Raw genomic sequence first — 72,089 nt, forward strand, 5'->3', positions numbered from 1 at the left:
GGCTCGTAGGGCCTGACACCAACCCCCTACTTTCCGGAGGACCATAGTGCACAGTTGAGCTTAGAGTCCTTCCATGGCACTCGGACGTAGATCAGCCGCCCCTAACATGGGGATCAGACGCTGTTGTGAGCCGCTCCTCCTGGAGAACAGACGCTCAGGTTTGCCGAAGCAAACCCCCCTTCCCTGTCAGCCTACGACCAAAGTTCCCACCGGGGTTGGTTACCCGATCTTCCCTAAGGTTGCTCATAGTTTCCGGCCGGTACCACGAGGAGGTAGGGATAGGAGTTGCTGGGCAGAGGCTAGTGGATCACAATGGGATCTGATTTGCGCAGAATACCCAGTCTTTACCGTGATGTGTCGCATAGATGGGTTTAGTTCATTTTTACATTTCACCAATTCCGGAGGAGCTCCGGGAACCGGTTCGGAACACTGCCGGTTCAGATATGGTTCGAGACTATTTTCTTGCTTACCGTTCATCAGGTTATCGAAAAAGCCACGATTTGATGTGTCGCATGCATGGGTTTGGTTCATTTTAATATTTGGTCACTTCTAGCGGGACACCCGGAACCAGTTCCGGTATACTTCCGGTTTAGATATGGTCTGAGACTATTTTCCTGTCTACCGTTCATCAGGTTATACAAAACGCTGCAATTTGATGTGTCGCATGCACGGGTTTGATTCACTTTTATATTTGGCCACTTTCGGCGGGACCCCCGGAATTGGTTCCGGAACACTAACGGTTCAGATATGGTCTGAGAATATTTTCATGCTTACCGTCTATCAAGTTATCGAAAAAGCCGCGATTTGAGGTGTCGCGTGCAAGGGTTTAGTGACGGCCATGCTTCCGGTTCAATTAGCGTACGAGAAAGGCAAAACCCATATTAATCCACCTAGTGGTGATAGTGCCTCTTTCGACGAATATGTACTTAGGATTTTTCCATCGACGTAAGCGGAGGCATTCCTTAATCCTGAGATTACTCTAGAACGGAAAGAATTTCATTTTCTTCTTTTGTCACAGAGCTCGTTAACTCGTCCTTATTGATAGGTAGGTGATAAATAATACATGTATTTGATGAAAAAATACCCAAACAATTTAGCAAAATCGCTGCACAGTGGTCCACGAACCAAATTTACGAGGAAAGATGCAATCAACGCCTTCAAATGAGTTTTTAGGCAAATATGGTCTTCTATAAAGTTGTTTCTAATGATATGGCCCACTTTTCAATGGGCATGAAAATTAGGGTGGTCCATATTTTCAAAAAAGTTGGTAATCAAACTTTTTTATTTGCAAGAATAACTGTTTACATTCTTCGGAAAGTTGTAGATCCATCAATTTTGAGCAAGTTTGCTGAAGACACTTTTTATGTAGCTTTAAAATTGACCGGTCTAGAGGTATTTTTCTGAATAAGCTTAGGGTGGTTCAAGAAAAACCGGTTTTCTGGCGTTAACTTTTTCAGTTTCGATTTTTCATTTAAGTCGCCTAAGAAACACTTGTGGAGCATTTGAAGACGCGTCGTTTCGTGCGCTGAGATGGTCGCTATCTCTTTTGGTTCAAAAGTTACAGGCGTTTTTCTTTAAAAATCAAAGTTTTTTAAAAAGGTGTTATGATGGGTTGGGGCAAACATAAAACAATATCTTTTGCCCGCATTCAAAAGAAGAAATGTTGTTATAAAACATATCATAAAATTAGAGGGATGTTATTTTTGTAACTCAAGGGGCCCATATAGCCGAGGCGGTAAACGCACGGGTATTCAGCATGACCATGCTGAGGGTGACGGGTTCGATTCCCGGTCGGTCCAGGATCTTTTCGTAAAGAAAATTTCCTTGACTTCCTTGGGCATAGAGTATCTTCGTGCCTGCCACACGATATACACATGCAAAACGGTCATTGGCAGAGGAAGCTCTCAGTTAATAACTGTGGAAGTGCACATAGAACACTAAGCTGAGAAGCAGGCTTTGTCCCAGGAGGACGTTACACCAAGAAGAAGAAGAAGAAGAAGTAAAAAATACTTGAAAAGTGCCTATTTTTTCTAGAAAATCAACAATATCTTTTGAACGGAATGACGTAGCAACATTCTCAGCGCACGGAAATGTGCGTTTTTTAGAGCTCTAAAAATGGTTCTTAGACAACTTTGATGAGGAATTTGAAACAAAAAAGATAAAGAGTTTAAAATGTTTTGACCAAATTTGGAACATTTTCCCATAGTTTTCATGGGGTGACGCTAGAACAAATCGTTTTATTGCTTTATCTTTTTTGTTTCAAATTTCTCGTGAAAGTCGCTAAGAACCACTTTTAGAGCTTTCAAAAACGCGCATTTCCGTGCGCTGAGAATGTTGTTACGTCATTCCGTTCAAAAGATATTGATGATTTTCTAGAAAAAATAGGCACTTTTCAAGTATTTTTCACTTGAGTTACAAAAATAACACCCCTCTAATTTTTTTGATATGTGTTATAACAACATTTCTTCTTTTGAATGCGGGCAAAAGATATTTTTCATGTTTGCCCCAACCCGTCATAACACCTTTTTAAAAAAAACTATGATTTTTAAAGAAAAACGCCTGTAACTTTTGAACCAAAAGAGATAACGACCATCTCAGCGCCCGAAACGACGCGTCTTCAAATGCTCTACAAGTGTTTTTTGGGCGACTTTGATGAAAAATTGAAACTGAAAAAGTTAACGATAGAAAACCGGTTTTTATTGAACCACCCTAAGCTTATTCAGAAAAATACCTCTAGATCGGTCAATTTTAAAGCTACATAAAAAGTGTCTTCAGCAAACTTGCTCAGAATTGATAGATCCGCAACTTTCCCGAAGAGGGTATATCTTGGGGTATATAGTTATTCTTGCAAATAAAAAAGTTTGGTTCCCAATTTCTTTGAAAATATGGACCACCCCAAGGACCACCCTAATTTTCATGTTTCTTGAAAAGAGGGTCTAATTTTCAGGAACAACTTTGTAGAGAACCATATTAATCTGGAAAATCATTTAAAGGCGCTGAATGCATCTTTCCTCGTAAATTTGTTTCGAGGACCATTGTGCGCTGGGGACCTCTTATTTCACCATAAAATTAAAAAAAAATCTTGATTTTTTTTATTTATGCCCTTCCTCAGAATGTTCGAAATTTGTGTCAGCCTTATTCAGAAAGCAAGAATTTTATCAAAGCCAAAATCGAATTTGGAAACTTATCGATGGCTTATATTCTGACGTTATGTTAAAAAACGTACATATAGGCAGAGCTGAATAATATCGAAACTCCCAGTTGACTGCTTGAAAACCTTCACTAGCACTAGATGCCGATGAGTATCAAGACAATTAGACAAAAAAATTTCTGCGCACTTCAGCCTATGTTTTATTAACCCTAAAAGGGATACCTGGGGTCCATTGGACCCCAGGCGCTTTTCAGAGCTCGTCTTTGATGGAACACACTCAGCGAGGTGACGAAACTGAGGCCATGAAGGTATCCCTTTTAGGGTTAACATTGGGTATAACTATAGTGAGTCCCCACATTCACTTTGTTAGCATTAGGCGCTTATTTTTTATTGACTATAAAATATTTAAAGAAGCAACTGTTTGTTTCATTTTGCATTTGCATTTAAAGGCAGACTTGTTAGAATCCCAAAATGGCCGCCACAATGGCCGATTTTGACACCTACTCACGAGGCACGAGGGCACAAATCTCTTCGTAAACAAAACCAGCGCACTTGAGCGTCTTATTTTAAGCTTATTACAAGTGAGCAAGAAAAGAATAATAAAATGCACTGTTGTTTGAAACTTGCTTCGAGAGATTTGTGCGTTTTAAGTTCGGATGCCCTGTTGAAACGGGATTTCATGACGTTTGTCCTTAAAACTGGATTACTGTTAATTGGCATGAGCCAAATTGCACTATAAATACAACTATTGACCTGTACAATAAAAGCTCCACTCTTCGCCGGAAGGATCCCTTAAGCAATGGTAAGTAAAATGAATGTCACTTTTCTGTAACAATTCCAGTGATACTTTGTTTAGTCTACGTTGTATGTGTATTAGCAATGAATATTGTACCTAGATGTAGCAAAACTGATCCACCTTTCTTTTATGTGTATTACTTTTAGATTATTTCCTTGCTAACGACTGTTATTCTTAATAAACCACAACCGCAACTATTTGTTGGCTTTTCAATTGGAACCAAATGTCCATCAATAAGCATTATTTAGCACAATGGGCTGTGAAATATGTTCATAAATGTTAAAATCAACACTATTTTCTATAATTCACAATGCCACTTTGTAAGCTATTTTTTTAAGTTTTCTATCATCCAAGATGTGCTACAAAAACTGAAGTACTAATTTTTCATCATAAGTTATGTCAAGATGCTAATTATTCCCTCACCTAATTCTTCCCAGATCCAATTTGAACTTCAAAATTTAAAATTTCAGCACTTCCATCCAAAGCTTTTTGTTTGTCCTAACTGATTTTGTTTATGTCTACTCAAGTCGCTTGCTGTACATTCTACCGCCCAAAAAAGGTAAGAAACTTACAAAAATATAATCAATTCGTACATATTTAGTCAAAACTTTTTCAAAACATTCAAAACAAAAACTCTTGACTAATTCAGAACACTTCGCTTCTTTTCAGTCGAACGTGAAATCCGAAGGCTGGGAGGCCTTCAAACACTGTCTCAAACAGGAAATGAAACAAAACGTTTAAGTATCTTGCTTCCTCGTGTTCCTCTCTGCGTAACCGTTTTTCCCCAGGAAGCTTCCCCCGCTGTTAGTTGTTTCTTCCGCCGTCCGTGTTCCTTCCTTAATATGTGTGCAATATTTTGGAAACGAAAAAAAAACTTACAGTAGCACAACTAGATATTACTAGATGTCCAAAACCCAGTTATGGAATGAATAGCTATCACTCAGTTTGTAAAACTGTTTTTGTTAAACTAGGAAAAATTGGCTTTGTAATTTATTTAGATCAAATCATATTTATTCGACTGTTGCTTGTTTCGAAAACTAGTCAAATTGTTATGTTTTAAACATACCCCTTATTGAAATAAAATTCACTCGAACGTCATATGAAAATTATCGTTACAAAAGTGTTAGATGTTATTACAGAGCACATCTTTTGAAACCATTGATCAAATCAACTTAATTTAAAAAGGCTTTTAACCGAAAACAAAATCTCAAAGTTTTACCCAATGCCAAACATTTTAAATTGCATTTAAAAAAAATACTTCATCAAATGCACTTTCAACTGGCGTTGAAAGCTCGCACAAAACCCCCGGGAATGTTAAATAAATCGTTTTCCAACTCTAGAACAAAAAGTCCGAATGGCTGTCATCACGGCTCGTCGCATCACTCTAAAGAAAACAGTAGAGAAATCCATCAAAATCTGTAAGAAAAAGCACAAATTTATCGTATATATTATTTTTGGGTTTACCTTACAGGTTACACTTGCTCAATAAATCAGTAAAATCCTTAAAAATATTGTTTTTGAATTTCGCATTCCGCGTACAGCTCGAACTCGAACGCATATCTTTGCTTTGGTTTGGATTCGTTTTTGACTCGTATTTCTCGCTCTCATTTGCGCTGCGCCTTTCGTGTGACGTTTTTCTTGCTTTCGTAACGTTCTCTGAAACATCTTCGTTTTATTCGGATTCGATCATGTTGCGCTTTTCTCATAAATTTTTATAACCCCCTCAGGGTTGGTATCGTCGACTCGTACCGCTAATGTAACGTTCGTTCCTCCGCGTTCCTTAAGTAAGCTAAATAAGTACAAAAATCAATACAGTCGAACAATCAGATAATAAAATGCCTTTCGATCTTTCTACTATATTATGCGCCGATAGCTCCCTCCGCTCTCTTGTGCTCTTCAGTCGAACTCCCGCTCTCGTCGTGTTGCCACTACAATATACTTACAAAATATACGCGATAAAGTATAGATATTTGTATAAAAATATATGTATAATATATTGTATTGTACGCTTACTTCCGCTCTAGAATACTGCATTACTTTCGTGTCTTGTTTGATCTGCTGTCTTTGTATTGAATTCCTTTCGTTTTTGCTTTAAAACTTTCTGCTTACTAGATCTTCTATTTTGGAGTCTTAGAGTCGTCGTAAAGACCTTCATTTACACATGCCGTTCCAATAAATTAAACTAGCTTTATCAATATCCGTCAATAGAAAAATACATATACACAACAATTTGACTTTTTACATGCACACAAAATTTGAAAAATAAATAGTTCGCAATCAAATTTTAAAAGATATCTTTTATTATTCATTGGAAATGGATTAGTTGATTTGAAATTGATGAAGAAATCGGAACATAAAGTAGTATGAAGAGCCAAACCAGTGCCGCAAATCATCACCGTACTAGTCACATAACGCTGACAAAAACCAAACTTGTATTACCCAGTCTTTGCGTTTTCAGATTCGCTCTCTCTTAAAAAACGCTAAAACCCGAACAGACTGAATCATTACTCAGAAAAATCGATTCTCTCGCAACCCACTTGAAGCAACGAGTGCCATCGCTGTAAATATGCGAAGGGTGAAATCCACTAAATGCTTCTCATACCGTGACCTGCTAGCAGGTGGTACGTATCACTTAAGAAGGGTGATTCCAGAAATCATGCACCATTTTCTCAAAAACTGGTTGTATGAATGGTACACTAAATAAACGTGGACGTGGAGTGCACCTGGTGTGATGGTTAGAACACTTGACTATCACGCCGAGGACCTGGGATCGAATCCCACTCCCAACAAAACTCACAAAATGTGAGTTCTTCCTTCGGAAGGGAAGTAAAGCGTTGGTTCCGAGATGAACTACACAGATCGAAAAAAGAGTGTAAAATTCTGTGACATATAATGCACATAATTGGAGCGTGGAATATCATAGAAATTTACATGACATATCATGTAAAGTTCAAGAAATATCATGTAAACTTCCATTATATGTCATGTAGTTCAGCATGACTCTGAGAGTTTACATGACATATAACACAAATTTACATGATATATCATGTAAACCATCATAACACTAAGTTTACATGACTAAAATGAAGTTTACATGACGTGTAAATCTCATTATTTTTATCTGTGTAGCCTAGGGCTAAAAATCTCGTTAATACAGATAAAAAAATAAAAAATAAACGTGGACGCCGTGTTGAGCTAATTGGAGCAAATGCACTTCTTAATCAGAGAAAAAAATGAAGCAAATAATTTCAAGACCTATTTGACAACCAAGAACATCCTAAACATGAGGATGTTCAGGCTTACGCCTATGACAGTACCCATGTAACCAAAAGTTCGGATAAGAGGGTACTTCAGAAGTTAAGCAGCGCCAGCGTTAGCTTGTAGGAGGTTGCTCTGTTTCATATTGCTGAAGTTCTGATACACTGTTGAAGCGCGATTTCAAGACGTTTATTCTTAAGAACTTAAAAGTTGTGATGACCAACTTCAGCAGCTTTCAAGCTACTTATGAGGCCAACAATGAGTATTGCAAGCACTTTTGTGAGATGCGTCACCACGAAGACGAGGGTTGCATATTTGACGTCTTATGTAAAACAACATTGAGCCATTTCCTCTACGACGCCCTCCTCGTCGGAGTTGTCGTAGAAGATGACTTTCTATCTATTATCATCCGGCATTGTTTCCACGATTGGATCGCCTTGAAAGCGACAATGAGAGAATGTAGCGACAAGTTCGCTGCCACTCTGCAGGGTTACCACTGAAAAAAAGGGCATCGAACTCCATCTCCCGAAGACATCCCTTCCAAAGATCGATCAGTGCCTGATATATCCAGAATCGGTAGTCCGTTAGCACGCTTGGGCATATTTAGGAACGGGAAAGCGATATTCCTATTCAGAGTTCAAAAGCTCTTTGTCCTCGTTCTTGCCTTCATTCTTGCCAAGTGCCAAGGTCATATTCTATGTAACCCAAATCTTTGACTAGCTGGAGCTAGTGGAATTTACTGTCACTAAGACAAAACTGTTCATGCAACGCTTGTAGACGTTGAAAACTCTCAACAACGAACACAACCCATTGATCTTCTCCGTGTAGGCTGAGTTCCACAATTTGATTCCGTCACTTTTTTGGTGATGCGTCCGATAACACCTACGGGACGTGTTGTTGCGTCCGTACAAACGAACCGTCCACCCTTTCTTCACAATAATGTCCTGGCTGGGCTCTTCTTGCCGCAAACTCTCCGAATGAGTACAAGAAATCCGTAAGATTTCAGTAGTCATCATTACAGTCATCCAAATTACGTTCGCCAAAGAATTATTCTTCAAGTTTTGCAGGTGTTCTTAACTCATCGTACCATCACATAGTGACATGGTTGTCGACAAGACCCAGCGAGTCTGGATGACCTCCAAAAGCAATCAGCACGATCTCTGTCACTCAACTTCAACAGACTCCATTCCACTGATCGAATCGTTGTACATTTGGCACAAAGTTTTACCTAGGAGCACTTCGGTCGTCTTTCCACTGACTGGCGTGCTCGTCTTCAAGACGAAGGCCTTTGTCGACAAATTTGGATTGATCCGCGCTGTTGTACATCTCAGCAATACCGTAACGCTCCAAAACGCCAAGCATCCCATCTTCGGTTGCCTAGATAAATCACCGTTCAATGCGCCAGAACGTTGCTTTATGAACCCGAGACATGGGCCATACTCGAGGATGATCTGCAAGCACTTGTTACCGAACTATGTAACAATTGCAAAAGAATGACGCTTGATCGTCACAAGAAGCAAACGTATGGCAACTCCTGCGATTGATTAAAACAGTAATGCCTTGAAGCCGAATATTTGGGTCGAGTCCCTGGAATCCCTATTGGCCGTTAGTTAGCGAGCACCGAATGTGCAAGTGTCCCACTGTAAGGGCCGCAGCAGACCACGACCACCAAAGAATTCACGGAAATGCGTTCCTCGACCACCACCGGCCACGAGTAGGTCGCATACCATACCATGGAGTGGTCCACGTGGAAGTGAAATCTAAGTCGGGACAGCAGTCAATTATATAGACCATTTATTCCCCTTGGAAAAACTATCACTACACCGGACGCCAGGATTTCGTGAAGTGCTCAAGACCACTGCTACGAATTGATCCCGGTAGGATCTTTTCTATCGGTGCGACGGAAACCCCACGGATCGTTGCTGTAGCCGGAACCCCATGTCGATCACCGTAGGAAGACGGCCACCACCCGTCGAAATCGCCTCTAGATTACGAACGAAGTCAAACCCAGGTTCCGACCACTGTTCCGCTTGTGACAAGCCTCTGGTTCTTCATCAGTCATCAGACGAAGATTGACGTGCCCTGCATAGCCCGGACGGAACCGTGTCACGGCAGCAGCCCACGGGTGATTCCGCCGGTGTTCCGACATCCTCACCGACTGTGTCGTCGATCCCAAGCATTGTGGCCTACCCACGGCCAAATAATCCAGCGTTAGCAGCGTTAATGTATGTGTCCTGGAGCACCAGCTCTTCCTAAGTTTTTCAGTGGCGAGTGCTAATAAGGACAATCTTCGGCGGTGTGCAGGAGAACAGTGTGTAGTGGAGAAGGAGGAACCACTATCTCGTTGTACTCTACATCGAATCGAGCGTCCAGAAAGTGACCATAGCTGTAAGGATACGATGGGCAGGACATGTTGCAAGAGTATCGGACAACAACCCTGCAGTTCGCTACTGATCTGGTTGGCACAAGAAGGGTTGGAGCACAAAGATGGGCAGACCAGATGGAGCGGGATATGGTTAGCATTGAGCGTAACCTAAGATGGAGAGCAGCAGCCACAGACCCATTATTGCGGTGTACTGTTATTGATTACATGTGTTATCTTAATTGTGATGCTGTGCAAATTAATGTACTGCAATAAATGTGCTAACGGCGATCTTCGTCGTTAGGCAGGAGAACAGTGGTAAAGGATGAACCACGAGCTCGCTGCACTCGACCACGATCCAGCATCCAGAAGGTGATCGAAGCCGGAAAGATACGGTGAGAAACCCGCAAGATGAGCTAGTTTAGGACTCACGAGTGTCCCCACTGCTAAGACGTGTGGAATCACTGGCATTTTTCGTGTGACAAGTGCTAAGGACAATCTTCGATGGTGTACAGAAAAATGGTATGTGGTGGAGAGCGAAAACCACTAGTTAGCTGTACTCTACGTCGAACCGAGCATCCAGAAAGTTACCAAAGCTAGAATGATATGGTGGGCAGCTCATGTAGCAAAAATATCGAACAACAACCCTTCAAAGTTGGTATTCCCTGTTATGTTTTTTTAGCTCGGGACATCATAAAACTGCAGTGGACAAGACCGCTCGCAGGTATGTTTCGCAACCGTATCCGTGTTCGCTGGCATCGGTGAATAGCTGGCTTACCAGCGAATCGACTTCGTTTGACTTGGAGCCACCAATCCGGATGTTGACGACCTCCGGCAGCAAACTTGTCCACCGCTACCACAATTCCCAGGAATTGCTGCCGAACTCTTGGTCCCAGTCGCAGTTAGAACGCCACAGACGCTGGATGATGACTTTACCGTGAGTGAACGGCAACATCAAACCAGACGGATGCGATGTTCCTTTTTATCGGCTCGTACGGAATCAGTTCCTCGCACTGCATCGTCAAGAGCGCAAATTGGTCCGTGATCACTCCAAGATTACTTACAGGACTCACTCCTTCGCCGTCTGCCTATAACGGCTGAAATGAACCAATGCCGCCGGCTTCGCCTATCCCAGTCTCCGTAGAACTACCAGCTCTTCAAGCCTAGTTTCGTATTTCAAACCCTCGTTTTATTGTGGCTGAACCGAACATCCTGCTTGTCATAGGAGCGAATCTTCAGCAGGTGAGTGGTGGAAAACGTTCTTTAAATATCCACTTCATATCTAACAGTTTAACAAACGAAACAGGTATGTCCGGCCCGGTTAGCAGTTGAGAGCTCAGGGAAAGTGCATGTACTGTCGTTGCGCCGTCCCAGACGAGACAAATCATTTCTGGATTCTTTTGAGTTTGGACGTCGTGGATTGGAAGGTACTATGTTTGATTGAAGGGAATTCCGGTCAGTTCTTCGGCGGTAGTAAGATACTTACAGGTACTTACAGATCTACTTGTGGACGTTTTTCTTCGGCTTTGGGTTCTTCTCGAGTCGCTTCTCCTGCTTCATTCTACCAAGCGTCATCGGGTATCAGAAGGCCGGCTCCAGAGGCACGTTATCCTCCATTTGGGACATTTGTGCCATTGTGTCATCGGGTAACTTTTTGGAGATCGTGGATCATCCGTTTTCCACATCAATCCGGTTCCGAAGCAAACCGCGTTTGATGGTTCGCTACAGCACAGAGAACAGACATCTAAGCTAGAACAAATTTCATTCAGAAAGTTGTGTAAGGTTTTGAATCCTTACTTAAGTATGACTTGGACTAGCATTTTCCACGGAGTTGATACCACTGACGCTGGCTATGCATAGTGACTTTTCAGCAGCTTATGCAGATCTTCGTTGGACATCTACAAATGATTGTTGTGATAAGAGTTACCGACCGTCGTTGAGATTGCCTGCCGCGGCCCATGCACCGTCCATTCCTGTTTCAGCTCGAACAACATTCTGTACCATGGACGTACGCAGCTGCTTTAGGCACGAATGAGTGGTTGTCGTTTGCTCCAATCAGCAACTGTGACTGTCCGTTGTACGACTCGATGAGCAGTCCTTGCATCTCTTGCTGGTGGCTCCAAGCTCCAAGGAATGTTTGAAACGGTAACACTGTGTACTGTGTGCAATAGCATCTTACCCCCGGCTGGAGCGCTTGTTCCCGATGCTCTTGTCTTCAGGATGTTGGGGGACGATGACGCAATCCTGAATACAGCCCTGACCCTGGTTGACAGCAGATGCAGCAGAGTTTTTTTTGTGTTTGTTCATTCCCTTTACTTAGATTTTTTTCATCTTCAAAGTAATAAACACGTGAATTGGAACCGTCTGGTGTTTGATTATCCTGCTTCAGTATCACTGGCCTCAACAGGTTATGGGCCCAGGAAGGATAACAAACTGAAAAGTGGGAACAGTGGTTCACAATAGGAACAGTGGTTCGGAGACATTTGTTGTGATTAGTTCCGGAAGTAAAAGATGGAAATGGATATGAAACAAGCAATTGTTCGTCTGAACTTCCACAACTACGATTTGTGGAAGGAGCGTACCAAACAGGTGTTGATTAGAGAGGGACTGTGGCGAGTCATAGTGAACGATATTCCGGAAGTGAAATCGGAGACGTGGATCGATAAGGATGAACGAGCCGTTGCGACGATTGGATATCTTGTGGAGAGCAGTCAGTTGCAGCTGATTAAAAATGCGTCTTCGGCAAAGGAAACTTGGAAAATTTTACAAGATTACCACGTGAAACAATCATCCGCTGGAAGAGTAGGGTTGATTAAGAAGTTAAGCCGAATGGAGCTGGAGGAGGACGGCAATTTGGAGGAGCACTTGATTGAAATGGATGCGTTGTTCGATAAGCTACAGGAAGTGGGTTGTGAAATGGCCGAGGATATCGAGGGAGCTTTCGTCATGGCAAGTTTGCCCGAGTCATATGACGGGTTCGTTACGATGATGGAAGGACAGGAAGGTAAATTTACGATGAAGTCATTGAAAACCAAGTTGCTGAATGAATTTGAAAATCGACAAGCCAAGCAGAAGGTAAGGGAAGAAAAGGCGTTGAAGGCTTTGACACCGCGGGAACGTAGGTTGCCAGTAGAATCAAGTGACCGTCAAGATTCAAGGGTTTGTTTTGAATGTGGAAAGACTGGTCACATCCGAAAAAGCTGTTACCGATACTTGTCACGACTTGCGGAGGAGCAACAGATCGACCATCGCGAGAATAAGAATGCAAACTCGAGAGCTAACGTTGTGACTGAACGGCAAGCGTCGGGGCGATCAGTATGTTTCGCGGCAGCTGATAAACCATTATCCCAAATGTCAAACCAAAAATGGATATTCGACTCAGGAGCTTCACGGCACATGACCTCTAACAAAAGATGTTTCACATGTTTTTCCGGGCAACGAGAGACAGTTCATCTGGCAGACGGCAGGAAGTTGCTTTCATTGGGATTTGGTACTGCAATCATTCGTAGCCAGAGTGCTGATGGAGAAATTATTAGCGTAAAAATGAAAGAAGTACTGTATGTCCCCAATCTCCGAAGCAACCTGATTTCTGTTGGATTGATTGCCAGCTCGGGTTACCAGATTGAGTTCGGAGCGAAGCAATGTCAGATAAAAAAAAGGACGGAGAGGTTATGCTGATTGGTAACAGAACCAATGGTGTATTGGACAGCTGAATGAATTCCTTGGATTCTGCATCATCGTGGAGGAGTGTTGGGGGACGATGACGCAATCCTGAATACAGCCCTGACCCTGGTTGACAGCAGATGCAGCAGAGTTTTTTTTGTGTTTGTTCATTCCCTTTACTCAGATTTTTTTCATCTTCAAAGTAATAAACACGTGAATTGGAACCGTCTGGTGTTTGATTATCCTGCTTCAGTATCACTGGCCTCAACACAGGAATCCTCCACTCTCGACAAGTTTCTCATCCACCGGATAGTCAATCGCTCTTGTACTCCGACCACACCCAGATGATCGGCGTGCTCTTTTTCTCCACCAGAGTGACTGAACCACCTTCGTCCAAGAACTTCAACATTGAAACTGATTTTTCTTCGCAGTGCAGTTGTACCAGGACTGATTCGGAGGGAGCCTATACAGTTTGTCCGGATGTGTACGCTCAGCCCAAGCGCGTTTCCGACCGGTAAGCAGATTGTGGAACTCTCTGCACTCGCCGATGTTGCAACGGATTTTAAACTTGCACTGCCCGACGTATTCGTTGAGGCTAGCTTGCCACTCACAACTTCTCGCGGTCACCGACTTGATTGATACAGCATACACTGTTTCTGTCACCTCTCTTCGATTGCGCTGAGCTGTTGGCTTCACAGGGGCAGTACAATCCAGCTTCCTGATTCGACGTCTTCTATCCTGGTTGGGAAACTGCTTTGGACGACAGGGTGGTGGGTTAAACTCCACGTCAACGTTGGCTTCGCTAGCGTTCGCAACGATGCTCATCAGGAGATCCATCAGCGTTCGCATCTTTACTTTCTCTCGATCTCGCCGGTAATTGACACACTCGCGCTTTTCTCGATCCGGCAGATTGACGACCAGGGGGTTCATCAGCTGCAGACTTGGGGCAAGACACTGTGCTGGAGAGTACATTTTCCTTCACAGAGTTGCTCAGAATTCTTCCGGATTGCTCCCGTTTTTGCTTGGGTGTTGCCTGATTCATCGCAAAATCAAAACAATATTGCCCGATATCTCGCCTTTCTTGCAGTTTTAGGAGTGTTTTTCAACAAATTTCGTCGATCATTGGTGAAAAGAGTTACTCAGAATTTCTCAGAGTTACTCTTGTTTGCACAGTGTCTTGCCCCTAGGCTGCAGATTTACGGAGATGTTGCCGTAGATCCACTGCCTCTGGAGGGCCTCCAGATGGCCGCGGAGTTGCTCCACCGTGTTGTGTTTCCAAATTATCCGGCTTTGGAGCCTCCAACCCAGTCACCTTGTTCAACAGGTTTTGAAGCAGTTGTTCTGGGTGCCTATAATGTCGACGCAGTTTCTCGATGATTTGCGGAATGAATTCGGGAAGGAGTACCTGCCCGGACACCTGCTCGAGAGTGTCACCTTCCTGTGCTTCCTTGAGTTGCATGAAGTTTTCGTGGTTTATAAAGCTACAGGCATCGTTGTACGCTTTGTATACCACGTAGAACATTGGCCACTGTGCTGGTTTGCCGAAGAGTTTTGGGAGTTTGTAGATTGATTCCTTCCTTCTTATCTCATTTCTTTCAACATATATACATAATTCCCAGAGAGCTTCCTCTGCCAATGACCTTGTTACATGTGCATATCGTGTGGTAAGCACGAAGAAACTCTATGTCCAAGGGAATCAAAGATATTTCCATTACGAAAAGCTCCTTGATCGATCGGGAATCGAATCCGTCACCATTAGCATCGTCTTGCTGCCCGTACGCTTACTGCATCGTTTATAGGGTGAAGATATGACGAAGCCATACATCGAATTTTCAAGAGCACAAGTCTGAAGAACTACATATACCATAGGGCTGAAAAGTTGATCGTTTCGTCAGCCGCTGGTGGTAACTAATCGATCAACATTTCAGCGCAAACTGAAGTCGGTTCTTTAGATTTATGCTCTTGAAAATTCGAGGTGTATCTTTGTCATATCTTCACCAAAGGCCCTACAATACTCACTTTTTTTATTAATTAGACCTCCCAGAACTCAGTTTGAATTTTTAATGGAAACTGAAGTCTCTGATACTTACACCACATACGTCCAACTTTCATCATCAATTTCAGTTCAAACAAACCTAAACAAACGCACTTCTAAAAACCTCTCAATTCTCTGTTCTGTTACTTGTCTCTTTTTCCCCCGCAGCGAAGTAAAAAAAAAATATAGCGTTTTCAAATCTTAGTTTTCTCCTTTGGTTAAAATCGTTCCCTATTGCTATTGCACAACGGTGTAACATATGATTTCATTTTATTTGAATTTGTATCTTAACTGTTTGTGTTGGATTTACTATTTCATCGAAATGCCTTGTGTTTTGGATGTTTTCTAAGGATCATCTCAACTTTCGGTTGATTCCAACCGTACTTGTTTGATTTGTTTTACTTTTATAGTTTCTGCTTTACCGGTCTATATATGTTTGGTATTTAATAAATCTGCTTCGACTCCTGTTCATGTTTCCACACAAAATAATAAAATAGCATTTTTGTTCTCTTGGTTAGATCTTTCTCTGGGTTCAGTTAATATCGAATCTGTTTTTTTTTTCTCGGTTATATGAAATATGATAATGTTCTTCTCTTTGTGTCAGTGTAATTCGTAGTGTATTGTTGATTTTTCTTCCCATACTTTTGTGTACTTTATTTTGTTGTAGTTAAGTATTTGAACATCGCTTTGGTAAGTTTGTGTTGCTGCAACATTGTTTTGGAGTAACTTTTTGTTCTGTTTATGTTTGTTTTCAATTTGTATCGTAGTATGATTTGTTCACTATTGTTTCAACAGTATTTATTTTCTCTTTCTCTTTTAAGTTTTGTACTTTGAATTCTTAAATATTTCTTTATATTGTTGCATGCGATAATGTGTTCTGCTTTTCCTCTGACTAGTTTGAAGTAAGTTTAGGAGATTTTTTTTTGTTTTAATTCCTATAGGTAGACATAGTTTGTTTCTTTTACGAAAGAAAGTCTATTTTGCTGACCGCCGAGAGCATGTTAGTAGTGATTTTGCAATTCCGTTCAGTTCCAATTAGTTTCCAACAATTTTTTTTTGCTTCGATTTTCCCTTCCTTTCTTGAGTTACGGCTGTTAAAACTGTTTTGCATATATTTAATCTTCGTATTACTTTATGTTTTAATATATAGGTTTTAGTTATCTTAAACATCTTTTTTACTGGATTCTTTCCAATACTCAGTACAAAATATATATTCTTAAGGATATCGTTTACTACATCAGTTACGGTTCGCTCTCAATAAATAAAATATTACACTTTCTCCAATTGTATATCGTCGTATATTTGCAACTTGTTTAGCAACTCTCGGTAAGAAAAATATTATCCGTCTTTTAGCTTATTGATTTCGTATATCTTCATATTAGTCTGTTGTGTGCCGCAGTCAGAGGCCTCTCGGGCGTGACCTGTTAAACGTTCGCTCGAATGCTTTTTGGTTTCCGAAAAATTATTGCTATTCTTTTAGAGGCGGAGATTTTCGAGTCCGAAGATTGTTAGAATAAAGCGAATTTCGGGGAGATTCTATCGTAAAAGCAGTATTAGCAGCAGATGGGAGATATCTACACTACCCGTCATAAGTACGGACTCACAAAAAGTATTGCAACAATATTGCATCACCCTGACTCACCTCGATATCTCTAAAACCAGAACACCTACAAAAATGCCGCCTCCAGAAAAGTTGTTGCTTTTGGTCTTCTGAATAACTTATCTGAAGACAGCATCTTCGTAAGTGCTCAGGTTTTGGAGATATCGAGGTGAGTCAGAGTGATGCAATATTGTTGCAATACTTTTTGTGAGTCCGTACTTATGACGGGTAGTGTATATAGATCAGCTTTGTGCAGCAACGGTATTGGCTACTAAATCGTTAACCGGTGGAGATAGATTCATATCAGGTCAGATTGCACGTATACTCGTTCCGGGTGAGGTCAGGCGAGCCTCCTCCGTGTCGGTGTGTTAAGAGATAAAATTTCGATATTGAATCGTATAACTCAGGTTAGATCTTGATCAGTTTGGTTTGGCTTACGAGTAAAACGCAAGCCGTAGTCATCTGAGTATTCCCGGATGACCGAAAGGTATGGACTTTTGGTATGGTATGTACGATGTTCTCTTGGGCAGGGCAATGTCCGTAGGAATCCAAAGTCATAGTGTCGATTCATTTCAAGCTTATCTGGTATAAACTCTATAACAACTGTCAACTGTTTGCTGCTCTATAGTTTGTATAATGAGTTGAACAAAATTTCAGGGCTATTGAACTACATGGTTGATTGAATCGTGTGGTATAATATTAACAGAAAAAATTGCACCTAGTTTATTCATCGACTAGCTTCATCCGACCCCCAAAACATTTCCCCCGCGCAAAAATTTCGTCTTCCGCAGAAAACTAGAACATCCACCTTACCAAAAGTCCTTATACGAGGCTCAGGAGGCTGTTACCGGTGCCCCCTGCATGTTCGTGGCCATCAGTGAAGGTGCAAGGGCCGCATTGTTATTGTTGTTGTTGTTACTGTTGGAGTTGTTGGCATTGTTCGAGCCATTTCCGGAGCCTGACTGAGCGGACATTTCGGACTTTACGCGGCGGGCAATGTGCGAACGGGTGTGCTTGCGGAGATGATCCTTCCGGTAGAAGCCTAAAATATTTGGAGAAGATATGTAAATTACTGAATTAAATTACAAAATTATTTGTTTTAACTATACCTTTGCCACATTCGTTGCACACGTGCTTCTTCTCACCGGTGTGAATTACTATATGCAGTGTCAGTTGTTCCTTGCGTTTGAACGATTTCAAGCATATCTGATGAAAATAGTGAAATATGTAAAAACAGATGAATTCAGAAATCAGATCGAAGTATTGAAAGTAGGTCCACGTATCCAGGATCGATAATTTACTGAGCAGGCATGGATTAAGTAGGTTCAACTATTGTTATGCAGTACCTGCCAGTGGAAGACTCTGCGCTCAACTGTGCACTATAGTTCCCCGGAAAATTATTTAAAGTAAAAACAATTACTTCTCATATTTCCCCCTTCTCCTCTGACTCGCTGATAAGATTCAATTTCATATAAAAGCAATTCCTTTATTTTCACTTTCCTCTTAGTGTTTATGTGTCTTGGGTTTGATTATTTTTCATCCCCGTTCAGATCAGCACGGATCTGACTAAGCGGTTTTCTTCCATTGTCTTCATCGGTACAGCTATGCTTCGGGTCACAGTAGGTGACCGAAAACAGGCCAATGAAATTTTGACCTATGAGCTTTTTACGCTTGAGTATCACGTCTACCCTCCAAGCCACCAAGTCGAGATCTCGGGGAAGGTCGCTGACGAATCCTTGGCCTGCGAAGGGCGAAGTGTTGCGTGCGAACTTTGCCTTTGGAGGACCGGTTATGGAAGCCCTAAAACGTTTTTCGAAAACGTTCCAAAATTTGCCTTTTCAAAACAAACGGGGCAATACGCCCCATCAAAAGAAAAACGTCCAGCCCCGTGATAAAACTGTCCAAGGGGATAATTCCACCACATGCTTATCCTAGGAGGGTCTTTTGACAAGTGTTTAACTGCATAAAAGTTGCAAAATAACACAAGCGAACAGAAGTAGCTTCGTTTACAATGAAGTCAGCTTACAAGAGGTAAAATATTACGCCAAAAGCCTCGATTTCAGACTTTGTGATATTTTTATTGCTTTTCTGTACCAATCAACTAACGGACCAGCTTGATGGCAATTATTCTTCAATATTTAAGATTTCTAATCGATCATGCATGCGAAAAGCGCTTGAATCGCTAGAAAATGAAGGGAGGCGTTTTGCCCCGGTGGGTTGCATTATACCCTTTTACCCTAATGAACTGCATCAACTACAAGCAGCTGTGCCACACCGCCCAGTACTGTCCACATGATCTCTAACTTTTTTCCAGAGGTGCATACAGTGCAAACAACATAAAAAACGACCATCCAGCAGCGTTCAAGGCGCAGGTGTAGACATCATTCATTGAGACAGCAGGGATTACAGTCCCGGGACCAGCCACGTAGTCGCTGGCTATGAATAGGACTACTAACCCCTATTCAAAGTGTCAAGTGACCCGTGACGAAAAATGAGTGATCGAGGGGGTGAAACAGATGCTCGATCGTTAACGGAGCCTTGTAAGATACCTGGGTACCCCCACATCATTTCGTTCCTTACCGCGTTAATGCACGGCTCTGGCGTGGTGGACCTTCTTTCCCGTGCAACTCGTGGGATTAAGCATGAAAAACATATTGAACAAAAACCAAAATCAAACAGGAGGAAGTGGTAGTAGCGTGGTTAACCCCGTCGCAAGAAGGGGGTTGGTGAGGTTTCCGTTAAGGAGATGCGAGGTCTTAGGTGTGGGAAGCTGCGCACGAAGCTCCAGCGTGGAAGCTCTGATCCATTCCCCGGCAAGCCAGCCGGTGAAGATACTGGACGCAGCGTGGTTGACGAAGGTGCCCACGATCAAGGTGGTTGAGCAGCAGCTTGGCAAGATCACAGATAAACAAACGTAACACTCTTCAAAACGGCTTGGCTCATGCATTTAACGATCAATTCAAATTTCATTTGATTTCTGCGATCCTTCCACAAGAGGCGCTAGTGCTCGATCACTTTGACGTTTGCCTGTGTACACGTTGCTGAATGAAAATGGTCCTGTTGCGACTTCGTAAGTCGATGGACGATGCCAAGCAGAATCACGTGAGACTCGTGATGACTGCAGCAGCGGTGGAAACGGTGCAAGTAAAGGTTACGAAATCTACCCAGATGGAAGCCTTCGCTTTCGCAGGAAGTCCAAAAGGTATGGCGGATGCGACTGCTCGTGATAAGCACTCGCAGAAGTGGGTGAGACAGCCGTCAGGTGAGGAGCTGTCTGGTGGTGCCCACAAGGCTAGGCGGACACTATGTAAATTTTCACTAGCGACACCTAGGCAACCGATTGCCACAGTGCAGTCGCGTGCAGTTGACAGTTTGAGAAACCACGTGCTTCCAGCCGCTTACTTACCACCAAATTCACCACCCACCGAAAAATAAAATCAAAACAAACACTGCCAAAATCATTCCTACATTTGCGTCACATTCACAAAGATTTCCCAATGCGATTGAAGTTTATCCAAATGTAGTTTTATTCAAGCAAATCTATGTAAAATAAGAGTAATAATGTGTAAAATATTTTACAAGAGTCCTGCGCTAATTTGTGCAAAAGATTTTAGACATTAAATTAAAGTCATTTACTCTGCACAAATTATGTAGAAACATTATTAGCGTGCAGCACGTGCGGTCTTTTCCCGCCATCCGGCTGGAAGACGACCGTGGTGACAGTTGTTAGTCGCAACGCACATGTGAGGCAGCGATTGAATATGAACGTCGCTAACGCCATCTGTTCGCTGATTGCCACTTGGCAATTTGTGGCGACCATGTTTTTTACACAAGCTGCTGAGTCAAACTTGAACGTCTGTCTGCGATAAAACCGTAGGTCAAGGAAATCAGGGACATCGAACCAAGAAGGTGTAAAAAAAGTAGGTGCCAAGCGCGAGAAAGGCGACGCGACGCGCTCGTCATCAAGACCGAATAGTCCAAGTCTAAGTACTCGGACGTCTTGAAGGCGATACGAAGCGACGCCAACACACTTAAATTCAGAAATTGATCTCGGTAAACGGTTTACCGAGAATCCAACAGCTGATATCTCGGTAAAATATTTACTGATTCTCGGTAAAAATTTTACCGAGATTTCGGCAAACCATTACCGAGTCTCGGTGAAATTTGCCGAGATCTCGGTAAAAAGTTGGATTACCGAAATCTCGGCAAAGTTTTAACGACATCTCGGTAAAACTTTTACCGAGATTCAGTAAAAATTATTACCGAATTCTCGGCTGTTGGATTCTCGGCAATCCGTTTGCTGAGGTCGGCGATTTAATTTAAGTGTGAAGCACGTGGGTCTGGGAACCGACGTGCGCAGTATCAGACGTACTCGTACGGGTGAGATGATTCTAGAACTGAAGCGCGATAAGGAACGCAAGGGCGCCGCCTACAAAAGTTTGGCTGAAGAGGCCCTTGGCCTCTTGGCGAAGCGGTAGAGGTAATCGAAGTGGAAGCGTCCATCACGGCACTGCGCAACAGTGCGACGTGCAGATGGCCACCGCAACCGTTCGACTACGAAAGGGGCTAGCAGGGACACAGGTAGCCTTGGTTCAGCTACCTGAGGCGGACGTAAATAAGTCCGTTAAAGTAGGGAGTATCGAGGTAAGCTGGTACGTATGTCATCTGACATTCCATGAGCCACCGGAGGTTTGCTTCAGGTGCCTGGGTACAGGACACAAGTCATGGGACTGCAAAGGCCCTGACAGGAGCAAACTGTGTAGGAGATACGGCGCCGAAGGCCATAAGGCACAAGACTGCACGAGTCCACCCATTTGTCTGATCTTTACCAGTGCAGGTAACGCAGCTGAACCTGAACCACTATAACGCAGTTCAGCAACTGTTTTGTCAGGCGGTCTTTGAGTGGGGGACGGATATCGCCGTCATAGCGGACCCATAAGAAGGTCGGCTCCAGAGGCACATTATCCTCCAATTGTGACATTTGTGCCATAAAGCGGACCCATACCCGCCGGCAACAGCAATTGGGTCCAGGAGTTGGTCTATGAGGGCTTCGTGGTCGCGATCCTGCAAGAGACCTTGGCCCTACTAGATGTCGACCTAGCTACTGTCGGTACCAAAAGTAACTTTAGTCGCAACGGTGCGGAGTCGATTATTGACGTTACGTTTTGTAGTCCTGGGCCAACAAGTAGTTCGAACTGGAGAGTAGACGATAGCTACACTCACAGCGATCATCTGTGGGTTCGCTACAGTATCGACACCAACAACAGCCCAAGTAACAATGACAGCTGAATAACAGCTTATTCAGCCAAAATGTTCAAAATCAAGCTTAGGAGCGGCTTATTCAGTTGTTGTACAACAATAATGTTTGTTGGAAGGCAGCGGGTAGAAGAAGAGGCGGCTAGGCCAAGGCCAAGTAGTCGCAGGTGGAAGACATAATATTGTCGGGCCGCCACCAAACCGGACGTCGCACAATCAAGTCGCGACGCGACCCAACTCGCGACGTTTTTGAATCATGTCAAAAGTAGTGCGCATCCTTCACGATGTTGTCAGCAACACAGCGCACTAGATGCGAAACAGTTGCGACACTTGTGGACCAAGAAAATGACAGTTTTTGATTGAATGTCTGTCTTGATTCCTACCGGATAGACAATACTTCGACGAAAGGGTATTAGGGAGGCGCTCCGCCCCGTGAGCGAAACCTACTAGGTTTAGACGGTGACGAACTGGTGGCGGTGCTCTCGCGTGCGTGCGATGCCTGGGCGAATCCACCCTAGAAATAGGAGGCCACCGGCTTACTGGTGGACCGACGCGATTGCGAACCTACGCCGCGCCTGCCTACGGGCTAGGCAGCGGATGCAGCGAGCACGATCTGAGGAAGAGCGAAACGAACAGCGGGTGGTGTTCGCCGCTGCAAAAGCCGCGCTGAAGACCGAGATAAGAGCAAGCAAAGAGGACTGCTTTGAGGGTCTCTGTCAGAGCGCCTATACGAACCCGTGGGGTGACGCCTACAGGATCGTTATGGCCAAGACGAGAGGTGTGATGGCTCCTACAGAACAATCTCCAGTTAGTATGGAGGGGCTTTTTCCGTGCCATGATCCTAGTCCTTGACTTCTTTCGTAGGAGCGTCTGGCGATGAGCAGAGGATCACCGATGTGTAACTTGCGGGGATGGCAAAGTCCCTTAGCGTAGGTAAAGCCCCAGGGTCGAACGGAGTTTCGAGGTGGTGGTTGTGTACTACCGGAAGTCGGACCAGCAAGCGGTGATTAGTGTAGGCGATTGCACTATCACGTCGAAACGCCCCGTTAAACACTTGGTCCAGATGATCGACGATAGATAAGCGTTCCTTCGGTTGCCACGTTGATTGTGCCTGTAAAGGAGCCTCCACAGCTATAGTAACACTGTCCCAGATGTTGTCCAATAGCATTGCGGTGTACGCCAGTACGTCCATACTAAGGTTTGGCGGCCCGGCATGGGACACGGCGCCAAATATCGAAAGTGTCCGTAGTATGTAAGCTGGAAATTACTTATAGGCTGATGCGCCTGAGGGTTGCGTACCGTACCGTGTCACACGGTTCTCTGCATGGTATGGTGCCTATCGACTTTCTTATCAAGGAGGACATAGCGGGCTTCGAAATGCGCAGCACAAGAAGCATACGCAGGACTGCCAGGATGACTTCCATAGTCAAATTGCAGCGTGCGTGGGACAGTTCCATCAAGACCAAAGGAAGATGGACTCATAGGTTGATCCCGATGCTAGATAGTTGGATGAATAGGCGCCATGTGGATGAACAGTTTAGAGGAAGCAATGCCTTTTTGGTAGTTCCGGAGAGGCGTAAGTTCGGCGACAATGAGAATGTGTGCAATAGGTAGAGGAGAGAGTCCAAGCTGCTGTACGCCAGTGAAACCTGGTGTGTATCAGTGGAGAACACTCAACGTCTGCAGATCTTCATCAATAGATGCCTGCGGTATATAATTCTGGCGGAACAGCCTCGACAAGGAAATAAAGGAAGTCAACAGAAAATTGACCTGGCCACAGGTCAAGACGATGGCGGGTAATCGCCCAGAATCGAAGTCTCTGTACCATCATGGGTGCTTACAACTGAAAGTACTTAAGTAAGTATGTAAGTAGTCCACTAAGGGAAAAACGATGAATATAGTGTTGTTAGCAGCTAAATAGAACCTGTATACCAGGAAACTGGAGAGTTGTGGTTAGAGCAAAAGATCACCCAGCTTTAATATGGATTGACCAAAGGTAAGGTACCCGGCAAAATATCAGAGTAGTATATGTCCATTTGTCCCAAAACATCATACTTACGCTGCATATATGCGGCCGGTCCGGAATGTGCGACAACTTATGGCGGGTCAGATGGTCCTTCCGCTTCAAAGCCGCGTGGCAAATATCGCACACAAAGCGACGCTCCACTGCATGCGATATAACGTGCTGCTCGATCAGGCCACGCTCCGGATACGCCATTTGGCACTCGGGACAGCAGAAGAGGGGCGATCCGTCCAAGGCTTTCGTTTCGCGGATCTGTCCGGGTTTAGGGCGAGGTTTCTTCTCCTTCGGTGGTTTACGTTTCTTTTCTTTCTTTTGGCGTTTGGATTTTCCCTTACCGGTCGTCTTGGTTGTGGCCGTTCCAGAGTTGGCCGCGTTTCCGTTGGAATTGTTGGTGTTGTTGGAATTCGTCGTTGCGGCTGGTGTGGCATTTCCGTTCACAGTTCCGTTCATACCATTCGATTGGTTAGTGATCTGTTGTTGGCAGTTAGCCGTGTTGTTGGGAATAATCGGTAGTTGGTTAAGATTTCCATAGTTTTGGCTATTGTCCTGATGGTTATTCGTATGATGTGTAAAGTGCTGATGATTAAGACCTAAACTGGCTGCAGCGGCGCTAACAGCAACGTTGCCCAACGCTAAATTCAAATTCGAGCCATTTTTCAAATTCAGCAAGTCTTTCTGCACATTGAATGCGTTAGTCTCCACTCCGATCAGTCCACTCAGCGGTCCGGGGGAAGCCAACCCGGATCCTACGCCGTTCGACTCTTTCTTTATTGTTTCCGAATATTTGAGAAAGTGCTGTATCGAAATGGGCAGCGTGGCTGACAACAGGTGAGACGAGTAGTCTACCGTATTCGTCGGGTTGGCCAGCGTTTGCCAGGATTGGTTTACATTTTGCAGGATTTGCTGATTGATCATCTCGTCTCGATCGACTTTGATCGTGTTCTTTAGCTTATTTTGATCCGTTTGCATATTGTTGGCAAAGCCATGGTCGGGCTGTGGTTGACTGTACGGAAGGGTGATGTTTTGGCCGTATGACATTGGCGTGTTAACCACTGAAAAAAGAGAAGAATAAAATTGAAGAATGTGGTTTAAGGTGAAACATCAAGGAATCCCATGGCAATTTTACATACAAACTTTAGAGGCACAAACTTTAGAGGACGAACTAAGCATCAAATCAAACCGTTGTTTACCCCGTTTTACTCATTTGCAAAAAGAGCCAGCTTTTCCAAATCCAGCACATTTGTTTATGAATTTTTAAGATCGGTGCTCTTGAAAACGTGAGCAGGGGTCCAGGTCGGCCATTGTCGCAGCCACGTTTGTATTGTCTGAAGTTTCTCCTACAAAGCGAGAATACAATCATTTTCGTAATAAACAGCTGCTTTTATATTTTTGTATTTTTATCAAAGTATTTTTACATTTTGTCTGAGGTATATTCATTCATATCTGTAAGGATTTTTTATATTGAAAAAAACAAATTTTAACACAGCATGTTTTAATTGGGAACTTTTAACTCCAGCATAGGGCTGGTAGCAATAATTGGAGGCTTAAATAAGTATTTTAGTGGCCAAGTTCTAAAAATTTGTGACAAAAACTGAGTAAGTAATGACTTTTGACACACAGAATAGTTAGAACTTATAAATTGTCTAAATTGGTTTAGAAAACCCAGATTTTTCTGAACTTTTTTTACGCGCCATGCCAAAATTTGAAAAACTACGAGAATCTACAATCCTAAAGCATATGTTATGCAGAAATAGAAACATATGGTAATTGACACTTCCTGATTTGATGTTGAATGGAGATAAAATCGTGTAGTAAATTTAGGAATAATTATGACATCTAATTTAAGTTGGGATGATCAGATTAATTCGCAATGCGGCAAAATCTATGGGTGTCTGAAAAAATTAAACTTAGACCAAACATTTTAATTCATCCATAAAACTTCAACTTTTTAAATCCTTGCTTCTACCCCACTTCATTTACGGTGATTTCATTAATTTAAATGCCTCTGCTGCTTCGTTAGATAGGATGAGACTTGCATTGAACTCATGCGTTAGATATGTTTATAATTTAAACCGATTTTCGAGAGTAAGTCATCTGCATAAGGAGCTTATTGGCTGCAATTTCTCACATTTTTACAGGTTTAGGTCATGCGTAATAATATTCAAAATTTTACATTTGAAAAAGCCTGAATATTTGTTTTCTAAGATTTCTCCAATACGATCTGATAGAAATAGAAATCTTCTAATTCCACAGCATAGTTCTTCGTATTATAGTCAATCTCTGTTCGCAAGAGGCATTGTCTTTTGGAACCAATTGCCACTAAATATCAAAACATGTGTTTCAATAGTGAACTTTAAAAGGAGCCTGAAACAATTCTTAACAGTATAATTCTAGTATATATTGGAGTATATGTAATTGTAGATTTTTGTATTGTATGGAGGCATAATTGTCAATCGATTTCTACCAATTGTAGCGATTTAAAAGGCTGCAAGCCTTATGTTACATGAATTTACCAAATAAATAAATAAATAAATAAATAATAAATTTGGGCACATAGGTTATTTTTTAGTCGGTTCTGATAGAAACCCATTTGGGATACATCAGGAATTTCTTGGACAATGCATAACAAAGTTTTTAGAAAAGTGGAATCGCAAGTCTGAGTTGTTTTCTTTTTTTTTACTAGGAACCTTGGATTTTTTGCGAATTTTCATAAAGGACTGAGCAATACTATCAGAGGAAGTTAAGAAGATTTAAGAAGGTTTAAAGGATCATTTTGCGTTATTTTTATAATTTGCTTACATTTTTGGAAGAGTGAGAAATTAATAAGAAGAAAACAATCGCTATTTTTTTTATTTTCCTGACAGTATTGCTTATGAATGACGAAGTAGAATACTTTTATAGACAAATGCATAGCAAATATGTGGGATGATTTGTATAAGAAGTTCTCGAATATTTTTTCGGAATTCTTCTCGAAATAAATAAAAATTGTTTGAGTGAATTAGCAGTATTCATAAAGGAAACAATGACATATTTCTTGTAGTATTTCTCTACGTATCCCTTTAAATTCATTCTGAAGAACTACAGTAAAAATTACAACGCTAATTTTGAAAATCTAACGACGAAAATCTTATATGAAATTCTGACGAAAATTTCTGACTCCTTTCAAAATTCTTATTTTTTTATTTTATAATATACATTTATATACCTGTTTATAGTCTCAAAACTATTTCAAGCGTTATTTCTCAATTATTTTCGGTAAGATAATTCGCAGAATTCCGGAAGAACTTATTGAGTTTACAGGATAGCAATCGACTGTAGAATCTGGAAATCTGGGAAGTTTGTAATTGATCGATTGTGCAGTTTCGAACAATTATCGAACAATCCATCAGAAAATCCAATGTATTTAGCATCTTTTTCAGGGAGCTTGATTGAACACATTTTTTCTTTTCTCAGTTGTAAACGAAGCCTTAGACAACACAGAAGAATACATCCAACTGATTGTTTGATTCATCCCTAAAAAAAACTAGAGTAATTTTTCAAAGTCTTTCACAATTATGTTTTGGAGAAACATATCGTCCCCTGCTAGAATCAAGTAACTCAGAAATCAATGTTTCGAGAATATCGAGTTTGAAAATGTTATTCTTTTTTCATGCAGTTGTTCCAAAGGTATGGACGTTTTAAAACAATACTTTTTTAGCATTAATTGCTAATTGAACTTCCACTCTTTCTGTTACAAGAAAAAAGTTTTGAACTAGTTTGTTTTAATAATAATGGGCGCTTCCAAAGAACACTAAACGCCGAGCCTGAAAGAAGAAGAACTTTTTCTACTTATTCAATTAGAAATTTGCCAATGTCCATTGAAATGTACATTTGTATTTAATAAATGTTGACCTGCTGATTTTATATTTAACACTAGAAATTTTGTAACTTGTACAGTTTTTGAGAAAAAAAATAATCAGCTCTCCTGGGATTTCCTAAGCAATCCTCATGGGATTGCTTCCGGGATTCCTCTTCAAAAAAACCTCCAAGAAATCCTCCAGGTATTTACTCGGGAATCTCTTCTATGATTGTTTCAGAAATAAGTGAAGGTATTATTTTAAAAATTCCCTCATGGATTTCTCCAGAAACTCTTCTTGGGATTCCTTAGGAATTCCTCCTGGAAGACTTTCAGGGAATCATCCAGGAATTAATCCAGGACTACCTCCAGGAATGGTTTAGGGGTTCCCATAGGAATTCCTCTTATTGCTTATAGAACTTTTACTGGGGTTTCCTCATGAACTCTTCTTATGATTCTTTCAGGATTTCTTCACGAATTATTTTTGCGATTTCTTCTGTACTGATTTCTCTAGAGGTTCCTCTGAGAATTCTTTCAGGAATCCCTCTGGGCATTGCTCCTGGCATTTTTCTAGGCATTCCTCCAGGATTTCATCCAGGAATTTCTCCAAGGACTCCCCCAGGAATTCCTTCAGGAGTTATCCCTGAAATTTCTCGAGGAACTCATCCGGGAATTGATTCTGGAATTCCTCCAAGAATTACTTCAGAAATTTCTACAACAATTCCTCCATCAATATCTCCAGAAATCCTTCGAGGATTCCTTTTAAAATTCTTCCACGAATTTCTCCAGATTTTTTTTTTCAGGAATTGCTCCAGGAATTTATAAAGGAATTTCTTGTCTCGAATTCCTCCACGAATTTCTCCATATATTCTTTCGGGGATTTATCCAGACATACTCCCAGGAATACCTCCAGAGATTCGTTCAGAAATTGCTTTAGGAATTCCTCCAAGAATTTCACTGGGAATTTCTCCAGGAACTGCTCCAGGAGTTCCTCTAAGAATTCCTCCAGGGATTCTTTCAGAGATTCATCCAGGAATTGCTTCAGGGATTCCTTTAGGAATTTCAACAAGAATTCCTCCAGGATTTTTCCCTGGGATTCCTCCGGGAACACATCCAAGAATTCTTCTAGGGATTCCCCCAAGGACTGCTCTAGAGATTCCTTCAGGAATTCCTCTCGGAATTGTTCCATGCATTCTTTCAGGAATTCCTCCAGACATTCTTCCAGGAGTTCCTCTAAGCTTTCCTCCAGGAATTCCTACAGAAATTCTTCCAGAGATTCCTCCAGATATTGTTTGAGGGATTCCTCTTTGAATTTCTCTAGGGATTCCTCTAGGGATTCTTCCAAGGATTCTTCCAGACATTCCTCCAGGACTTGCTTCAAGGATTCCTCCAGGAATTGTTTTATAGATTTCTCCGCGAATTTCTTCAGGGATTCCTTCAGAATTTCTCCAAGTTTCTCCAAGGATTTCTCCAGCAATTCCTCCAGAAATTATTTCAGAGATTCCTCCAGGAATTCTAGGAGGGATTGTTCCAGGAATTTCTCCAGGGATTGTTACGGGTATAAATATTTGTTACAATTATAAGACAGAATAATTGTTAAATGTGTTATGAATTTTATATTCGTGCGTTCTTTGTGTTAAATGTTTCATTTTAAGTTGTAAATATTCCCCGAGTTTAATGCACATTTATAGGGTTCTGCCAAAATATAAAATGCAATCCAATATTGATTGCCAACTTTCAGGCTATTTCAGGCAGCGGTCAAGTACTAGACATGCCACGGACTTCAAGTTCTTGAGCTCAAGTATCGAACCTTGAAACGGGATGCCCGATTAGGATTAGTTTTCCTACACAAAACCAAGCTATGAACACAGCAACAAATGCTGTGAACTAAAAAAAAATACAATTCCAGGATGACTGATGGACCTAAACCAATAAATGAAACCTCGTCATCCTGTGATCGGAAGGAGTTATCCATCTGGATAACAGGGCACATATATGTTTTGTGTCGTGTTGCGTTAATATGTAATGTCGTTTATTTGTACATTCGTAAGGTTCTATGTGTATCGTAATCCTTTGTAATAATTAATTTCTTTTATTTTTGTAACATGGCGCCCAACGTGGGGCCCTTGCATTTGTAGGGTTCCATGTTGTATTTTGTAAAATGGCGCCCAACTGATAAACCCACTGTGTTGTCCTTGTTGTAACACAGGCATTGAAGACGCGATTGCTTATTTGTAGGCTATTTTAGGATTAGTTTTCTGGCGCCAAGTTTGGCGTTGAATTCTCTCGTTTTCTGGCACCCATGGTGCAGGAAGAGTAATTCAGTACCGTTACTGTTACCGCAACCGTTATTACCGTTACCGTTACCGTTTAAGCAACACTCGATCTCCTTTCAGGAATTTGATTTGTTCGATGTTGTGTAGAATAAGTTAGCTTAAGCTAGTTTAGAAGTTAATCAGCCTCTTCAAAGCCTTACCTACATTCAACCCAACGAAATTTTTGTGGATGCTTTGCAATCATCCACAAAAATTTCTTTCTCCGTTGGTGAAGGTTGTGTTACCAGTTTATTTTTCTGTTACATGTTCGATTTTAGCTTGTGAATATTCTACTAATTTTAATGGGTATTTGTAGGGTTCTTCCATCACTCAGGAGAAATACAGCCCTAGCAACCGGAGTGGTTGCACACATTAAGGTCATTTCTGGCGACAAATTACTGCGAGACAGGCAAACTGCTCCCTAGCAGGGACATCAACATGCAGCCGTCTTGCATTAAAACCCGATTCGGGATGGCCAATTAGGATTAGTTTTCCTAGACACAAATAAACTATGAAAACAGAATAAATACTGTTACCAAAAATGGAATCAGCCAAACAAAACACTGTTCCAGGATTGACTGATGGACCAAAACCAATAAATGAAACTTCGCCATCTTGTGATCGTAAATTGTTATTCCTTTGAGGATAACTGGCCACTTTTATGTTTTGTGTTGTAAATGTGAATTCGTGTAGTTATAATTTAATGTGCATTTGAAATGTTCTATTTATTTTTCGTAATGAAAAATAAAATAGAGCATTTATAGGGTTCTATCATTGTTTGTTGTAATTTGGCACCCAACGCGGGCTATTATTATATTTTTTTTTATTTGTAACAGGATTCCTTCAGATATACTTTTAGAAAATCCTCTAGGGATTCCTCCAGGTATTCCTCCTAGAATTTTGACAGCGTTTCCTCTATAGAATTCTTCAAGAATTCCTCCAGAGATTGCTCCGTGAATTCTTCAAGGTATTTCTCCAGGAATTCCTCTAGTGATTCCTTCAGAAATTCTCTACGGGATATCCTTGAAAATTTATTCAGGGGTTCCTTTAGAAATTTCATAAATTCTTCCATCATCTGTTCCAGGGGAGCACCCAAGAATTTCTCCAGGATTACTTGAAGATTTTTTTAAATACATTTCTGAAGAAATTCCTCCAGCGGTTTGTATTAGAATTCTTTAAGATAATATTAGAGTGATGCATACAGAAGCGAAGAAATTCTTCAAGAAGTCATCCAGGAATTCTTCCGTAAGTGTCTCCATGAAATCTTTTAGGAGTTCCTCCACGGTTTTGTTCAGGAAGCTATCCGTGAGTTCCTTCAAGAATATCCCTTGCAGCTTCTGCAAAGGAATTCCTTCAGAAACTCATCCTGCGATTCTTTCAGGGGTATATGGTTCTTTTTTCTCCAAAAAAACCTTCTAGAAATTATCAATTGATTTTTTCAAGAAGGAATTCCAGAGATTCCTATAGGAGTTTTTTTTTTTCAGGGATGTGTTGAGGGTGCTTCTTCAGAAAGTCCTTCAGAGATTTTTCCAAAAAAAAAAATTTCAGAAATTCCCCCGGGAATTCTTCATTACACCAACGAACCTAACCTCAAAATGACTGACAATTCTCAGGTCATTTTGACTTGCACTTGACTTGTTGCCGTGCTTTTCATGCTCATATTACATCTGTCAAAATGACCTGAGAATTGTCAGTCATTTTGAGGTTAGGTTCGTTGGTGTAATAAAGAATGCCCCAAGAGTTTTCTACAACGATTGTTATAGGACTTATCCCAGGATTCCTTCAGAAATTTCATTAGGGACCTGCTTCCGATTATTGTAAGAGATTTCTCCAGAAATTTATTTTAGAATTTCTCCAAGAAGTTGCCCTAAAAATTTCCAGGGACTCCTTTAGGAATCCTTTCGGCAGTTTCACCAGAATTTACTCAGGGAATTCCATCAGGAATTTTTACAATAGTCCTTGGTGATTCCTCCAAGCTACACACATGTCACAGAAGGGTAGAGGTAACGCAGGTTTTGGTTGCGCAAAAGTCACTGTGACTTGTTTCAAAGAAATATAAGTACTTACATGCACCAGGTATTCCTCTAAAAATTCCTTCTTAAATTCCTCCAGACTTTTCTTTCACATTGCAGCGATTCATCGGGCGCAGTATCATAACGTCCGAGGCCATAATGTCCCTGGACGTATTTTCCTAAAGAGTTCAGCTGTATTCAGTAATTTATTACAATGTAATGTAATTACGAAAGTTTTATCGATATTAACAAAAAAGTTATTTATGTAACGAGTTGCAAAAAGCTGATTTTTTCAGCACGAGTCGTACATTTATCCAATGAGGCTTGCCGAGTTGAATAAATACGAAGAGTGCTGAAAAAATCGAGTTTTGCAACGAGTTCCATACAAAATTTTATGCAATGAATTTTTCATTATACAACTATTTTTCATTATGCAACTCATTTCAGCTGCATTATGAACCAGTTGAGAAAAGTTGGCCATTATGATACCAAAATGAGTTATATAAAATAGAAATTATAATACTGAATTGCATAAAAAACTATTATGAGATTCAGAAGAAATAATTCATGAGTAAAGAAAAATCCTTAATCTTCCAGAAATTGGCCACCGCTACCAGCACCACGCAGATTTGTGTAGAACTGTCTAGCTTTTTTCCAACGTATTGTACAAAATATAAAAACGTGGCTCCTGAAGAGTTATATAATGCTTATAGAATATAATGATATTATATTCAATTTTATCTTGTTACGTTTAGTTATTGAAGCTAGTACGTATAAATTTGCTAAGAGTGCTCGCCTCCTCCCCTGATCGAAAAGCTGGTTTCGCCCTTGCACCTACACCATTGAGGCAACGAAAATCAAAGTGAATTGAGAAAGTAACGTTAAGAGAAAATTGTGTTGAGAAAAATAAAATATATTGCCGAGGACCTGGGATCGAATCCCACTCCGGACAAACTCACAAAAAATGTGAGTTCTTCCTTCGGAAGGGAAGTAAAGCGTGGGTCCCGAGATGAACTACCCTAGGGCTAAAAATCTCGTTAATACGAATAAAAAAAAATTTGAAATCTGAACTCTAAAAGTTTGTGATTTAAGATCTAGAATCAGCGGATGAGCCGATACTAAATTTAAAATTACAGTTTTTAAACAGTATACTTAAACAGTAAACAATATAGTATCAGACTACGAGCCCTAGACTCGTGGCTCCCTCCTTCTTTGAGTAGTATTAAAATCACCGAGAAAACCCAATAAAAATTAATTTTCATAAAGTCATGCAGTGATCAGACCTAGACAATAAAATAGAAATAAACCCCTATTTTCTAGCAAACTAAACGTGGTGTACACGTTCTGAGGTCAGATTCTAAATCAGCGGGACAACTTATCTATAAAAAACGCTTGACTACTCATAATATTATTTATCATAACATCCATCAACTTTCGTTACAGAAATAACTAGAAATGAATGTCAAAAATAACGAACCAACACATTTTTGCCACATTATCATCAAATAAACCAGTGAATCACCCCTCGCAACAAAGTGCACTCACCCCACTGGGTGAATTTTGCTATCAACCGACCACCCACCCCTCCCAACAAAGAAAAGCGAACGCGGCGACGAGCAGCAGTCAGCAGACACGACACGACCACACAGCATTTCCAGGAAAAATACCCCCAAACGTATGCAACACATCATCACCTCACACACCCACGCTCTCATTCCTGTGTTGTAATTGAATGATGTCCTTTTCCCGATTTTTCTTCCCAACTTACTTGAGGTAGAATTCTGATTGAAGTGGTTCCCATTGGTCGCCCCGTGGTATCGATTGAGATCCTGCTGGCCAATATTGATGCCACCCAAGCTGACGGGAACACCAGCAGTCGCAGCATTTCCACTGCCTCCTCCGGCTGCACCCGCCCCGCCGAGTCCTCCTGGTCCGGCGCCATTTCCAGTCACGGCCGCCACCGCCGCCGAATTCGTCGTGCTGGTAAATGCCCCGTCATTGCTCCCGAACTTGGCCGCAAACTGATGGATCCCGGAAAATGGACCCCCGAATGCCGAGAAATTCATCCTTTAATGGGGGAAGGTGTTGAACTAGAATTCAACAGGACACCACTCTCGAACAGGAAGCAAAGAAACACACTGTAAAAACTGAATTGGTTTCATCCACAACGTCCTCTCAGCACATCACATCGCACTCATGTCTCACGCGAGGAAATCTTTTTTTCTTGTGCACTTGTTTGCTCTGCAAATCGTTATCTTTTCGAAACGGGGTATCGCCAAAATATTAATCCGAAATCAAACACACGACGAAATCCGCGATCAACGAACGAACGAGAAAACTTAAAATTTGATTGACATTTTCACACCATCATCCTCCATCAGGATTTCTTTGAAATAGGCAGACAGACAGACAGGACACAAAAGACAGACGGAAAATTTATAACGAGAAGGGTGGAAAGCTTGATGAAAACTGCAGCACCAAAACTACCTATACCACTACTGAGGACGTGGTCTGCTGACTTGGTGGCGCACAAGTGCGGAAAAACGATTCGCGAATGGCTGGGTGACCGTAGAGTGGGGTGTCGTTGTCCTAGTCGGTGGTAAAATTAGAAAACAACAGGACTTGACAGGTGTTGGTCCTGTTGTTTTCTAATTTTCTTGAGGAACGAAATAGAAAGATGTGTAGTAAAGTGGTCTAGGGTGGCTAGGGTGCGTTTATAGAAGATAGCGAAGGGAGATTACATGGGTGTTTCAAAGGAGTTACCAAGAGATCTGAGAGGTATTTCAGGCGGTCCCCGCGGGTTCCAGAGAGGAACCTGGAGGTCTCAAGGGTGTTTCAAAGGTTTTCATTGGGGTCCCATAGGGTTTTAGGGGCGTTTCAGGACGTCAAGGGCGCTTTAAGGGGTCTCAGGGGGTTCCAGGGGAATTCCAACAGGTCTCAGGAGCGTTTCAGAGTGTACTAGGGACGTTTCCAAGGGGTCCCTTTGAGGGGAGTTACGATAAGTTTCCAGAGGCGTTTAAGAGTGTCTCAGTCTTTTATCAGGGGGTCTCAAGGCGCTTCAGGGGGTCTCAGGGGAGCTTCAGGGGGTCTCAAAGGCGTTTCAGGGGATCTCTGGGGGGTCAATGGGCCTCAGGAACGCGTCAAAGGGTCTCAGGAGGTGCCAGGGAGCTTCCAGAGGGTCTCAAAGACGTTTCAAAGAGTTACAGAAGAGTTATAAGAGGTACCAAATCATCTCAAGACCGTTTCAAAGGCTACCATCAGGTCTTGGAGGCGTGTTCAAGGGGGTCTAGGGGCCATCCCATGGGGCATTTCAGGGGGTCTCAGTAGCATTTCAGGGAGTTTTAGGAGATACTAGGTGATCTCAGGCGCGTTTCAAATGGGGTCCAAGAGGGTTTCAAGGGGTACCATGAGGATTCAGAGGCATTCAAGAAGGTCTCAGGGGTGTTTGAGGGGCGTTTCATTGAGTTTCAGAAGGTATCAATAGATCTCAAGGACGTTTCAAAGAGATCCCAATGGGTTTGGGGAAAGGGATGTTTCAGAGGTGTTTCAGGCGGTCCCATCAGGTTTCGGAGGGGTATCTTGAGAACTCAGCTGCGTTTCAGGGGTTTTTGAGAGGCCTTCAAGGGGGTCCGATGGACCTTCAAGGGCGTTTCAGGACGTCCCAAGAGGAATTCCAAGTTGCCTCGGGGCTCCTCTAGGGGTTTCAACGGGGTGTCCGGCCATTTGGCCAAATTCCGTTTGGCCGAGTTATGATAAAATAAATTAATGGGTGACGGCACACTCCGGGTAACATTCTAGCTGAGAATATTATCATAGACTAATTTATTATCACCATAATATATATTATCACCAGAATTATTTCCCTTTTTTTAATCATTGGCTTTTCCGGGGGGACACTAGTTTTGCCAAGCCGAAAAACCCAAAAAAAAGTCCAAAAAAGTCGAAAAAACCCGGTAAAACCTGCAAAATTTTTTTTGGGCTTTTTCAGCTTTTTTTGAGGTTTTTTTGCTTGGCAAAACTAGTGTCGCTCCCCCTGGACTGTTCTTACAAATTTTACCATTCAGGAATCACATGGCGTAGAACCTGTGATTTTTTGGCAAAGATTTGTCCTTCTATGAATCAAAGGCTGTTCTTTTGAGTTATACTGATGTGAAGAACAGTGATATGCTCACTTGAGTTCATTATTCATTTTTCGGCCAAACGGCATTCGCAAAATGGCATTTGGCCAAATGATCCGGAACCGTTGCAATGGCTCCAGCGGAGTTCCTGAAAGTTTCAGGGTGTTCCACAGGGTATCAAGAAATCTCAGGGGCGTTTAAAGAGAGAGATTCTCAGGGGATTCAGGGGTACGATGAGGACTCTGAAGCGTTTAAGGTGATCTCAAGGTCGTATCAGATTGTTTCTAGGGCATCCAGGGGGCTATAGAGGGTCTTAGTTGTGCTTCAACGTTTCACGGAGTCTCAGCGGGATTCTAAGGAACTTCAGGGGGGCCAGGAGATTTCAGGGGTGTTTCAAGGGAGTGCGTGTTAGGGTCTCAAGGGTTCCACGGAACTTCCAGAAGGTCTTAGGAGCGTTTCAAAGGGTACCATGATGTCTCAGAGGCGTTCAAGGAGGTATCAGAGTCGTCCCAGAGGAATTTGATGGGATCTCAGTGGCGTTTCAGAGAGTTTAATTGGATACCAGGAGATCTCAGCGGCGTTTCAAGGGGGTCTTTTCAACTTCAAATAAAAGGTCTTTTCGAGATATTACGCGATAATAGGCTCCTAAAGTCCCATCGGGATTCTTGTTTTAAACCACAATATATGGTTCAAGAGTACATAATTACTCATTTTTTGACGTTTTTATTCACCATAGTTGAAAATATATAATTTTTATTTTTTTAGCCTTTTGTCTCGTCCCTAGCTTATAACACATACTTTGTGTGTTTTTTTTCACCGTGTATGTCAGATAGGAACATTTTTGAAATCCCAGTGCGAAAAAAGTCGAGCTCAGTCACACAAGGTTGACCTCAAATGTCAAAGTAGAACTATTTACCATTTTACTTATTTTAAATTTTCTCATTATTCCTTTGTTTTTCAAGTTCGAGTAAAGTACAATTCCGATTAGAATACCATGCTTGATCGTATTATTCAATATAAGCGAGATTTCGTCTTTAATTTTAGGACCCTATTTAGGTGCAATTTGATGAAAAATCGTCATTTTTGTCGCCTTGTCAGCCCCTTGGCAAGCGAAGGGTCCATCAATCTAACCCAACCAAAGAGGTTTTCATCCTTTTTATCATTTTCTAGCGAATAAGCTAAAACAAAATTGAAATTCCAGACTTGACGGTCTGGATTCGGCGAGAATTTCCTGGAGATCTCATAGACGTTACAAAGGAGTCTTAGGAGGTTTCATGGTACATCAAGAGATCTCAGGGGCGTTTCAGAAAGTTTCAGAAGTAAAAGGAGATCTCAGAGGCGTTTCAAGGGAGTCTCAGGGGGTAGCAGGAAAACCCAGGAGTGGGAATTCATGGAGTTTCGGGGGGTAACAAGAGGTGGGGCGTTTGAAGGCATGTCAGAAACGCTTCAAGGGGGATCAATGATAGTGAACTTATGAGTGACCTTTGTGGGAATAGCAGCAAAGGTTCGCCCGAAATGCGTTAACGGTTAACGGCAAGCGTGCCCACCACTGCGCCACATGAGTGAAAGCTTTCATAACTGTGCCAGAGGCAAATAGCTGTACTAGCTCTACAGGCATTTCATGGCATTCAGATGATTTCAAGGGACAGTTTAAATGCATTCAAAGGGTTTTGAGGGTTGTTTCAAATGGGGTTACGGAAATTTCAGGGGCGTTTCAATATTATTTCGGGCGTTTTATAGGCGTTTCAAGAAGGTGTATGCCCTTGAAACAACCCCCTGAAACACATCTGAAGTCCATTTCTAGGGCTCTCTGGGAACTTCTTGGAAACTCCCTTGTCCCCATCTCAAATGCTCAGTAAGACTTGAAAATTTAATTCAAACGCAAAAATCGTTAGGGGGATGGGGATTCAGTTTATTATCCAGTTTAAATATCGTGATCTCCAAGGCAATCTTTGATTATTTCAATCGCAATTTCATGAAACATTTCAAATATCTCATCAAATAATCATGGCTTACGCAGTTGTTTAATGTGTTTAATATGTACATGGAAACGAGCTCAAAAATGTTCAGCGCAGCATACAGAAAACTACGATTAAATTTCACTAAAAGTAAAATACACGCTCCAGCTTTATGGAGTGTATGTCCATGTTTTTAATTCAAACTAATGATTGTATAATAGATACGAATAACACAGTAGATGTATGAGAAATTAGATCGCTAATGGCGCTGTAGCCAGTAAAATAACCCTTAAAGGCGCACGACAATAAAAACTGATTTAAAAAATAAATTAATAATTAATAATAAAAGTGAAGGTCAATTATTTTGGAGCGTTTTTAGGTATGTTGTTTTAAAACAACATTGCGCTTTTAAGGGATAATTTATTTTATTTCATACCTCAGATGTATTTATTTAGATGTTGTTGTGGATCTTTTGTTTTGGTTGTAAAAATGGTTTGACACTTCTAGGGCCGGTACTGACGCTGCAAGGGCGTGGCAAACTAGATGTTGGTCACACGAATACTCGCGACATTGACATTATGTGGCTAATTTTTCTACTAATAACACTGACCTACACTGACCTATTTTTCATCGTAATAGGCTAGTTTACCTCACGCAAATCTGCCATAAAAAGGCCTACTTTCCCACACCAAATTAGCAGTGCTGTAATGGTTCATTCACTGATTTGCGTTGCGTAATGAACCATTACAGCACTATTTTCAGTTCTGATCAATTTCTTGATACCTTCTGGACGCAATTTTTTTTAGAAATTGTGACAACTGCACATTATAACTTGCTATGATTAGACTTTCTTATACTTGGATATGACCATAAGTGTGCAGTTTAATGAAAAAGTATTATCAAAACTATTCTCAAGCGGTAATTTATGCAATTGCAAAAAACGACTCGTGCTGTAAAAATCTTCATTCTGCACCTTGTTTTGTAAACTACTATTTTGAAATTTTTATCCAGCTCAATTTTTTGCATACATAGCTAGTCCCGTTCAGTATTTTTTACCGAAATCTCAACTGCTGAGCGTTCAATAATGGTTTTTTTTTTCCGAAATTCTATAAAAATTACCAAATTTCGGTAAAATGTTATCGTTTATCTGTCAAATTTCAACGAGGTTCGGTAAACGTCACCGATTTTTTCCGGTAAAAAAAAATTACGGTTGAGATTTTGGTAAAATTTTACTGAAGTCGGTGATTTTTCTAAGTTTTCTATAGAAAACCATTTGTTGAGCGATGTTATTGAAAAAAAAACTAGCAATTTGTGCATACACTTCTGAAGATCTTTTAGATAGATTAAAAGAAAATTTTGTCAATCAGCCTTGGTTATTAATTTTAAGTTCGGTGAAAACCAGTTGAAAGCCAATAGAAAACAGGTTATGTTACCGCTTCATCTTATGCCGTTTTTCTTTATTATCCAGTTCCAACCTGGGTTGGAACTGGATCAGATCACAGTTTCAACCCCAACCCGACTTCGGTTTCGCTTGTACTAAAGTTTGTTTGACGTTGTTTGTTTACACATTTTCCGCCAATCCAGTTCCAACCCAGGTTCAAAAAGAAAAACGGCATTAGAATTTGGTCGACCCAATTGCCAGCGACACTACCGTAGGTTTAAATTATATGGGTTAAGTTTACATAAATATTTTTATAAAAGTTTCACCTAAATCATGTTCAAAGTTAATTTGACTGTTTTTGAGGGGGTGACCCTAAACTTTTGATCGTGAGTATATATCCTCAATACAGTCAGGTCTTTTTTACGCGGTTTTCATTTACGCGGCCGCGTAAATGAAAACTCGATACAAAAAAAATTAATCGTCTTATTTTTGCATGATTCGTCGAGAAATGCTGAGATTTTTTTACGCGGGTTTTTTTTAATTTTGAACTTAGTTTTTTTTTTACGCGGTACGTATCCCCCGCGTAAAAAAAAACCTCTTGAACTGAAAAAAACATCTAATGTCCTAATTTGCTCTAAGACTTGTATCGGCCGGCAGTGAATGAATACCTACCAAATTTCCCACCCCTTTACGGTACCTACCGAGAAATCCGAGTGTGAGTGAGCACGCTGCTGGCTGTCCCGTACAATCGGAGGAGGACAATGCTCGTCGTCCTGCGTCCTGTGGGCTCCTGACCAACTACCGTCGTCGTCGTCATCGTCGTCCTTGCGTGCTGCTGTGAAGGTGTGAGAGTGCGACATGCATGCATCGCCGCAGCAACACTACCTACACTGTTGTGACGGTAGGGGGTGGGAAATGCGTGCGTACACAGCAAAGCAGCGAGCGATGGTGAGCTCGGAAAATCTTGAGGTGGTGGTGAGTGTGTTTTGTTTGATGCGACGCCGAGATTTTCCGATCGGCATTGGTATGGATGGAAGGGACGGGCGGGCGGAATTCCATCATGAAGTTGACGTCCGTTGTTTAGTGTTGTGACGCATGGAAATGGAAGACAGGTGGCGCGATTGAAGGCAAAAACAGGACGTTTACTCCTTAAGTGAGGGAGAGTGCTTCGAAACGCGCCGACAAGATAAAGTAAAGTGGAAAATGTTCATTTATCTTTTCAATTAATTTTAATGCTAATCCGGAAAATCTATGCAGTCTTCTTTAATTATATTAATCTTTCCATGTGAATGTTGAATTTTTGAATAAACTCTAAAAATGACGAAAGAAAGAAAAACGAATATTTTGGCTCGTGGAGACAGTTGAAAGAGCGTGGATCCGATGAAGGAGTTGCGGTGGCCTAGATCTGGAAAAAGTGAATATAGGGTAGTGATTTCCATTGCCAACACTTCCTTCAAATACAACATCTACCTTAGTGGCGGCGATAAGGCAGAATATGGAGCCGGTTTCACAGTGATCGGGAAGCAGATGAAGCGAGTTATAAGGTTATAAGGGGCTAAGATTAGTGGCGTTCTCTGTAGCAGCTATAGGGATGATCGATCAGCACCTGAACGGCGTGGAGAACGTAGGCATGGGAGCCAACGGCAGCGGAGGAAACGACGACGCCAGTGCAGCGGAGGACGGAAATGAACCAACTTCCACGCTGAGAGAAGTTAAGGATGCCATTCACCAGCTCTAAACCAACAAAGCAGCTGGTAAGGATGGTATCGCAGCTGAACTCATCAAGATGGGCCCAGAAAAGTTGGCCAGGGGCCGTTCATAAACAACGTAGACTTTTGGGGGGGTAGGAGGAGTCTGGCCAAAGTCTACGCTTCATACAAATTTCAAAATTTTTGTATGGACAAAAGTCTACGAGGGGGGAGGGGGGGTCTGAGATGACCAAATTTTGGTCTACGTGGTTTATGAACAGGCCCCCACCTGTCTGCATCGGCTGATAGTCAGGATCTGGAAAACCAAACAGCTACCGGAGGAGTGGAACGATTTTCACAAATTCCGGTCAATTTGTGTGCTTTTCGGACGACATGGACATTATTGCCAGAACATTTGGAACGGTGGCAGAGCTGTACACTCGCCTGAAACGCAAAGCAGCAAAGGTCGGACTAGTGGTGAATGCCTCAAAAACAAAGTACATGCTAGTAGGCGGAACCGAAAACGACCGGATCCGTCTGGGGAGTAATGTTACGATAGACGGGGATACTTTCGAGGTGGTGGAGGAATTCGTCTACCTCGGATCCTTACTGACGGCTGACAACAACGTGAGCCGTGAAATTCGGAGGCCCATCATCAGCGGAAGTCGGGCCTACTACGGGCTCCAGAAGAAACTGCGGTCGAAAAAGATTCACCCACGCACCAAATGCACCATGTACAAAACGCTAATAAGACCGGTGGTCCTCTACGGACACTAGAAATGGATCATGCTCGAGGAGGATCTGCAAGCACTCGGAGTTTTCGAGCGACGCGTGCTAAGGACGATCTTCGATGGTGTGCAGGAGAACGGTGTGTGGCGAAGAAGGATGAACCACGAGCTCGCTGCACTTTACGGCGAACCCAGCATCCAGAAGGTGGCCAAAGCCGGAAGGATACGGTGGGCAGGGCATGCTGCAAGAATGCCAGACAACAACCCTGCAAAGCTGGTGTTTGCAACTGATCCGGTTGGCACAAGAAGGCGTGGAGCGCAGACAGGACGATGGGCGGACCAGATGGAGCGTGACCTGGCGAACATTGGGCGCGACCGAGGATGGAGAGCGGCAGCCACAAACCGAGTATTGTGGCGTACTATTGTTGATTATGTCTTGTCTTAAATGTAAAGTGACCAGATATATTTTGCTCTGATGCGGGACACAGTTTTACTAAACCAGGATGTCGATTACCTGGAAAGCCAGGGACTGTTAGGGAATTTATTTCTGGGCTTGGAAAATCAGAGAAAGTCAGGGAATTTCACGGGGAATTTGGTTGACGATCAGGAAACTTTTTCACGACACTCAGGGAACAAAGTATTAGATCTCAACATGAAAATTATGGAATTTGGAAAACTAGCTCAAGTTTTTTTTCTAAATGTCTGATTTTTTTCGTGGAAAACTTCTGCCAAAACATTGAAGAGATAGCTGGAGAAAATTCAGAAATGAGTTTTTGACAAAACTATGGGAATTTTTTAGTTGTATTCAAATGCAAAGTACTGGAGAACATTTTCCAAAACATTTCTTGGAAAGTATTCTGAAACAATTCTCCAATATTTTTATCACAAATGAAGTGTATCTTTATCAAACTTTATAAGAATATACGTTTCTAAAAAAAGATATTTGTTTCCTGGAATTCTTTCCATTTGAAGCTAAAAAAATCTACCACCGGTGGAGTTTACAGAGTGATCCACCATATACTTCTATAGAAATCCTTCGATCATTTCCGAAAGCCCCCGGGAATCTTGGATGTAACCTTCCACGAACCAAGTAGCCATGTAGGCATGTTTCTCTTAGGAGTTTATCTGACGGGTTCTAATAGACATTTCTATAAGAAAGCCCTGTGGATTGTTACTGGAAATTCTGAAATTTTTGAAAAAAAATATGAACAAAAGTTCTGGTGAGACACTTTTAAATTCACTTGCAGAGATTCAAAAATGTTCAGTCAGCTCTCAATTAGTGCACTTTAGTGTGAAGTGCTTATGAAAACCAAATTTTACCTTCATCCTTCTCCCAACAACTCTGTCTTTACTTTATACATACAATGTCAGATTAAAATCCTCAAAATTCTAAAACAATTGTAAGCCTGGTTAAACTTTGTTTTTGCTATTTAAATTTGCCAAAAGATTTATTTTCAGAAGAACAAAAACAATTTAACATGTTTGTCAAGAAAACGACGTTTTAACCGATTGTTGAAATCCGGGACATTTCCGGGACACTTTGCAGTGCGGGACGACTAGCTTGAATCCGGGACTGTCCCGCACAATCCGGGACGTCTGGTTACTTTACTTAAATGTGATGTTGAACAAATAAATGTGTGTATGGATGGGTGATATTGATATCATTGGTCTGGTCGATCTCAAACAGTGGAGGAAACCTTGTGCTTCTCTGATGAGAGAAACTCAGTCAACAAATACAGTGTATCAAACAATAATCGTCCGTACAGTAATTTTTTAATCAAAATATTTTCCATTGAAATGTTCATAACTTTTTTATACGTCGATCGAAAACGCTGAAATTTTGAACAATCATGAACAATATAATAAAGCTTAATTGGTAAATTTATGAGCGAGATCGAATAAGTTTTCTAAAAATCATAGAAGTTTTAGTAAAACTTGTAAGATATTTGAACAAATTTTTAAAACATGATAGGGTGACGAAGGGTATTATCGGCAGGTTTGCTCTCTTCGTCATGAGGGTTTTTGTGGACCAAATTGCCTGAACTTTGACGATATAACTCAGCTTGGTTGGGAAGGATTTGAGGCCAAATCTAAGTTCAAAAGGTTTAAAAAAAAACCATGACGAAGAGAACAACTCCGCCGAAAATACGCAAGTTCCCCTACCTCAGTATGTACTTTATGAAACTTTTTCTTTTTTTTTTTTTTGTTGTGTTGCAGCTTATATCTAAGGCTTTCATATGCAGCTTTGTTCAAAGTTTTATATTCACTACAAAAAAAAATATGAAAAATCTGTATGTGTTCAAAATACTTCTGGAAATTTATCATATTTTGATCAATAAAAGTGCCAAGTGTTTTCAACTTTCTTAAAGTAATATTTTTGTACAGGACCTACTAAACCACATATGCAGAGTAAGTCCTTTGTATTTTTTGTTCAATTAATGCATTTTTATCAGTGGAAAACGTTTGGCAGATTATACAGGGGATGGCCAAAATGTTTGGGATAGGCAACTTTTTTTCTCCCACAAAAAAAAATCAACATGCTGTAACTTTTCACAGAGTGCATCAAAAAATCTCAAATTTTGACTGTTTGTCAACCTATTATATGTGCATCATTGGTACAAATTTGGGCTTGATTGATTAATTTTTCGCGAAGTTAGAACTGTTCGGGTAAAAAACTATTATTTAGACAACTAATTTTTGAACTGTCATATCTCGGAAACCAGTGAACCGAATTGAATGATTTTTTTGGCGTTTGTCAACAATATATTGATACTTAATACGACGTTATAAAATGTAATATTTTCTCACGGCAAATTAAGTTATACCGGATTGAAATTTTTACCCATATAGAGGAAAATAAGTCAAATTTACAATACCATACAAAAAATTCTAAAAGTGTTCTTCCTTCAATCTAAATAGGCTCTAATATATCTGATTGAAGATAACTTCAGAACAGAAGTGGAAAATCTTTGGATATCAACACTAAAATTTATTGACATTGATGTAAAAAAAATACATTTTTTCGAGAAAAATCCAAAAAGTGTCAATCCATGAAAATTTTTTCAACGTTGAAAAAGTACCGTAAAATGGGGTAGCTTTGATAGTTTTTCAGCAATTTTCTCAATATTTTTACATGTAACAGTATTTCCCCGAGTTTTATATTTTTAAAACAAGTACTGGGGTATCAGTTATCAATTGCAATTAAAAGATTCGATAATCTGAAATATTTTGGGTAACTTTTAGTTTTTCATATAACCAGAAATCAGATTCTCATTTTGGGGTAACTTTGATAATGCCCTAAAAACACATAAAATCTCAAAAAATAATCACAGATTGAACTCTTAGGAGTAAATATATGATTAGAGAAGGCTTGTGGAATATATCAGATAGATTTTTTATATCAAAACATTGATTTTTTACTAAATTCTACATATAAAAATGAGTTTGTGCAGTATTGAGTGCAAAACACAATAAATTTAGCTATCAAAAATCATTATCTTTGTAAAAATAAATGCTTGACTGTACATCAACATATGATTACATGCTATTCATGGTTAGTTCTCTTTTTTTGAGTAGTTTTTCAATATTTTATTTACAAATTTTGAACAACACATATTTATCTGCATGAAATTACAAGGGCATTGCATACTTTTAGGCGTTTATCAATGTATGGAGTGGAGATTTACATCCGAATTTACAAAATTGCTTCCATTTCGTAAAAACACACTTCGTTAAGAGATTTAAGGCCAGATTTGGAATCCACTATGATGAATCTATCGAGAATAAGAGTCCATTCATTGAAAAAATAGTTGTAACGAAGTCGTATAGCAGATTGTTTTAAGGGGTTGATAAATGACAAAAATATTAATAATTTTTATTTTTTGTCCAAAAAGTTGTATATAAACTAGATTTTAACGAAAATACGTCCAAGATGAACTTTCATATGTAAAGAATAGATTTACGTTTGCCTTTTTCTTAACTGGTTGAAGAAATCACAGTTATAAGATAAATTATACAATGTCTGCCGCTGCCGCACTATCAAAATTACCCGCATTATCAAAGATACCCCGTTTTACGGTACCTATATTTTAATAGTTTGTGAAGCATTTACATATTGTTAGAGTACGTTCAAAATTTCATTCAATTCGGTTCACTGGTTTCCGAGATATGACACCTCAAAAATGAGTTGTCTGAAAAATAGTGTTTTACCCGAACGGTTCTAACTTTGCGAAAAATTAATCAATCAAGCCCAAATTTGTACCAATGATGCATACATAATAGGTTGACAAACAGTCAAAATTTGAGATTATTTGATGCGCTCTATGAAAAGTTATAGCTTGTTGAACTTTTTTGTGAGAGAAAAAAAAGTTGCCTATCCCAAACATTTTGGCCATCCCCTGTATGTGTAAATATGTTAAATTTTTAAACATCGTCAACTACATAAACAGATTTTTTTATATTTTTGTAGTGAACAAATTAGCACTTACAAGATCGCGTTTTAAATGTTAATGTGTTAGTGTTTCCTCAAAAGAGTTTGAAAATATTTCATCCAATGTTCTTTGAGTTATAGAGTATTGTAAGCTTTTCTAAAAGTTTTATAACTGTACGAACAATTGTTTGATACACTACAAGAACAAGTCTTCAACTACGAACAATAATAAACTCGTGAGAAATTAGTTAAAAGTAATTTTTATTGACCATCTAAATAATGCACTAGTACAATTTTCATGCCCGATAAATGGCTACTTATTTGTTCACTATTTAAAAACTAGTTTTCTTGAAAAGTAAAGTAACTAACCAACTTGATTTGCATTTGCACTAGATAAAAATGTTGTATATCCTTTGATTTACAGATTTTCACTCCCAAAGGATGAAGCAAGTCCAAGTTCGGCTAGCTAAGGTATCACAGACAATTACAATGTTTCAACACGTGTGCAACATGCCCCACAATGCGGTGCAATAGATTTCATTATGTTTGTTTCGTTTAACACACGATTTTAGTTGATTTATATGGTTTTTTGTTTGTATCTACGATTCTATGGATCTCTTCATAAAGTTTTTTGATAATTTTATAAGTGTAAGCCTACCGTATCAAAATCTGTGTGTTTGTTTTCATATGAGATCTCAACAGACACTCGATTGTTCCACACGATGTAACATTTTAGGTCTATTTTGAAGTATTCTACTGGGGTAATGTGTGTGTGTTGGCATATATTGGAAAATTGTTTCAGGAAAAGTTACACTAGTGGAGAAAATATCTAGAAAATAAACCTCTGTTTTGATAAGTATAATAGAAATAGAAAAATAAACAACACAAAAAAACTACCAAAGTACATATCACTCCACACCAAATCGACATGTTTTGAACGGATTTGTCAATTTAACACGGAATGAATGACAATTCCCGGCAAATGAGCGGATAAACCAAGCGTTGAGAAACACAACTCTAATGTAATGGCATTGTAGGCGTAAGCAAACTTGATTCTGTACCATCCTCAAAAGAAAATTCAATGTGCATTACTGACTTTTTTGCACCGGATTCGGTTGCAAATTCCACGTTACCTTGGCGTTTTCCCTTCTTCGAATGTGACTATTATTATTATTGTTGTTGAACTTTTTTCGATTGTTATTGTGGTTGTGGTGATGATGATGCACGGTGATAAAATCATCCTTATCATCAGCGTTTTCCTGGCCATCTTTATCACCAACGACGGTTTCCTCCTCGGCTGCTGCCTGTGTGGCAGCCGAGTTGATGGCGATTGTGGCCATGCTTTTTCTCATCATTTGCTCCCGGGTGATGAAGTTGGTATCAACCAAGGAATATTTGCTGAAGTTGTACGTTCCACGGCGGTTGTTTTTCAGCGGGGTTGACGGCGCCGAGTCCGGATCTTGGATGGTAACCTGCTTCCGCTTGGGGCTCTGGCTGGCTTTCACCTTCTGGGCTCCTTCGTAGTAGCGGATCAGTTCGTAGTTATCGTTGCCCTCTTCGTCGAAGTAGGCTGGCTTACTGAAGCGGTACTTGACCTCATCGTTGTAGTAGGCGTGGAATATGGGCTCATGGGAGCAGTCAGCTAGAGCGTGGTAGGCGTGCGATAGGAGATGCGGAAACCGATTGATCCAATATTGGGTGAACTGGTGAGGGATGGTTCCGAGAGCTTCCTGCACATCCGGCGTTAGTTCGTGGTAATGATGTTTTTTATTCCGCAAAGCTCGCAAAAGGTCTCGAACACTGTAGCCTTGGTAGCCGCGGTACTTGCGCAGATCATTTGTGATTTCCTGATCCAAATGCAAGCTCCAGTCTTCCAAAACGACACTCCGGGCGTTGCGTTCCAACGTTCGCAACGGATCAGTCAGGACATCGGACTTCTCAACCCTGTCACTAACATCCTGCAGGAATGAGAGTATCCTTTCGTTACTCCAGAACAGGGGATGGTTGCGTACGGCTAACGCTGGTGGCCGCTTATTTTGATCGGCAGTAATCATATCACAAATCAGTTCTTCTGCCAACACAGACATGTTCTTAGGAACTTCCTCCCTGTAGAGTGTCCGGAGATCATACTCCCCGGAAATGATGTTTGCTTGGCGCTTCAGATTGTCTCCAAAGGGATGGTAACCTTTGGAAATGACATAATGGAACACACAACCCAGGGAGAAAATATCCACAGAGGTTGTAGTGCGATGGCCACGTTGCATTTCCGGTGCAATCCAGCCGTCAGTCCCAGTAACTCCGGATCTTCGCGAGAAGCTCGCCTTTCCGTAGTTTAGTTTCTTGCACAACCCAAAGTCCGAAATCATCGCTCGCACTCTTTGCTTGTTATCCGGAAGGGACAACAGAATATTCTGCGGTTTAATATCTCGATGGACAATATTTAACGAATGCAGATGCATCAGCCCACTTGTAGCCTGCTGGAGCACTTCCAGCACCGATATCTGCTTCTGGAAAGTCTCGCCCGATTTCGGGTCCACGTAGTCCTGCAGAGTGGCCGCACAAAGTTCCACCGCAATATACCGGAACTGACTGTCCTGCTCGGTACAGAAATACCTCACCACATTCTCATGGGTATCGCTTTCCCGTAGCAATGCCACCTCCCTGTCTGCCAAAGTGAAGCAACCTGGCAAAATTCTCTTCACTGCTACCTCCCTCTTCTCGAACGTCCCTCTAAATACAAACGTTCCCTCGCAACCCTTTCCCAGCACATCCTGGGTGTTGAAATTGATTTTCCCGACGCGTATTTCCCCATCGCCGAAATCGATCCGTTCTACGTAATTACCCCCACTGCTTCGGTTGGAGTTGGTCTGCGACCCGTTCTGACTCTGCTCCTTCAAGGCTTTCATCTGCATGTGGAAATACCAGAACCCGAACACCACAATCCCGAACAGTGCCACAAACATCAACGTCGGTAGCTTGTTCGGCTGAGCTTCCAGCCAAACCTTCACATCCAGATACAGCCGCCCTGTCAACGCCCTGAAGCTGGTGTCATTCCCCTGCGGAATCGTCCCGTCCGCCTTTGTGCCGTTAGCATCATCCGTCTGAACGCCAATCGTTTTTGTCTTTCCACCATTCTTCGGCAACCCGTTGAACTCCAGCAGCACCGTCGACAGTTGACCATCCTTGTAGAATCGCTCCGGTGACGAACTCGGCGAAATGTCCAACTTGAGACTGTCGTCCGTCTTCGGCGGTTGATAGTGACCCAGAATGATGATGTTATCGTTCTGCATTCGAGCCGTGTCCGTGGCTATCAAATCGTGTCCAGGGGATTCGTCCGGTTCGCTGCTGCCCCTCTTGGGACCACCCAGAAGATTAACTCTCGGTTCCGATGGCAGCGTGGCCGTGTTCTTGTCCACCATCGACGGAATGGCGTAGATGTTGTTCGATGCCTCTCCCACGTACACGCTGGGACTGGAAAGAGAGAAAAAAATATGGGTATTATTTCGAAAAATAGGTATTTGGTGTTTCGTAGACAACGTCCGATATCGATGGAGCGAAAATTCAGCAGGTTTGGGATCTTTTTTTAAGGAAATTTTCTTGACTTTTCTTATGCCCATGAAACGAAATCATGCAAAACATCTTTATGCAAAATTGATTATCGTCATGTGAATTCTGTGTCTTTCCTAAACAATATGAAGCTTTGACTTAGAAGCATCTATTAAATATTTCTACTTTCTAGAAGCATTTCTCTAGAAATCCCTAGGTCACTGTCGTAAAAGTATCGCAAAAAAAACCCTGGAGTTACCAATATGTAACTGCAACACAAAACAACTCACTGACCGGTCTTCAGTATCGGTAGCCAAATCGTCTCGGGTAAAAGTAAGGCAATGGTCCATCGTTACTCTTAGGTAGAGTGCGATTCGCTTGAGGGCCACCCAGTATTAATACACAGACTGGACTTGGAATCAACCCAAGTAAAACAAATGTTCAGCCTCGCCGAAACCATTACATACATTAAACTCCTGACATCGCTTTGATGCCGTCCGGAACTGTCATGTACCTATATCGTTTCTCTTAAGTTAACCATGCCGGAACACCATTGATGAAAATTCTCGTTGAACACCGACGACCAGGAATATCCGTAAGGTCGTCAGCTTCGCAACGGAGACATACAATTTGTGGTAGTCACAATTCAATGTTACAAGAATCCCTTGATTTGATGCCTAATTGCCTACTGGACAGGACATGGAATCCGTTTCCAAAACTGTTTATGTACTTTATCACCAACTGCATCCATCCAGATCAGATTTTCCATTCAAGATGTAACCGAAGGTTACTGCTGTTTTTGAGATACCGAAGCATCCTTTTTGCATGATTTTTGCCAGTTTCGTTGGGTAGGGCTGGCAGACTTCTGTGCCATGATGACACACTGGCTGATACATTTGGACGCGAATTCACGGCTACGTAAAGCAGACCTCCTATTAACCTTAGGTATAGATAAATGATTGGTAGTTGGTAATCCTCCTCCTCCTCCTACTTCTGTTGTAGGTACGCAGGGTCTAACAAAACTTTAGGATGCGCTGTTATTGGCACATCTTCCGGACTTGCATGTGATTCCGATCCCCAATAAATACTTGATATCGCCCAGGTTCTTCAAGTTTTTCTGCAGCACTTCGAAGATCCGTTTGAATGCTTTTTCGGTTCGCGTGGCAATGATGACGTGATCTACGTTGATCAGAAAGAAACTGATATTGTTGCGCTTACATTATTCATCCTTAGTATGGGTCAACCTTCGATGGTACGAACAGCGTAGACTTGAACACATTTGAATGGAACAGTCTTTTGCATCCAAAGGCTTTTCTATCGACCAGAGAGCAGAATTCATCATCCATTGCTTCCTTTTATCTTTGGGACCTTTTAGAGCTTCTATTGAAGTACGAGGATCAACATCGCCAGATGGGTTGCCTCTGGTAACTAAGCCTGACTGAGCCCGGCGTATTTCTTTTGTCATGCCTTCCGATCTCCAGAAAACTTCAGGTGGTTCTTCTGTTTTACCAACTTCTTCTGGAAAGAAAAAAAATCCCGCAACTTGTCCGAAAGATATCGCTCCCATCAACTTCATCTCAACATTATTGATGGCTCGCATGAAGACGGAATTTGATGCTCACTAGATGACGGAACGGGAACCGCTTCAACTTCAGCAGCATATTTCTCATCACTATCATTTCTGCATTGAAAGTTTCCGCGGGAGGCAAAACACCATCGGTAATTTGAATGGAATCAGGTTCATACGAAACTACGTCATTCCAATCCAGTCTTCTGTTTGCTCACCGGTATTGGCTTGACTTGTGTTACCGTCTTCGCTTGTTCACTAAGGAAAGTCACGGGACTTAATCAGCTTTCTCAAAGACGATAGGCTTTCGTGTTTCCATCATAACCAGTGAGCAAGTATATATTCGACGACGTTGCATCCCACTTTCTTCGTTTTTGTTTCGGGATGTGTGTGATCCGAAAATACGTACATGAGCTAGCTTTGGCTTCATCTTACTACAAGCTTCTTCAGGGATTATCTGCGATGTTCTTTGATTGGCCATCGATTTAACGAATATACACCTGTGACTGCCGCTTCAGCACAGAACGTTTTGAGAAGACTCGTTTCGAACAGCATACCTACATCTTACTTCTTCAACGATCGTTCGATTGCCTCGTGCCGCCAAGCCGTTTTGCACTGGAGCAATAATCCGCCGAAGTTTGATGACGAATACCCAGGCGCTGCAGATAATTTTCAAACTGCTTATGCACGAACTCCTTGCTGTTATTATGTCCGAAAAAATTTGAGTGTTTGACCTGTCTGCTTTTCAACCATGTTTCGGAAGCTTTCGTTCGAAAGGGTTGTTTGGGTTCAAAAGGGTTCTTGACTTGTACAGGGTTGTTACAAGAAAGGCGGAAAAAAATCCGCGCCAAATCCGCGCGAGCAAAATTGAAATCCGCGCCAAATCCGCGCGATTGTGGAAATGAATTCGCGCCAAATCCGCGAGAATGTTAAATTTACGTTTTTTTTTCTATTTTACTCTATTGAAAAAGGCACTTTCAACTGGAATGGAATAAATGAGTGCTGAGCAAAAACCGAACTTTTAATTCGTTAATCAACGCGACTCATCTTGATTATACATCCACAAGGCTTTCTGGGAGATATATCTGTACGAACCCGTCAGACAAAATCGCAAAAAAAACATGCCAAAGGCTACTGCGTTCTAGAGTAATTTTCTAGAAATCCTGGAGAAATTTTAGAAGGATCTGGAAAAATCCATAGAAATATATTAAAGAATAGTGTTGAGAAAACCAGAAAACGAACCGGAATGGAACGAGTTCTTGAAAGATATCTGATTTTTTTTAAGAAAGTGCTCTATACTAAATATTAGAAGAAATTTTGAAATGAGCATAATTTTAAGGATAATCTGGAGGAATTCTTACAAGATAACTTCAATAATTTTTTAACTAATGCCTATTTACGTCTAAACGACTGACGCCGTTAACCGGACGCCCACGAAGCCCACACTCTGCAACTTCTAAAAATATATCTGGCGAACGGAATGCTGAACTAAGCTGAAATTGTGACTGATTACTAATCAAAGGTGGTTTGACAAGCTGTCAAAATTCAATTTTATTCAGCCCTCCATTCGTCAGACACATGTTCTCCAGAATGCAACTTCAGACAACCAAGTACGACCGGTATTATTGAAAAGAATTGCCAAAGATCTAAAGGCAATGGAACCAGCAATGGAAGTTTTTTGAACAATAAAATAGTTCAACTACACTGTGCAAATCAGTCAAAACCGTTTCCGCGTCAAATCCGCGCGAGGGCCAAATTCTATGGATAAATCCGCGCCAATTCCGCGAAAATCGCGAAATCCGCGAAATTCGCGAAATCCGCGTAGTTGTAACAACCCTGCTTGTATTGTTGATAAACATTCTGTTTAGTTCTGTATCAGTTGTGGTACCTACTACTTCTACCGGTGCCTCCATTAACCATCATGGACGATATTCTTCAGGTAACGTTCTAACACAGACAAACAGACGTGTCACTTGGAAGAAAATGCGATAAAAATCATCGTCACGCAAACATAGTCGCCCAATGCTAATTATGCTGTGGTACGCAAATCTACTGAGTAGATGGCGGTAGTGAGCAAACGTCAAGCAGGAGCAAAAACGATGCGAGCGCCATGAGCGAGCGATTTGCGAACTACGGAATATTAGAATAATCCGTTCAAAAGTGAAACGATGGTAAGTGAGTAGAGTGAGACGTCTGTTTGTCTGTGGTTCTAATCCATTCATCGTTTATGTCGAAACCAATACCATGCAACTAGTGAGCTGTTGCGTCAGAACGTGTTCGTTAGCATAGTTCGATTTCACTTCACCTTCAACGCTACCGCCCAGACTGAAATTCCATCTCGCAATATCGAATAGTACGCCTTTTGCTATTGTTCGTGCAGTTGAAAATCGGAATTTTTGACGCGCGAAAATCGATGTTTCTCCTAAACCGTGTGTCGGACGTACGTCGGGCACAGTGCGCTGGATAGAGGGCCAGGTCCGCTGTCCAGCGCACTACGTCCGACGTTAGCTTTCACGAACGGATTTTGAGAAAATTCGATTGTCGGGTGTGGGGAAACTTCGGGTTTCAACCGCGACGACAATACTACTCGCTCATCCGATGGTCGCCATAATCCTGGAAACCGCATTAACAACTTTTGCTGCCTTCTTACATGCATAGTCGACGTGGCTGTTGAAGTTTAACCGATCGTCTACCATTACTCGTAGGTGTTTCAGCGCACACAATGACGAAATAACGTGTCCGTTAACAGTAGTGATATCGGCCCACTGAACATCTTTACAGTTGCTGGCCACCAGTACCTTTGTCTTATCATCTGATGGTAAGCGTGGTAAGCCAACTGCAGCTTGACTTCACTCATCCATACCTCGATGATACCGATCGTCTCTGCCGTCAACATCTCTACCTTTTCCAGGGTCTCACAGATTGTCTAAAGACGCGGAGATCACCCGTGAATACGACGATCTCGACTCCTCTAGTGACTCTATCCGACCTCTGATCCTGCTTTATATCGTAGACCAGGATTCGAAAGTTAACTCTTCAAAATCTTGCAATGGCCTTCCAGCTGGCGCTATTAACACGTATTTCACGTCAAAAGCTACCACGGCACAGTACTGATTACCTTTTCTCTTCTTGTTTGAATATTTCTCAGCATTCTCAACGACTGTTTGGATTTCATCCACTGTCAACTTCCCTTTTCGTAACCTGGACTGCCTATTAGACATTTCGCTCTCGCTTTCCATGAAATTCACCAGCCTGTTCAGGATGATCTTCTCCAGGACAAACTCCTGGAGGATGATCTTCTCTATGACAAAGCGTGTCCAGTGCACCGGTCGACCGGATGCTAGATCTCCTGTGCGGCTTGACTGGTTTTGGCATCCACATCAGCTTTAGAATTTTCCGAATATCTGGGAAGCAGCTTGGGAGCGTTGGCGTCTGATTCTTGACATAGCTCTTTGTAGCAAGACCAATGCAATCTCCCATTCGAAAGCAGCCTGGCCTCGTCGAAATCATGCTGCGTTCCTATCTAATCGCCTCAAAGCTAGCTCTTTGAAGTCATCTTCTGGATCTAAGACAGACAGCGCGTAAAGTGCTGAGCTTTTAATTCCATTAGTATACTTAACGCCCGCGGATTTCCAAAGCCTCGCTAGAAGCAACTTTTGGGAAAATGGAAGAAAGATGTAAACGAAATTCTTTGCATTTGGGTACAAGTTTGATTATTTTCCGAATGCAAGATTTCATCAGAAGTTTTGGGAATTCTGGGTGTTTGCTCCCGAAGCGAAGTTTCCAGCTTCTGCCGGTAATATATTTTCAGTCACTCCACATCGATGCCGATAACAGCGAGACCAGATTCCAGCATCATGCAAACAAAGGATGGACGAGGACGCGAAGAACATGCTGAGACATGTTCGTATCTGAGCTTCGATCAGGGCACCGATCAATGCGAGCGAGGCTCGCGCTGATTGATGGGTAGGGTATAAATGTAATGAATTTGCTCGAAGAGCTATCAGTCTTTGTAAAGAAGTGATCGAATAAACTAAACATCGTTGAAGTTAAAACCTTTGAGCTCAGTGGGCAGAGCGGGCCATCTTCCGTCCAGTACCCGTGATCTGACACTGGGAACTCCTCAATACTCTTTTAAATTTCTACTGAAATTTCTACACTGAAAAAAGTTTTCACATTGTTTTCATCTGATTTTCACATGAACTGTTTTCATACGCGCGTCCATTGAATTTTATGGGAATATCACATAGATTTTGCGAAGTTATGTGAGTTTCCAATAGAATCTATGTGATTTCCTAATGTTTTCCATAGACCGTATTGATTTCATATGATATTTCCGAAGAAATTTTCATCGGAAAATCCAATAACAGTTATATAGCCAAACTAATGGCAATTTTCCATTGGACATGTGATTTATTTTTTCAGTGTACAGGGATCTTCCAGAGACGTTCCAAATTTGCGTTCTACATACTTGAAAAAAATAGAAGTTTGATAGATATGTCCAAAGACTTGATTTAGATTCATCGGTTGTATAGCCTGCAGAGAAACAAGGCTAAAGATAAGCCGGATGGACCTGTAATCGAGTGCTTCATTCATATGATTCTGCATTCAATACAATGTAGTAGTTAGTAAGAATCAATATGCGGACGATGAAAACGCATCAATCAAAAACCGACCCCACCCAAATACTTACAACAGGTTAACGTTGTTGATGTGGCCGTCCTCGTTGATTTCGCGCAGCGCCTCGTCGGAAACCGTCTGGAACGGTACGCTGAGGAGACCCTCGGACCCCAGCAGGAAAACCGCCACCACCGGACTGGAGAGGTCCTTCTGCCACAGCGAGGTGCCCTTCTTCCGCTCGATGGTAACCGTCATACCGGACGAACTGCTGGTCAGATGGAGGAATTCTGCGGATATTAGAAGAAAAATGATAAACACGTGATTAAGTAAATACGATGGAAGGGTCAACAGAAAAGAAATAGATATCAATGGAACCGAGTGGAACGAGTGTTTTTCACTTTCTTCTGCGGATCTTCCAACACTTTGTAAAGAGCAGACGGTCGTCAGAATCGATAGTAGGGTGGGGCGGGGCAAGATGGGTCGCGGGGCAAGATGGGTCAGTGCCATTTTCGGGCGCATTACTCATGTTTTGATTATGTTAATAATTTTGTTAGATGACCAGCATGAATATACAAAAGTTTGGGGCATTGATTGAAAAATTATTCACTCTCATTGGAAATACAAAATAAAATGTTTTTTTGCCATTTTTCTTATGCGATACATTCCATATATTCTCCATATAAACGGCCGCGGGGCAAGATGGGTCACCTTCAATTTTGAACGTATTTTTGGAGCATTCAAAAGTTATTTATTTTTTATTACAAGACTATCTCATAAATGACTTCAATCAAGCGGAATAAACGCTCAAAATTATAACATAAAATTATGATATTTTTTTAGTAAAAACATCGATTTTCAAGTCTCCTCAGGACCACTCAAATCGTAAAGTTTTTTATATTCCAAATAAATTTATAAAATGTTTACTAGTAGCTCTTGTTTACTCAGTATGGATATGGAGCATATTTGAATGTGGAACAAATCTTATATTTTGACGTTTTTAGTTGAGAAAATGTTAATTACTTAAAAGGTGACCCATCTTGCCCCGCACTTTTTTCACGGCACAAAATCGATCAATTTTTAAAACTGCTTGTTTAACATCTTATTTTGTATTTAATGAACTTTTTATCGACTTTTAGCATAGCTAACTAGTGTATTAAAGAGTAGCGGACGAATGCAAACCAATCCGATTTGTATTTACGAAGTTATGGTGATCCATCCTTATGCGACCCATCTTGCCCCGCCCCACCCTATGTGTAAAAGTTTAATCGTGAGAAATGTACCACATGTTTGATTGCACGGGCGTTCTATTTCTTGCAAGATAGAAACTGGCTTCTATGGGTTCGACGCGAAAGACTTTATCTTTTTCGACAAGTTTATGAGAGATAAGTGTTTCATCAATAAAGCAAACTGAAGTAATGCTTTTTCATTAGTTTTACTTATAAAAGCATTTGTCAATGACTAATTTTGAGTATTACTAAATTGAATAAATTGATTGATATCGTTTCAGGGAGAAATTAACCTTATTTTAGTATTTCCTAAAAATGTAGCATTGAGTACCTTATATTTACATTGAGTACCTGCTACTCTGGGATTGAAGAGAGCAATTAAAACTGTAGAGATAATCAATGAATGAAACCAGGAACTAACTGTCCATCCTCAAACTTCAGAACGTCAAATTTAACCTGAGTCAGTTTTCTTTTTGAAAGATAACGAGTCTATCAGAAACGCATTTTTATGTTCAAATCAACGAGATATTTCAATTACTATATCATAATGGTGACGTAGAAAAATGATTAACGACTACATTTCTTGTAGAGGAGTGTCTATTCCATACATTGCGTAACGCTTGGGAAAGGGGTTCATTAAGGTGTGGCGATCCATACAAAAACATCACAGCTCTCATACAAAAAGTAAGACATAATGATGGCGTGATAGCCAATTTATGTGTGACGCAATTTGTGGTCATTCTCCAGAAACAATCCGAAAACACGCCGAACGGAGATGATTTACAACCCCCGCCGTTTCCATGGATAAGGCGTAGGTAATGTACGAACGCACCTTATCAAATCTACTTTCTAGAAGAAGCAAGAAATCGACTTCCACACACGTACAGCAACCCAAAAATTCCTATCTACCACATGTTCCCTAGCTGGGTGTTGCCAATGGGAAAACACTTACCGTACTCCTTCGTCAGTTCCGGAGCCATCGTATGAGACGTGTAATCGAAAAACGTGACATTCCACGGCTTCGAGTTCCGGTCCGGTGCCATGCTGTCGTACATCATGACGGTGTACTGCGTTCTTCCCAGATACACAGACCGCGAGGTGGCCCATCCGATCGATTCGGCTTTTTCCAAATCCAAAGGAGTCCCGAAACCCAGCACCTTTTCGCGGCGACCCGTTTTCGGATCGATCAGGAACCAGTCGTCGCTTTTCTTGCCCGAATAGAGGATCCCATCGCTGGACCGGCACGGAGCACTTGCGACCAACTGCGGAATGGTGTAGGGGAGCTTCTTCAGGCCTCCTTCGGGATTCCGGTAGGTGTACAGGCTGCCATCGCGAGGGTCCGGCAGGTAGTGGGTGTTCATCCCGGACAACGAAGGCACCCGGATGGCTGGTTCGTCCTCGATGGACCATCGAACTTCACCCGTCATGGGGTCGATTGCGGTCAACCCACCCCCTAGGGTGGAAAATACCAGCAACGTTTCCTCATCTTTTGCAACGGCAGTGCAATCCTGGAAAAGTGTTAAGAGAAAAAAGAAATAGATTAATACACCTACCGTATTAAGCGTTTCTCGTGCAATTCATGCTATTCTTCCCTTTCTTCATCTTCTTCCTCTGCCAGAAAAAATAAGTGGAAGTATACAATATTTTCAATCCTTTTTTTGTGGCAAAATCCCATCTGCCCAGCTTAGTAGAACTTTTTGTTTGGGCATAAAATATCTTCGTGCCTGCCACGTGCTGCCACACAATATACGCATGAAAGGTGGTCATTGGCAGAGGAAGCTATAACTGTGGAAGTGTTCATAGAACACTAAGCTGAGGCTGTTGTAAAACCAATCGAAGTAACCTATGATTATGCTAGTTAAGATTTATGTCAAATAAATATTCACTTCTGTTCCAACCTTGGTACGAGCTAGTCGTTGTTATTACTTACTCCAATAGGTTCACCACAGCCGGATCCTCAAGTGCGGCAGGTAAGTATAGTCACTTCAAACCTTCCAGGAATAAAACGTTTTACCCTGTCTAACCGGAAGAGACAACTGGGCCAACTGAAAGTTCGCTGTACAGATTTTCCTGGAGCGCGAAAATCTTTGGTGCACTGTGTAGCCGAAGATAAAGCCCGACGGATATTGACGGGCCGCCACCAAACCGGACGTCGCGACGTTTTTGAATCATGTCAAAAGTAGTTCACATCCATCCCGTTGTTGTCAGCAACACAGCGCACTAGATGCGAAACAGTTGCGACACTTGTGGACCAAGAAAATTACAACTTTTGGTTAAATGGCTGTCTTGATTCCAACCGGATAGACAATAATATCGGAATAATATTGTTCTGCTATTCTGCTATTCTGCTATTATCAACGCATCCCCTGGCTTTCGCCCATCTGCGTTGTCTTTTCACTAGGCAATACGTCTACTAATTGATGTTTATGGGCTTGCCGGACCAAGTCATGTAGCTAAGCCAAACACCCCAACTACAACTGTTGGGTAGGCACCATTGTCCCGCCCACTGGTCTTTTACAGCTAGTTGTAGGTGCATGTGTGCGTGTAAGTATTGGTGTATGTGTGTTAGTGTTGGTGTATTGTAGGCGCCAACTCGTTCTAATCCACTCTGATTGCTAACACCCTATTGAACCATTACCCTTAAATCTGGCAATCTATGAAATAGAATGAGTTAAGCGCCTGTACATAATAGTCAGTTAAACAAACAAGGAATATTAGTATTAAAGCGAAGATACAATGAAGCACCGCCCCGAACCTCGAGAGCACAAACCCCAAGAACCAAATGACAGGCTGCGCGAACAGTCGATCGACTGGCCACCACCAGTGAATAACCAATCGAGCAAACCCTCCAGCACAAACCGCCACCAGCTTTCCCGACCTGCGCCCCACAAATTCGAGGCACAGCCCAGCCATAGCTTCACCTTAAAACCAAAATCTAGATTGCAGAGCACAATACTTCCCAAGTAACCACGCAGCTCGGGCCGCAAATCACGCACAACACGTCACAAATAAGACAAACACTACCCCGCCCGTACAACCGAAACCGATCTAGGGTAGAGAAGGGTCTCTTTCCACTCCAATCCGAACTCAACTGCACCCACAGGGTAGCGCACCCCACACACATTGCACTCATGCATCCATCACGACCCGAGCCGCACGGTCACCTGGGTTGTTTCTATCTGCATGACCTCACCCAACCCGTAACGTAGAGTTTAAATCCCTCTCTTGCATTACAAAGCAGTCCCTCTTCCCAAAGCTTGTGCGTGGTATAAATGAGATTATAAAGCTGAAGAAATCGCCACCAACACAACCGCCAACAATGAGCACTCAATGGTATCGGCCGAATCAATGACGACCCCCTCAGTCCCAAACCCAATTATCCTACACTACCCAAGTAACCACCATGCTGAAGCCGTACGCACTGCCCGTACGAAGTACATACAGACCTACCCGCACCGCCTAAACAAACCACCTAGGCCGTACACAAGCGAAAAGCGGCGCCACCACTGTTGAACCACGACTATACCAGTAGGTATAATCGCAATTAAGCAATCGTAGAACCATTCCCCGCTCCTACTCAGCCCTAACGATCCATAGCAATGCTTGTCAATATATGCACCCCACACACGCAACCCCCACAACCCAACAGTATGGTCACTTGAGTATCTCTGGGGTTTTGATTACATGATGATCAGGGATCACAGCCATCAAAACGTTCCACACTTTGCCAGGGCTTGCGACCTGTAGCCATGATAATTTCCGCTATGGGAAACCATGATAAATAGCGGTGTTACGTTTGAGCTAGTACTTTCTTGAAAACGTATACAACTTTGTGTAAAAAAGTCACTGTAGACATCCCAAATTGGGAGGCATGTGAGTTCACATGAATAGCCATGTCAACCAGACGAACATCACAGATGTGATCATCGACAATGCGTTTCAAGCATTTCAGAAAGAACGAGGTAACCAGGAACTCATTCCTTCTTTATACAACGCACGCACCCTTTCGGGATAAAACTATGGAGTAATTTCACCCCATGAAAATATCCCATAGAAAACTACAAGAGTTCAAAACATGTTTGAAATACTCAAAACCCTCAAGAGAAAAATAGGACAAAACACCATTTGCTCCTGGAGATTTGAAGACGAGCGTCCGTAACTATCAGGGTTCGTAATTTTCGTTTCAGCGATGCGAAATATGCTATTCTCACTGCGGCGGGAGAGCTTATTTTCATGATTTTTCTTGAGAACCACTTTTCCCCTGCAGCACTTCTTTCAGGAGTGGTGAATAATGATAACTGAAAATCGCTTCAACCTGCCGATAATTTCTTTTCATTCTGATAAATTTTTACTCACCAAATTCTCACGAAAATCTTTTCAAAGCAAATTAACAAAAATTGTGCCTGCGACGGGATTCGAACCTAGAACACAACTAAAAACATCCGCGAGACGCGCACTCTATCCACACTACCACGCCAACCACACAGAGGGAGGAGAAAATTTACTGCATAAAACCAATGATCGTCAGCGTCATAGGAGTCAAGAAAAGACAACAAGATCGGCCGACGAAGGGCAAACGAAATTCTCGCAGCTTGGAGAGTGAGTGAAAAAATATTTTCACTCTCCTCTTTGTGCGGGAGTTTTTTCAAACCAGATTTTCGCTGAAAATTTATTTTGAACTTGAACAGATCAGAGTTCCATTCAGGAATACCTCTTGCGGTCCGCACAGACCGCAGAGGACTAGCTTCTTTCAAAGCAATAGTTATGGTATAGGTACCACAATGGAGGGCGTTGTAGGTACAAAACTACAATGAAACTCTCTTGGAGTAGCAATGGAAGCGAGTTATCTACAAAATGTGGTCCCAGCCAATTAGTACAGGTTCCCTAGTTCATTGAGCAGGGACGCCTGAATACGCTAATTTTGCGAAGGAACACTCAAAAGTGCAAAGAAGGTCAAATGGAGACTCCTCATCTGACACATGCCATTCAGTCAACTCATGACAAATTCTGCTAATGCAGATTTGGGTTAGGTGCAATTCTATGTTAAGTTATCCATGAACAGTATTATGTACCTAAGTAATCCATCAAACTGAAGCATCTCCAATCAATGTTTGAGCTATTTCAGATGATGTAACCATCGTAGCAATACTGCCAAATATCAGCGAAAAAATGCTGAATACAAGAGCTTGCTTGAAGTAATCCATAAGGAAAGGTTGAAACATACTAAGATATAGCATGCTCGAGGCACGACACTTCATTTATAATGAAAGAAGCAAAACTGGGTTCACAAGGTAAACTAGAACAGAAGTTACCCTACGAAAATGAACTTTTTGAAGTAGAGCCACTTGGGCTACGCACGCTTTTTACGCTGAAAATTGATCTGAGGTTTCCTATCCGTAGCCCCTATCCAAACTAGACAGGATTACACTCTTCACAATCACAGCACAAAAAGGAAACATCAACGACAAACCAAATCGGTGTCAATCGAAAAACGCCAATGGCGAAAACGCATAAGCGAATCCATATAGATAGTGTTATATGTAACCGTTAGCAACCCCTTTCTTTAGGTTGATAGAACGATGCCTATGGATTGGGCTCTCAGAGAAAAGTGCAAATGAAGATTAAGAGATTGTACATATGTGACCTAATAAATGAGTATGTTATAGACTATGGACTCAAAAGGTCTTATTATTCCAGTCCCTGAAGAACGACTTATGTTAGCTTATGTTTAAAGGCTTAAATTCCCGTATATAACAGGTAGTAATGTATTTTTTTTTTATCTGTATTAACGAGATTTTTAGCCCTTGGCTAGTTCATCTCGGGACCCACGCTTCACTTCCCTTCCGAAGGAAGAACTCACATTTTGCGAGTTTGTCGGGAGTGGGATTCGATCCCAGGTCCTCGGCGTGATAGTCAAGTGTTCTAACCATCACACCAGGTCCGCTCCACTGGTAGTAATGTAAGCTAATTTACAACATTTGAACAATCCCACCCTTATTTAGCCTCAAATTTGAGATTTAAGAAGGGCAACTGATTATCTCGGAGACGCGCAAGGTCTACTGCACCATTGCTCCGGTTAGCGCAGTAAGGGCGTAATACTGTGGAGGACGCGCTAATTCTCCACAGGCTCCGTTTGTGGTTAGGTTATTCATTCCTTGGCACGGTAGGCATAACGCCGCATAACACCATGAATTAGGGGTCACTTGTTTAGTGGACTCTTACCACTGGATCAGGCGGTCCGTAGTGTTATTTTTAGCCAATTGAGACAATCGCTACCGACACTACACAGCTATCTACACTCAGTTGCAAAAAAAAAGCCGAGCAGAATTTCTCTTCCAAAATCCGTCATGTTCAATATGCTGCAACTTTGACAATTATCAATATTTTTGGCTGAAAATTTTACCACTTCATCATCAATATATTGATAATGTATGGACAAAATTTCAAATTGATAGAAATTATATATTTTGAGTTATAACAACTTATATGAAATAATCCATTTTTGGACATAACTTTTTCAAAAATCCGTATTTTAATGAAAAATTTAAGTAGCTTCATAAAAAATTCACTGCAGCCTCAGTAGGGTAAGGGAGGTATTTTGGACCTCTTTAGGAAGTGGATGAACAATTCAGCGAAAAAAGAAGGTTCCCACTTCAAAATATGGATAATTTTAGTAGGCATTACGTAGAGCAACAAGTTTTCTGTCGAAAAAGGCCAAACAGAACTCAAAATTGGTGTAGTAAATACAAGAAATATCAAAACTCCTGAAGGATCTCGGGCTTCTATTTTGGACCACCTGATTTTATTTTGGACCACCAAGTGCACATATTTTGGCCCACCAAATTAAACTTCAATTGATTCATAAAATGAAAGCCACCTCAGCAAAAATTTAAAAATAATTAAAACTACGGAAGTTTACATCTTTTCTATTCATTTTTTGAGGCAGGGAACGTTTAAAAATTACGTAACGGTAAAAAAGATGAAATTTTGTTGCAATTGCCAGTTTTTACGCATTGTAGTATGATGTTTTATAAAAAAATGTGACGCGAAACGTGTATTTATTAATTATTGCATGACGTCAGTCACCATGTATAAATTACGTAACGCTTAATAGGAAGTGTGGAAGTCTAGTGATTTTGCTAAGTATAAAGGCGTTCCACACATATTTTAATGAGTGGAAAGGCCATCAAAAATAAAGTAATTTGAATGATACGTAATTTGACAAACATACATTAGATAACACATTGTCGCAGTCATCAACTGATTGCCGAGAAGGACAACTTTTCTACACTGGATGACTAAACACCTGAAAATTTCAACTTGTCGACAAGTTGTTAGGACACAAACCGAATCGAAATTTTTAACTTGGCGAAAAGTTGTTAGAACAAATCGAACCCACAACAATCTCATTGTAAAATAAACGTATAACAACCCATATCACGGGGGGTCCCAACTTATTCTATTTATATGTTTTTAGAGTACATTACATTGGCATGATTGGCATGATATTTTGTCCCTTAAGAAGGAACTGGAGAGATGGATCTGACAGGTGGTCCAAAATATGTCCACATCTGATTATGTTGAACATATTTTGGCCATACCTCAAACCACCATTTTAGTGAATATTATCGCTCCACCGAGGTTAAGAACAGTTTATTTTGAGTTCTTACAAGGCCCTAACTACATTCACATGAAATAAAAATTTATTTGTAAAATTTAATACCTCTTCGAAGCCGACTACAAATTTGTCACCTTCTTTGTTTTTGGTGCTTTTCCGTGCGTTTCATTGGAAGTGAAAACATTTTCTCTATTTTTGATACTGAACAGCATATTTAACTGACATCCAAAATAAAGGTCATAAAATAATTGAATACTTTTCGTGTTCCAATAAAAAATTACCAAGATTTAGTAGAGATTATGTGATAAATATCATAAAACTCCCTAGGTGGGCCAAAATACCTGCCCGGTCCAAAATACCTCCACTACCCTAAATATAGGAAATGTTGTGGTTCAAATTTAAAATGTGTTCATTAAGCGGTTTTGGCCACAGATATGGTCAAAGTTGAAGTACCACTTTGGGTGCCTTCAGTTTTCACTCCATATTGACCACGCTGAAACACCGGTGCAGAAAAAAAGCCGAGGTCAATTCGTTCCATTAATGTTTAGATCTAAGTTTTAATAAACAATCCATATTATTTGACATATTTTTATAAATTTTCGTGTGGTCTGCTAGTTGTTTATGATATTGTACACGTAACACATAGTGCGTTACACGTTACACGTAATGCGTTACAAACATACATATGTTAATGAACATACAAGTATGTAGTTTGGATAATTTACAAATGTTGGCAACTGTGAAAAAAATATTATAAGTAAACAAGTTGTGGGGTATAATTGAGAACCACAAATTATGATATAGAAAGGCATGTAACATCACTTGTTTACTTATGATAAGGCTTTAACAGTAGCCAACATTTGTAAATTATTCAAACTACTTGCATATTCACTAATATACGTATGTTTGTAACGCATTATGTGTAACGCGTAACGCACTATGTGTTACGTGTAAAATATCATAAACAACTAGCAGACCATTTCCCTCTTTCAAAATTTTTAGTTAAAAATAAATAACATAATAACATAACTAGCAGACCACACGAAAATTTATAAAAATATGTCATATAATATAGATTGTTTATTAAAACTTAGATCTAAACGTTAACGGAACGAATTGACCTCGGCTTTTTTTCTGCACCGGTGTTTCAGCGTGGTCAATATGGAGTGAAAACTGTAGGCACCCACAGTGGTACTTCAACTTTGACGATTTGTGTGGCCAAAACCGCTTAAAGAAAACATTTTAAATTTTGACCACAACATTTCCTATATTTACTGAGGTTGCAGTGAAATTTTTATGAAGCTACTTAAATTTTTCACTGAAATACGGATTTTTGAAAAAGGTATGTCCAAAAATGGATTATTTCATATAAGTTGTTATAACTCAAAATATATAATTTCTATCAATTTGAAATTTTGTCCATACATTACCAATATATTGATGATGAAGTGGTAAACTTTTCAGCCAAAAATATTGATGATTGTCAAAGTTGCAGCAGATTGAACATTAGCGCATTTTGGGAGAAAAAAACAGCTCGGCTTTTTTTTAGCTACTGAGTGTAGGCTATCGGGAAAAGAAGTTAACCCGTTTCGGTCCTAGTTGGGAATTTAATTTCAAAAAATCACTGTGACTTGATTTTCCAACCGATTTTTACGAAATTTTGTACGAAGATCGCGCTACATCTCTAGTTGTATGGAAAAATATTAAAATGGTATTTTGGTCCTTGGGGTCTGAGTTATTGAAGGGGTTATATGGGTCAAATCAGGTCAAAAATGGACCAACTTCCTTTTAACCACTGATTACTTGTAAAAAACACATGCAATATGATTGCAAACATGTTCAATTATCTTTTTATTATTACAGACGCATAGTTTGAGTAAATTGGGATTGTCTGGTTTTGGTTCCGGATGTCCCGGGTCGCGTTTGGGGTGCGTTCGGAGGACACTTCTTAAACGTTCCCTACACATGACATTTTTTCTCGCATAATTCTAAAAACAGGCTTGTCATGATTCATTCTTCATAATTTTGTATACTAAGTATATTGAAGGAATATTCAAAGGTTTTTTTGACATATTGGCCGCCATCCCGGATGTTCCGGGAACCTGGGACCATCCGGGGAAGTGGCCATTTTCCAAACAGTTATGAAACATGGCTTGCGACATATCAATCTTCATAATTTTGCAAAACAAGTATGTTAGAGGAGAATTTAGACGTTTTAGGGCATATTGGCCACAACTCCGGATGTTCCGGGAACCTGGAACCACTCGGGGAAGTGGCCATTTTTCAAATTGTTATGAAACATGGCTTGCGACATATCAATCTTCATGATTTTGCAAAACAAGTATGTGAGAGGAGACTTCATAGGTTTTTGGACATATTGGCCACAATAACGGATGTTCCGGGAACTTGGAACCACCTGGGGAAGTGGCCATTTTCCAAACAATTCCAAAAACCTCTAAATTCTCCTCTGACATACTTGTTTTGCAAAATCATGAAGATTCATATGTCGCAAGCCATCCCAAGTAACAATTTTGTTTTTATCAAAGTTTTTTAGCGATTCAAAAACCCTAACCATAAAACCATTGATGCCGACTTGAAAATACTCTCGAGCTCCTTTATGCCTCCAAAAGTCCACGATCTGGCTAGTTGGCCCAGGCTTATTATGATCTACAGGACTTCGTATGCAAACCGGCTTAGGATTTCAGGTTGTATCATATCATATCATCAGGTTGTATCATATAAACCTTCTAAATATAACCATATTCTGACTTGTCAAATATTTGTTTTGATTATTTTTCACTATCAATGTTCGATCGTCAGAGTAAATTATGCTTGGTTATTTATCCAGCCATCAATTGGAAAGATGCCGGTCTGGAATTCAGGTTTGTTTTCCCATTTTAATACGTGTCAGGAGACATGCAACGGGAAATTTGTGGTGAATGTGACTGTGATAATGACAAAAAATAAGTGCGCCACACAAACTGTGAATTAATAGGAAGTTAAATGCATTTAATTTACTCGGTGGAATTGGGCGTGAAATGGTTTTTTTTCAACATAGCGGAGTTTCAAAAACATTGTGTAATTTTCCTGAAAATAATATGATGGAAACGTGTTGAATCGTTAAGTTTGATCTTAAGCGCTGTACGTGAAATCATAAAATTGAGTAATGATTTTTCTGTATTTACATGAATTATCCCGGCTAGGCGACATATTTTTCTGATAAAACTCTGCGTTCCTGATGATTTCTCCAATAAGGCTAACCCTCCTAAGCTGGTCATAACTGAGCTTATGATAGAACTAACGGTCTTATCACAGCATTTCATACGGCCACGTAATCTTTTGTTGGTTCTAAGCGTTGCCTCACAGTTTTGTTTATTTGTTTACAAAAAGAAATATCTCCGACAACAACCGCAAATGCAAGTTTTATTGAAATGGCATATAATTAGTGATAAAACCAATTCATGACCACTTGAAAGTCTTAAAATGACGATGTTTATAGCAGAAGTTATATGATAGTTTTATGGAATGCCAAAGGTGCAAAGTAAAAAACTACCACATAAAACTAGTATAGAACAGAGCGTTAATGATTAATCATAAATTTAATCATGATTAATCAAAAATCAGTAATCATAATCACCAAAATTTCTCATTTAATCATTAATCATTAATCTTAATCACACTGATTTCGCAATTTAATCATTAATCAGTAATCATAATCATAAGAAAAAAAATTAATCAATCATTAATCATTCATAATCAAAAATTTTTCACCATATAAAATATATGATCCAATTTGAATTGGTACAAATGCTGTTCTTCTTGATTATTTTTTCAATAATCTCCCAGACAGAGTTACCTTTTACTTTTGGAATTTCAAAAATATTTTAAACAATAATTATATTGTTAATCATTCCCTGTTTTTTGTGATTAATCATGATTTTTAATCAATGAGCCATTTTTAATCATTAATCATAATCAATAATCACATATAAAATCAATTTTAATCATTAATCATAATCATTAATCATCCCAAAAATCAAATTAATCATTAATCATAATCAATAATCACCGAAATTTGAATTTTAATCATCAATGATTAATCATGATTAAAATATTTGTTAATCATGAACGCTCTGGTATAGAACAACTAGCTTTTTCACATGCTCGTATAAAACCAGGATATAACATGAATAAATCTTCAAGGCATGCTGATTGTTACTAGGGATGTTTCATAACTGTTTGAGAAATGGCCACTTCCTTGGGTGGTTCCAGGTTCCCGGAACATACGGAATTGTGAAAAATATGTCCAAAAACCTCTGAATTCTCCTCTAACATACTTCATTTGCAAAATCATGAAGATTGATATGTCGCAAGCCATGTTTCATAACTGTTTGGAAAATGGTCACTTTCCCGGAACATCCGGAATTGTGACCAATATGTCCAAAAACCTCTAAATTCTCCTCTAACATACTTATTTTGCAAAATCATGAAGATTGATATGTCGCAAGCCATGTTTCATAACAATTTGGAAAATGGCCACTTCCCCGGGTGGTTCCAGGTTCCCGGAATATACGGAATTGTGGCCAATATGTCCAAAGACCTCTAAATTCTCCTCTAACATACTTGTTTTGCAAAATCATGAAGATTGGTATGTCGCATGCCTTGTTTCATAATTGTTTGGGAAATGGCCACTTCCCCCAGGGGGTTCCAGGTTCCCGAAACATCCGGAATGGTGGCCAATATGTCCAAAAACCTCTAAATTCTCCTCTAACATACTTGATTTGCAAAATCAATAAGATTGATATGTCGCAAGCCATGTTTCATAACTGTTTGGAAAATGGCCACTTCCCGGGTGGTCCCAGGTTCCCGGAACATCCGGGATGGCGGCCAATATGTCTAAAAACCTCTGAATTCTACTCTAACATACTTGTTTGGCAAAAACATGAAGATTGATATGTCGCAAGCCATGTTTCATAACTGTTTGGAAAATGGCCACTTCCCCGGATGGTCCCAGGTTCCCGGAACATCCGGGATGGCGGCCAATATGTCAAAAAAACCTTTGAATATTCCTTCAATATACTTAGTATACAAAACTATGAAGAATGAATCATGACAAGCCTGTTTTTAGAATTATGCGAGAAAAAATGTCATGTGTAGGGAACGTTTAAGAAGTGTCTTCCGAACGCACCCCAAACGCGACCCGGGACATCCGGAACCAAAACCAGACAATCCCAATTTACTCAAACTATGCGTCTGTAATAATAAAAAGATAATTGAACATGTTTGCAATCATATTGCATGTGTTTTTTACAAGTAATCAGTGGTTAAAAGGAAGTTGGTCCATTTTTGACCTGATTTGACCCATATAACCCCTTTAATAACTCAGACCCCAAGGACCAAAATACCATTTTAATATTTTTCCATACAACTAGAGATGTAGCGCGATCTTCGTACAAAATTTCGTAAAAATCGGTTGGAAAATCAAGTCACAGTGATTTTTTTTTTTTTTTTTTTTTTTTTTTTTTTTTTTTTTTCATAGTGATTACGGCGGTAGCACACTGTGCTTATGTTCTAACACCGCACCCTTTCCCTACGTTAGCTTCTATGAGCCTCTATTTTTGTTTCAACACACAGAAGTACGTAGGCATATCGTGGCCCAAGTCGACACTGTGTTGGCCTGCGTTGAACAAAAATAGTTTTAATAAAAGTTTCCCCTTTTTTTTCTTTATGTCAATTGGTTTGTTGTAGTATGGTCCATGTATTTAGTTAGGTTCTTGTCAATTTGTCAGTTATTCGAAGTAGATCTCCAAGGTAATAGTCAATTAAGTCATTGGAAATATGCTGAATGTCGTTAATAAAAAGAGACGTCTGGAACTGTAACCTGCTAGTTGTTCCGTCATGCAGATACGTCATGTCTTAATAATGCCTAGGAGATTAACGAAAACACGTGTGTTCGGTTGGATGTCCATTGCGTAGAAAGTCAAGGAAAATAGGTTTCTTTATTGTCAGTTGTTATGTAAGCCTCGCTTGAAGCACTTCCCGTGAGAACCCTGTCATCAACTAATCCGTATCTTCGTACACAGCTAAATACTGTACTGTCAACCGGCGATTAAATTGCGGGTAAATAGTAAAAAATGAATAATAATGCTGTCTAGCGCATTGTTTCCTATCGGCCACTATTTTAGTCTAGTCCCAACTGCAAGCTTTTTTTTTCAATCTTAGCGTCAATTGTCTTCTAGATCCTTCTAGATAGACTTATCGAATCAGTCGAACCCGTATGTTAAAATATAGTCGATTCTGTGTCAAATTGTTTTCTTGATTTCTACTTCTCTGTGTTCATCTCTTGTGTGAAAAACCCACAGAAACATGTAACTGAACTCCTGATATTTTTCTGTTGGTGTCATAACACCATTTAAGAGATAAACAAAAATACGCCAAGTTGGTCAGTTGATTGTAATAAAACAAAAATTGCTTGTCAACTATTATGTATTCATCCCCCTACGAATACTATGAAAAATATTCAAATTCGTTCTGTCCTATTGGTCCTACCTCGATAAACCATGTCATTTTCTCATGCGTGGCCTAGAAATGTCAACCTAGTCATACAAAAGTAACGTTGTTCAGTTAATAAAAAGCAGTCAGCTTTTGTCCAAAATGTCACGTCGAACGCATTGATGTCAACAATGCGTTTAAATGTTCGCACGTTAGCTTCGAATCTATCAGCACAATTAAGTGCTGCAAATCTCCTTCCCACTATTAATTCGTCGGTTGATTTTAATTGCATTATTTAAAGAAAATATGACCAACTAACATTGTAAAGATTCGAAAAAGCGACTATGACATTAATAAATTACTATGCAATAAAAATCAACCGAGAAACGTGGGAAATAGAGCCCAAACAACA

The 72,089-nt window shown here is 40.8% G+C and overlaps 2 protein-coding genes across 2 annotated transcripts in view; both read right to left on the bottom strand.

Moving 5' to 3' along the window:
• Window positions 1-5,362: 5,362 nt before the first annotated feature.
• LOC109424060 (probable cyclin-dependent serine/threonine-protein kinase DDB_G0292550) lies at window positions 5,363-34,900 on the bottom strand. The gene is made up of 4 exons (XM_019699136.3): window positions 34,075-34,900; window positions 24,181-25,196; window positions 17,975-18,071; window positions 5,363-17,907 (listed from the first exon to the last, which is right to left on the bottom strand). Exons 1-4 carry the CDS (start codon window positions 34,370-34,372, stop codon window positions 17,699-17,701), a joined length of 1,620 nt encoding a protein of 539 aa, XP_019554681.3. The 5' UTR covers window positions 34,373-34,900; the 3' UTR covers window positions 5,363-17,698.
• An 11,952-nt stretch (window positions 34,901-46,852) lies between these two features.
• Window positions 46,853-72,089, bottom strand: part of LOC109426214 (serine/threonine-protein kinase/endoribonuclease IRE1) — a 28,105-nt gene continuing 2,868 nt past the window's right edge. Inside the window, exons 2-4 of the mRNA XM_019701662.3 lie at window positions 58,520-59,075; window positions 56,415-56,628; window positions 46,853-50,079 (exon numbers count right to left, since the gene is read on the bottom strand). Of these exons, the coding sequence (XP_019557207.3) occupies window positions 47,697-50,079; window positions 56,415-56,628; window positions 58,520-59,075 (3,153 nt within the window). The 3' untranslated portion in view covers window positions 46,853-47,696. The remainder of the gene's footprint in view (window positions 50,080-56,414; window positions 56,629-58,519; window positions 59,076-72,089) is intronic.

Source organism: Aedes albopictus, chromosome 3 (assembly GCF_035046485.1).
Source record: "Aedes albopictus strain Foshan chromosome 3, AalbF5, whole genome shotgun sequence".
Classification (NCBI taxonomy): domain Eukaryota; kingdom Metazoa; phylum Arthropoda; class Insecta; order Diptera; family Culicidae; genus Aedes; species Aedes albopictus.

Bases quoted from the DNA above. Each gene is read 5' to 3' on its own strand.
- LOC109424060 (XM_019699136.3), bottom strand. From the start codon at position 34,372: ATGAATTTCTCGGCATTCGGGGGTCCATTTTCCGGGATCCATCAGTTT. The intron at 25,197-34,074 runs GTAAGTTGGGAA...CTCTTTTTTCAG, and splicing joins CAATCAGAATTCTACCTCAA to TGGTTAACACGCCAATGTCA. The intron at 18,072-24,180 runs GTAAGTATGATG...TATTTTCATCAG, and splicing joins ACCGGCCGCATATATGCAGC to ATATGCTTGAAATCGTTCAA.